Source organism: Vicia villosa, linkage group LG5, assembly GCF_029867415.1.
Source record: "Vicia villosa cultivar HV-30 ecotype Madison, WI linkage group LG5, Vvil1.0, whole genome shotgun sequence".
In the NCBI taxonomy this organism is placed as follows: Eukaryota; Viridiplantae; Streptophyta; class Magnoliopsida; order Fabales; family Fabaceae; genus Vicia; species Vicia villosa.
In genome coordinates, this window is record NC_081184.1 from 152,979,626 (window position 1) to 153,037,311 (window position 57,686).

At 33.5% G+C, this 57,686-nt stretch overlaps 4 protein-coding genes and 1 pseudogene across 6 annotated transcripts; 4 read left to right on the top strand and 1 right to left on the bottom strand.

The window, feature by feature from the left end:
* The first annotated feature begins 13,817 nt into the window (after window positions 1-13,817).
* On the top strand, window positions 13,818-18,045 carry LOC131603271 (pentatricopeptide repeat-containing protein At1g13040, mitochondrial). The gene is made up of 2 exons (XM_058875572.1): window positions 13,818-17,024; window positions 17,615-18,045. Exon 1 carries the CDS (start codon window positions 13,979-13,981, stop codon window positions 15,527-15,529), a length of 1,551 nt encoding a protein of 516 aa, XP_058731555.1. The 5' UTR covers window positions 13,818-13,978; the 3' UTR covers window positions 15,530-17,024; window positions 17,615-18,045.
* A 137-nt stretch (window positions 18,046-18,182) lies between these two features.
* On the top strand, window positions 18,183-19,617 carry LOC131603272 (NDR1/HIN1-like protein 6). Its single transcript, XM_058875573.1, has one exon. The coding sequence runs from the start codon at window positions 18,183-18,185 to the stop codon at window positions 19,302-19,304; it is 1,122 nt and encodes a 373-aa protein (XP_058731556.1). The 3' UTR covers window positions 19,305-19,617.
* An 8,862-nt stretch (window positions 19,618-28,479) lies between these two features.
* LOC131603274 (uncharacterized) lies at window positions 28,480-34,920 on the bottom strand. Of its 3 annotated transcripts, none has more exons than XM_058875577.1 (6): window positions 34,503-34,920; window positions 33,045-34,402; window positions 32,860-32,936; window positions 32,582-32,693; window positions 32,271-32,387; window positions 28,480-29,088 (listed from the first exon to the last, which is right to left on the bottom strand). In XM_058875577.1, the coding sequence occupies exons 2-6, from the start codon at window positions 34,368-34,370 to the stop codon at window positions 28,732-28,734; spliced, it is 1,989 nt and encodes a 662-aa protein (XP_058731560.1). In that variant the 5' UTR covers window positions 34,371-34,402; window positions 34,503-34,920; the 3' UTR covers window positions 28,480-28,731. The 3 variants fall into 3 exon arrangements, with proteins under 3 accessions (XP_058731560.1, XP_058731559.1, XP_058731558.1); XM_058875576.1 differs by having other exon boundaries at window positions 34,499-34,920; XM_058875575.1 differs by having other exon boundaries at window positions 33,045-34,920.
* Window positions 34,921-43,094: 8,174 nt separating this feature from the next.
* On the top strand, window positions 43,095-46,596 carry LOC131603275 (E3 ubiquitin-protein ligase RGLG5-like). The gene is made up of 11 exons (XM_058875578.1): window positions 43,095-43,321; window positions 43,460-43,795; window positions 44,291-44,516; window positions 44,603-44,716; window positions 44,789-44,886; window positions 44,985-45,064; window positions 45,303-45,408; window positions 45,500-45,627; window positions 45,742-45,961; window positions 46,053-46,109; window positions 46,223-46,596. Exons 1-11 carry the CDS (start codon window positions 43,310-43,312, stop codon window positions 46,301-46,303), a joined length of 1,458 nt encoding a protein of 485 aa, XP_058731561.1. The 5' UTR covers window positions 43,095-43,309; the 3' UTR covers window positions 46,304-46,596.
* Window positions 46,597-53,085: 6,489 nt separating this feature from the next.
* LOC131605761 (glycosyl hydrolase 5 family protein-like) lies at window positions 53,086-54,945 on the top strand (annotated as a pseudogene).
* Window positions 54,946-57,686: the final 2,741 nt, after the last annotated feature.

Genomic DNA, 57,686 nt, shown 5'->3' on the forward strand with positions numbered 1-57,686 from the left:
TCAATCAATATCAGGTTTGATGATAAGCTTGGTTCTGAAAAACCAAAGCAGTTTGATAATTTTGCAGATTGTGATATTGATATATCAGAAGTTGTTGAGCCAAGAAGCAACGCATCAGAAGCAGAGCTTCTCAGAAGCAAAGAATCTGAAGATCAAGTATCAGCTTCTCTGGAGAATCTAAGCATTTCTAAAGAACCATCTGTCAGAAGATCATCCAGACTCATCTCTGGTCATTCAGAAGATGTCATTCTTGGAAAGAAGGATGATCCAATCAGAACAAGAGCATTCCTTAAGAACAATGCAGACTGTCAATTAGGTCTTGTATCTTTGATCGAGCCAACTTCTGTTGATCATGCTCTAGAAGATCCAGACTGGATAATTGCTATGCAAGAAGAATTGAATCAGTTTACAAGGAATGATGTTTGGGATCTTGTTCCTAGACCAGATGGATTCAATATAATAGGTACAAAATGGGTCTTCAGAAACAAGCTCAGTGAGAAAGGTGAAGTGGTAAGGAACAAAGCCAGACTGGTGGCTCAGGGTTATAGTCAGCAAGAAGGGATTGACTATACAGAAACCTTTGTACCAGTGGCCAGGAGTTTGCTGAGTCTATGCAGGCTGAGTCTGAAATGAGCATGATGGGAGAACTCGAGTATTTCCTTGGAATACAAATAAATCAAACATCAGAAGGAACGTATGTTCACCAAACCAAGTATGTGAGGGAACTTCTGAAGAAGTTTAATCTTCTAGACTGCAAAGAAGCCAAAACTCCTATGCATCCAACATGCATCCTAGGTAAGGATGAGGTAAGTAAGAAGGTAGATCAGAAGTTATACAGAGGTATGTTTGGATCTCTTCTATATTTGACTGCTTCTAGACCTGACATTCTGTTCAGTGTTTGTTTGTGTGCTAGATTCCAATCAGATCCTAGAGAATCTCATTTAAATGTTGTTAAGAGAATTCTAAGGTATCTGAAAGGTACTACTAATGTTGGCTTAGTTTACAGAAAATCTAAAGAATACAACTTAGTAGGATTCTGCGATGCTGACTATGCTGGAGACAGAATTGAAAGAAAGAGTACTTCAGGAAGTTGCCAATTTCTTGGAAGTCATTTGATCTCCTGGTATAGCAAGAAGCAAGCAACTATTGCTCTCTCAACAACAGAAGCAGAATATGTCGCTGCTGCTGGTTGCAGTACACAGATGCTCTGGATGAAGAGTCAGTTAGAAGATTATCAGATATATGAGAGTAACATTCCTATATTCTGTGATAATACTTCTGCTATATGTTTATCTAAGAATCCTATTCTTCATTCAAAGGCTAAACATATTGAGATTAAACATCATTTCATAAGGGACTATGTTCAGAAGGGTGTTATATCTTTAAACTTTGTTGATACAGACCATCAATGGGCTGATATCTTTACAAAACCCCTGGCTGAAGATAGGTTTAAGTTCATTCTGAAGAACATCAGTATGGATTTATGCCCATAATGAAAAGATGAGAAGTTCTTATGTATGAGTATCTTCTGAAATGAAAGTGATTTTTTTTTAATCAGAAGTTCTGATTGAAATCTTTTAGAAATTATGATTCGGTTATTACTAACGTTTCATTGTCTAAGTTGATTCAGAACCTCTTTTAAAGCAAAACAGCTGTAACGTTTTATCTCGGGATGGTAAACCTGTCGTTACTGTTCATGGATAAGCGCGCGTGCAGTTGAAGGGACGCCGACCATAGGTAACTGTGCTAGTCACCTCATTTGTCTTTATTATCTCTCCTCATGTCATGTAACATTAAATGCTATCCATCATTTGTTTCATTTTATTTTCTTTTAAAATACTCTTCAAACGCTTCTCCTTCCCTCTTATATTTTCTATATTACACTCTGTCTTTGTTTTCCTTCTCTATCTTTTTGCATTCATATCAAACTCTAGCTGTTCATTATCTGCAAATCCATCATGAACTCTGCATCAAGCCCAGGAAACCATGAAAATGATCAAAACAAAAAGAGAAAAGCTGTTGAAACATCCTCGTCCAAACCCAAAAAGATAAAGATCACCTATGACCCTCTCAAGGTGAATCCATTCGAAGCAAAGTTGTCTGGAAACTATTCTAGACGTGTGTTTCAACCCCCTGGTGAAAGCCCTCCATCATCTCCATCTTCTTCCTCATCTTTTTACCTTCAAGACTCAACTTCCTCTTCATCTAACCTTTCCTCTCCCTCAACCCATTCTCAACCCCCTGAGAATGTTGTTTCTGATAAAGATTGTGGAAGATCTGCATCAGAATCAAGTCTCCCTGACCCCTCGCCTGGTAGCCCAAGAAGCAGTAAATTATGACAGGGTTCAAGACATGCTGGCGCAGATTTTGTCTTAGCTAGGGTCTTAGTCTTTGGTCTTAGTAGTTTTCTTTCCTTGTTGCATCTGCTTGTTAAACATAGGAACCTTTTGTAATATCTTTTGATTATCAATGAAAAGTTTCTTTGTTTTTACATTCCAGTGATTTTATTTGTCGTTTTATTCATCTGAATATTTTGAAATATTCTTTTTGATGTTATGACAAAAAGGGGGAGAAGATAAATGATAAATGATTTGATTAATCTATCAGTTGCTGGGTAAAGCTCCCACACATTTACTAACAAGAACTGCAAGTTCTATATGGTTTAAGTGTTTTGCAGGTATAAAGAAGTGAAGAGAATCTTCAAAGCAAACACAAGAAGCAAAACCATAAGAAGTGTTATTCTGTAAAAAGAATAAGCTCATGGAATCAGAAGCACTGATAATAGAATTTGATCCATATTTGTTTATTTGCTCTGACAAAATTCTATTTGCTCTGATAACATTATTTTAGCCTATATGGCTCTGATACATATCATGTGTTCGAATATACATTTTATGTTCTGACTCGTTCATGCTGACTTTTGTCGTTTAGTTTTTGTTCTGTAACATTTCAGGATGTAGAGATGCTCTGATGATGCTCTGGTACATTCAACAATGTTCTGATACAAATCTAGCATGAAGTGAGGTTGGTAGAAATTCAAGCTCTGAAGCTATCCGAGGGAAGCAGAAATCAGAAGCTGTGAATGTTCTAAAGATCCAGAAAACTCAAGTTCTGAAGCTGTCCTAAATGGAAGCAGAAATCAGAAGCTGTGAATGTTCTGAAGATCAAAGAAATTCAAGTTCTGAAGCTGTCCTAAATGGAAGCAGAAATCAGAAGCTGTGAATGTTCTGAAGATCAAAGAAATTCAAGTTCTGAAGCTGTCCTAAATGGAAGCAGGAATCAGAAGCTGTGAGTATTCTAAGGATCTAAAGAAATTTTAGTTCTGAAGCTGTCCAATGGAAGCAGAAGTCAGAAGCTATGAATTCTCTGAAGACAGAAGCTTATGTGATCGTCTCTACCGAAATAATCAGGGAAGTCTTTTATTAAAGTTCTTCGAGTATTTATTTCAGGGGGAGATTACTTATCTCAGGGGGAGATTGTTAATCTCAGGGGGAGACATATTCATATGCTTATGCTATAGCTGTGTAATTTGTCTTTTGCCGTCTATTCTTTCTGATCGCAAATTCATATCATTTATATATGTTTTTGTCATCATCAAAAAGGGGGAGATTGTTAGAACAAGATTTGTTCTGATCAATTATCTTAGTTTTGATGATAACAATAATATGAATTTTGCTTAAGATAATATGGTACTCTAATCCAATGTAATTTCCCTTTCAGGAAATATATAAAGAGTACGCATAATTCAGCGCTCAGAAGCTTTGTCTAAAAGGGTTCAGCATGCAACATCAGAACATGGTCTGGCAAGACATCAGAAGATGGTCGAAGCAGAATCAGAACATGGGTCTATGGAAGCATCAGAAGAACAAGAGAACAGAAGCACTGAAGTTCTGATGGTATCACGCTCAGAAGCACTTCAAGGTCAGAAGATCAGAAGATGCTATGCACCAAGCTGTTTGACTCTGATGATATTCAAACGTTGTATTCACAAACATCAGATCAGAAGAAAGTACAAGTGGCAGGCTACGCTGACTGACAAAAGGAACGTTAAAAGCTACTAAAGGCTACGTCAGTAGACACAGCGTGAACAAGGCTCGAGGTAGTTGACAAAAGCGTATAACATTAAATGCGATGCTGTACGGAACACGCAAAGCATTAAATGCACTCAACGGTCATCTTCTCCAACGCCTATAAATATGAAGTTCTGATGAGAAGCAAGGTTAACGATCCTGAACAAGATTATTCAAAAAGACTTGCTGAAACGCTGTTAAATCCTAAACTCAGAATCTTCATCTTCATCAAAGCTCACTACATTGCTTTTGTAATATTTTAGTGAGATTAAGCTTAAACGATTAAGAGAAATATCACAGTTGTGATTATCGCTTTTAAGAAGCAATTGTAATACTCTTGAATTGATTACATTAAGTTGTAAGGAACTAGAGTGATCGTGTGGATCAGAATACTCTAGGAAGTCTTAGGAGTGAACTAAGCAGATTGTAACTAGAGTGATCGTGTGGATCAGTAGACTCTAGAAAAGTCTTAGAGGGTATCTAAGCAGTGTTCCTGGAGTGATCAGTGTGTGATCAGAAGACTCTGGAAGACTTAGTTGCTGACTAAGTGGAAAACCATTGTAATCCGTGCGATTAGTGGATTAAATCCTCAGTTGAGGTAAATCATCTCTGCGGGGGTGGACTGGAGTAGTTTAGTTAACAACGAACCAGGATAAAAATAACTGTGCAATTTATTTTTATCTGTCAAGTTTTTAAAGCTACACTTATTCAAACCCCCCCTTTCTAAGTGTTTTTCTATCCTTCAGCTTTATCTTTCACTTTGAATGACTTAACCCTTTGTTTTTACCAATGATTCCATTTCCTTTACATCAATAACATCATTCCAATAATGATTTTGATTTCAAAAATATTCTTTGAGCATTGCATCAAAATTACCATTCTTGAATGAACATTTTATTTGCAAGTAAGCACTCATTTTTCAGGAAGTTCAAACAGTCGAGAAACTTGATCAGTGATCCTATCAGGGGCACGTTGTTTCAAGATCATGTTGTTCATTCAAGATTTGTTTATCAGAATACCATTTCAAGACTTGTACTGGGGCAAGCCATCCCAACATGCATTTCAAGAACTGAAGCCATGATCAGTTAACTTGCAACAATTAGTGAATCAGGGGCAATCTTCTTCAGCAATCCCCAAGCAGTTTTATCAGCCCTTCTCAAGGGATCATCGTTTTGATACAGTTACCAGTGTAATAGAAGTATGTCCAAGCATCTTCTTCGTAAGCAGAATTGGCAGAGTTCCCGTGTTGAGGAATCGAGTTCCTTTCGTGCCTCACAAAAGAGTCTCCCTCAGTTGTAACAAACAATTGCATTGCATTGATCATATATCATGCATAGAAAAATTAAACATCATGCATTGAAACAAATTTCATACTCATTTGCATTTTTCGAGGTTCTGTTGCTATCAACATTTTCACCTTGAGATCAAAGTCCAACTTACTTGGCACCTATCCAAAACAGATGCTTGTTTGTCTTGTCCGTCTAGTGTTATTCCTAGATGTATCTTTTCTTCTTTTAGTATCATTCCTGAAATATTTACACCATGTTTTATCTTGGTTCCCTTCAATCTTGTTTTATCTTGATTGTCTCTGATCATGCTTTATCCTGATCACTTACACCATGTTTTATCTTGGTTCCCTTCAATCATGTTTTATCTTGATTGTCTCTAATCATGCTTTATTCTGATCACTTTCGACCGTGTTTTATCTTGGTTACCTTCAATCATGTTTTATCTTGATTGTCATTTGATGTTGCTTCGTCCATGCTTTATCTTGAACGTCTCTAATACATTCTTCCCAAAGTTCAAATCATGCTTTACCTTGATTGACCTTGGTGTTACCTAATCATGTTTTACCTTGATTGTTATTTGGTATTTTTCAATCATGTTTTACCTTGATTGTCATTTGATGTTATCCAATCATGTTTTACCTTGATTATCCCTTAATGACATCTAATCATGTTTTACCTTGATGGACCTGTGATGATTATCCAATCATGTTTTACCTTGATTGTCCGTTGATGATTATCCAATCATGTTTTACCTTGATTATCCTTTGACGATATCCAATCGTGTTTTACCTTGGTTGTCATTTGATGGTTATCCAATCATGTTTTACCTTGATTGTCCGCTGATGATTATCCAATCATGTTTTACCTTGATTATCCTTTGACGATATCCAATCATGTTTTACCTTGATTGTCATTCGATGTTGCCCAATCACGTTTTACCTTGGTTGTCATTTGATGTTGTCCAATCATGTTTTACCTTGATATTCATTTGATGTAGCCACATTCATGTAGGCCTCAGATATTCTCTTCTCGAAGTTCAATCATGTTTTATCTTGAAAGCTTCTGTTGACTGTCTCTTTCTCCTGTGGAATCCAAGTTTTATCCCTGGATGACACATACCTTTTCCCCCAGTGGAATCCTTTCTTATCTCCCCAGTGGTGTTATACTCCTCTCTATTCCATAATCATACTTGATGCATCCATTAGCATCGCATTATACCTTAGGTTCAAAAATTGTGTGTTTTATATTTAAGTCTCTTCAATTACGTCGAGCTGAGGATTTTAACCCTCACATCTCCGGAAAGAAGAAACTTAAATAGGGGCATCTGTCATACCCCAATTTTTGACCCTAAGATCATACATCATTTGCATCTCAATCATTAATTAAGATCACAATCTTGAGATTTCATTTTTCGGTGTTATGTTCGCTTCGTCTTTGAGGGGAACTATCAAGCACCTAATTTTCTTTAATTTGTTTTATACTAACCAAAATACCAAAAATATTGCTTTGTTTCTTTGTAGGCTTTTGTTTTGTAGGTACCAAGCCAAGACATGCAATAAACAAGGCATTTTTCACTTTTCTGACTGATGAAATCGATTTCCCTACTGGGTAAATCGATTTCCCTGCAGCAATCTTCACCAAAATCACATTCTGGACAGCATGAAATCGATTTCCCTCCTGGGTAAATCGATTTCCCTAGTGTATTTTGCGCCAAATTCTCTTCTGGAACAGAGTGAAATCGATTTCACTCCTGGGGAAATCGATTTCCTTAAGGCAAAATTCAAAAAATATAAGGAGGGAAGCTTGACATCATTTTTGGCACCTTTTTCTTTGATCATTTTACCAATTTTCCACCTCATCAAAATTAACTCATTCATTAAACCCACTTTAACCTCATTTTACCATTTTTACCATTTAATTGCCACTTTAATCACCAATTAAACACAAGTTAATCACCAAACACAAAAAGACCAAATTACCACTACTCTTGCTCTCATCCTATAAATAGAGCCCACTACTCCCTCATTTCTCAAGCTTTTGATAGCCAAAAAAGTTCTTGCAAATTCATTTCTCAAGCTTGGAGAGCCAAAAAATTGCTTGCAAATTCATTTCTCACCCTTTCCAAAACCCTCACCCAAAGTTCATTTTCATAAGATTAGTAAGGTTCACATTGAATCTTGCTAATTTTGAACTAAGCCTCCTACATTTCACTCTTTTCTTTGATTGTTCATCTCCATACTTGAAGGATCTACACTTTGTGCTTGTTCTTGAAGCTACTTCAACACTTTAATTCAAGAATTGGTAAATTTCTCAATTCTAAGATGTAGATCTTTGTTGCTTGTGTTCAATGCATCTTTGATGCTATATTGGTGCTATTTGATGGTGATTTGATGGAAAATTCGTGCTCCAATGGATATGTGATCATAAGGTGTTTGTATGTTTGCTTAAGTCAAGTTTTATGCCTCCTAATGCTGATTTTTTGAATGCTGCGTGCAGGAAATCGATTTCCCTCTGTAGGAAATCGATTTCCACCTTATTTTTTTTTCAAAATTTGAACTCTGCACTCAGGAAATCGATTTCCTACAGAGGTAAATCGATTTCCTGCTGGCAGAATGTGTTTTTTTGCCTTTTTTATGCTTGTTTTGGCTTCCTACTTCCTCCACTTCATTAATATCATTGGATCTAGGATGTTGATAGGTTTGAAATGACCTAATCCATAATATTAGATGAATGATATTAATGATAGTGTGAGTTGATTATCTTTTGTGAATTTTATTCTTCTTCCTCCATTTCATTAATATCATTGGATCTAGGATGTTGATAGGTTTGAAAGAACCAAATCCATAATATTAGATGAATGATATTAATGATAGTGTGAGTTGATTATCTTTATGCATTTTATCTTCTCCTTCTCTTTTTTCTTTTGATCGATGAAAGTCTTAATGCCTTGAGAATTCTTATGGATTCTTGGTGAAGACTAGATCACTCACCTATTTTCTTTTCGTGCGGTATTGCTTTCGGAAGGCGATCTACATATCGTTCTTCTCGCATGCATTAGCACATAAAGTTTTGACCGGCCTCGTTGTAGGGTGATTTCTACATAAATCACTTGGCGATCTGCTTAACATAGCGCAATATTTCGTGTCCCGAATCAAAAAGATCAAACATGGAAGAGAATTGTATGCGGTTGATTTAAGACTTGTGGAGGTTTTATCGTGTAGTCGCTATGATTTTATCAAGCTTCTGATAAGCCCCATTGACTTTAAATCCGAGTACATCATTCACTCACCATAGATCTTCCTACTAACTTTGATAACATACTTGACAAGTTTCAAGATGGTTATCTTTAACACTTAACAACTAACTTTAATTTCCGCACCTTTACTATACCGCTCTTTATATTACCGCTCTTTATATTTCTCGCTTTCTCGCTTTATCGCTTTACTTTATCATTTCATCATATTTACCTTCCGTCATTTTCTCTTTGTCCACTTGGACATATGTTTATGCTTCTGTTATTTTTCTTTTGTCCACTTGGGCCATACTTTATTTTCTTCGCTAAAACACTAATAAATAACCAAAATCTAAAAAATACATAAGGCTCTCTTTGGACTATCGGTTACTATCCCTAGCACTTTGGAGATTCGGACTTATGGACCTAGTACCTTTGGACTCATTCTATTACTATCCTGTGATTGTTCTGTCTGTCTGGCATTGTTCTGTTGTATGTTTATGTGTGCAAGTATTTCCTTGAAAGCCCTTGATGGTTAATTCCAAGGCATTGATATAAGGATTTTACCCGAAAACAGCCGTTACTCTGCCCAATTTTCGTCAGAATCTTAATGTGCTTAATGAAAAATGGTGCTAAGACAATAAGTTCATCTGGATCCCCAAGTGTTAATGTGTTGGTATTGATAAATCCAAAGGATGGGAAAACTACCTTGGCTCTTAATGTCAAGTGTTGGCTTCTTATTCGGTTAGACCGTTTCTTTCCTTAGCTTTTATTTTATGCATTAGGTTAGCCTCTTCATCTCCTCCCATTCTTAAATTTTCAAAATCTTCTCCCTTTTTCCAAAATATTCTTATGTTTGCAAATCTTTTCAAAACTTTTTTTCTTAAAAATATCTTTCGCCCTTAGCGGCTTTTCTTCAAAAGTTTAGACACCGTTAATTGTCGAAACGAGTGGTTATACCCCACGATTTTGAAACTGATTGATAATAACGAGATCTTTTCCGCGTGAGAGAGCTAGTGGCATACTCGTTGATTTTATCCGAGTTGGAGCCCTTCTTTCATTTGCGATGCAAAGAACTTGTTTGTTCTCATGCTCAAGATCAATGGCTGAGTATTTCTCTCTAACGACAACAAAGTGTTTATTCGTTTTAAAAACGTTTTTCCCAAAAGCGGAACTACATTAGCTCTGACTTCTCCATTGCACCGAGGAGGTATGTAGGCCCAAAGCTTAACGCTTTGCCGAGCTTATTTTAAAAATAAAACAAACCGTTTTTAGCACACACACACAGATTTTCAAAAAGGTTCCCGTGGAGTACCACAGATATGAGGGGTGCTTTAAACCTTTCCCTCATATAATCAACACCCGAACCTGAGTTCTCTTTCTTGTTTTAAAAAAAAACAAAACTTTGGGTTTTACGTTCTTTTCCCTTTTCCTTTGAAAAAAATAAAGCGCGGTGGCGATTTCAAAACGGAATATTGATTCGAGTCAATCCCATGGCTTCGATGTCAGATTTTCCCCGCTACAGGGTGTTACAGTATCTGTCAACACTGTCATTGAAACATGCATTTAAATTTTTTTTGAATAATCTGATTAATTTTATTTGAGGATAAACAAAAAGACAAGTTAGAGAGAGTTAGCAAAGTGTATGATTTACATGAAATAAGTCAACACTTATTAACTTATTTTACAAGAAATCAATACAACCCCCCCCCCCCCCCCCCAATTTATCTATGAAAAGTGAGAAAACACATGTTTGGACTTTTCTAGTTCACAATAACTAAAAATAGATGAAAAGGACTGAAAAAACACAACTAAACATGCAAAGACTAATCTAGAGCAAAATCATGGAAGACCAGACTCGCTAGGCCCATCCATAGGCAGGCTAGGGGAAGGCAAATGACATATGTCATAATTAGATGCAAGTACTTCACGGTGAAACAAAAGTTAGCTCGTTAGTCGAAGGACAATGCACTAGGCGAGGAAAGGTGGATAAGCCCACGTGGCAGACATCCAAGCATTGCTTATTAAGGAAGATAACAGGCATGGTAGAGTAGGGTAGACACACTAGGCGCAAAAATAATGCGCCTATCGAGAGGTCCAAATTTTCCCCTATAAATAGGAGTTTCAAGTTCACTTCAAAGGGAGTTTTTATGGAGTGAGGTAATACATAATTGGAGTAGGTTCACCTTGGTCTATAATAGGAGAAAAAGAGAGGGAGCATTAAGGCGGAGAAACTGCTTAAGTGACATGGCGATAAACTTCCAAGATAAACTTTGATGGATTTTTGACAGTTACAATACAATGAGTAAGCTTACCTAAAAAATCTTTGTTGGGGGTTAGATGTAGTTATTATATTCATGTACTAAATAGGTCACGAAGTTCTATGTAATTCTACTTATGCTTTAATATTGATGAATCTTTGATCTTAATGCTTGTTTTTATCTTTGCTACCTAAAACTCGTTTTCATGGTGTGACCTGATATTAAAAGGTGCTTGTCATTACTAGATCCAAATAATCATCTATTGGATACTAGCGCCTAGACATAAGGTTAGGTTCAATATCCGCATCGCACATACTATAGTATGCATTAGAGTAAAGTCTTGCTTTTTATAATTGTTATAACTTAATATTCTATATTGGCTAATAGTTTGATAAATGGGCTATTGGGTAATACACTAATCTTATTGCATTGACACCAAAAGAAGATACAAATGAGAACAATAAGAGGTAATATTAATATTTGAGTAGATGAGCATATTACTAATCTATGGATGTGCATGATAAATACATAATAATGAAATCTATTCTTAGTAAGTTTTTTTATTGTTAACACCGAAATCTCCATTTTACTTTTTGTCATTTATTTTTATGTTATTTACTTTTACGCATCACAACCAATATACAATCCTTCTCTACTTTAAATCTTAAAAACTCTTGAATTGTCTTTGAAACCACCATACTATGTGGATACGATAATTGTACAACTTACTTTTGTTTCACAAAAAATAGTGACTTGAACAAACGATTATTGAGGTGTAATAATTGATTGGGCCAATCAATTATTCGATTAATTCAGCTAATGGATTGTTTCCATTAATTCAGATATATTTTTATGTGTTTTAATGTATATCTAATATTACTTGTATAATATTAAGTTCAAAATGTGATGTGAATTGTATGTCATAAGTATTGTCAATTGGTTTGTGGGAATCAAGATTTCAAAATTCGGAGAAACCCATGGAAGATGCTTAACCGTGTCTACTTTGTCAAGATAAAAGGGGTCCAAATTTCAATATCCCGAGACACCTTTGAGACATGCCTTGCCAGTGTCTACTTTGTTATACAAAGGGGTGAATCAAAATTTCATTATCCAGACTAATCCCTGAGACGAGATTCCCTGTGTTTATTCCGTACATGAGAAAATGAGTGTATCTGAATTAACCCTTGAGACATGATTCCTTGTGTATAGTTTGTAAATGATAAAAGGAGATGTATTCGCATTTTAATATTGGACTAACCCCTGAGACATGATTCCTTGTGTCTGCTTCGTACATAATAAAAATAGACAAATCTGAATTTCAATATTCGGACTAACCCATGAGACATGATTGCATTTGTATGGTCCATAAGGGTCTAAAACTTATACAAATATGCCTCATATGCTGTTAACGAATAGAAACATTCCAAAATGAATCACTATTGATATATTGCATTTTGGTTACTTCAACGACATGAGGTCTTCTTTTAAACTTATGATCATAGAGAACACCTCTATTGTAGATCTAAAATCCAAATCAGAGAATCTTTTAATCTACACTGACTATTAAATAATGGCTAAAATCAGGTATCAGTCACCCACAATTAATAATGAAAGGAATATTAAATTCAATAATTTTGAACTAAAGAAATGTGCAGATGTAAGTGTATGCGGAATACATTTCGTCGTTATGTAACTAAAGATCCAATCGAAATGGATGCGACACTTGCAAAGTCAAATAACAATATTCTAAAGATAATGATCTTAAACTATTTGTTGGTGATCAAATATCAAGTTAATATTATGTTGCATTTAAATTATGGTAATTTATTTTAAATATATCTAAAGTTATGTTATGCATTACATGTATGTGATAATATATGTTAAAGTTCTATTATGAATTCCATGTATATGATTACAATAATGTTGAATATGGATTTCAATATCTAAACAAATTCCTAAAATTGTATTTGATGTGTATTGTGTGTATATACATAAAGTAATTTGAATTTCATTACGTAGAGATACCTATAAGAATCAAAAGATGATTCCGAATTTTGTAATCCAAACACATTTTTACTTGCATTGTAATTATATACATCGTCGGTAGGGTTGGCAATGAACCAAACTAACTCGAAAATAGTTCGAAACTCGATTCGAAAATTAAATCGTTGAACTAGGTTCATGAACTAAATGAGTTGGGTATGAGCTAAAAACTAAGTTCGTTAATTAAATGAGCAGAACTTGAACTATACATAGTTCGATTCGTTAGGTTCATGAGTCAACTCAATTATATATGAGATAGATTATATTGTCTTTAAGAGTAGGTTTAAATATTTGCTCTAAATCTTAGTATCATATTTTATTTTAATCTAACGGTTTTAATTAATAATTTATATTCTCTAGTGAGCAAAATATTTCTACAAATAATTATACAAATAAAATTAGCATCGTATAAATTTCAATCTTATAATTTTTATTTTATTTCTATATTTTTTATTTAAAAATATTAATTTAAAATGTCAAATATATATGTAAAAAAATTACTTTTAAGTCTGTGAAATAAACGAGTTGAACATAACAAGATAAACCTAACGAGCTGAATCGAGATGTTTGTGAACTTCTAACAAGTCGAGTTTGACCTGAAAAAAAAGTTCGAGATAAACTCGAACTCGAACTCAAACTCGGCCAATTCTTAATGAGTCGAGTTTGAGCTGAAAAAATAGTTCGTCATGAACTCGAACTTGGCCAATTCTTAACGAGTCAAACTGAACTGAGACGAGTTCGACTCGACTCGACTCATTTTCGGCCCTAACTGCCGGGTTTTAAAAGTGATGTTATAGTTTTATGATATGTCTAGATTGCAAATTTCAGACAATGCGCAAGGTTATTTTTGGGTGTAAATAGCATGACCCAACAAGTTTTTATTAATTTTGTCCATCAAGGCCAGTCCAAATACAACAAGCCCAAATCAAACACTGAAAAAACAGCACCACTGCACTAGCATACAGTGTATTGTCTTCCCTTTCCTTCCCTCCCCTCTCCTTACAATTCCAACAAGGAGGGGTTTAAGAAAAACAACAACAACAACAGAAAGTGAATGAATGAACAAATGAATGAAGCCGTGATATGTATCACAGTGTCGGTGCACGCCGCCTACTCTACCGTTCTCAAATATCTTACTATGTTAAAGCTGGTCTCATCGACACTGCAATCCAACTGTTCGACCAAATGTCTCAATCAAATTGTCGTCCTTTCAGCATCGACTACAACCGTTTCATCGGCGTTCTCATTCGTCACTCTCACCTCGACCTCGCTCAAAGCTACTACCACCGCCATGTTATCCCCAATGGTTTCTCACTGTCCCCTTTCACCTACTCTCGCTTCATCTCCGCTCTTTGTTCCGTCAAAAACTTCTCCCTCATTGATTCTCTCCTTAATGATATGGATGCTCTAGGCTATGTTCCTGATATTTGGGCTTTTAATATCTACCTCAACATTCTCTGCCGTGAAAATCAGTTAGAAATTGCTCTTCAGTTTTTTCGCACAATGCGGTTGAAGGGAAGAGAGCCTGATGTTGTTTCGTATACTATTATTGTTGGCGCGCTGTGTAAAGCTAAGAGGTTTGATGAGGTTGCTCGTGTTTGGCGTGGTTTGATTGAGAGTGGATTGAAGCCTGATTTGAAGGCATGTGCTGCACTTGTTGTTGGTTTGTGTAGTGTTGGGAATGTTGATTTAGCTTATGAGCTTGTTGTTGGTGTGATCAGTGGTGGTGTAAAGGTTAATTCTTTGGTTTATAATGCTTTGATTAGTGGGTTTTGTAAGATGGGTAGGATTGATAAGGCTTTGGCGATTAAAGGGTTTATGAGTAGGAATGGGTGTGTGCCGGATTTGGTTACTTATAATATTTTGTTGAATTATTGTTGTGATGAGGTTATGCTTGATGAGGCAGTGAGTTTGGTGGAGACTATGGAGAGGAGTGGCGTGGGACCTGATGTGTATAGTTATAATGAGTTGCTTAAGGGTTTTTGTAAGGCTAATCAGTTGGATAGGGCTTATTTGACTATGGTCAAGAGGATGCAGAGCAAAGGGGTATGCGATGTTGTTTCTTACAATACTATTATTGCGGCTTTTTGTAAGGCGCGGAGGACTGAGAGAGCTTACGAGTTGTTTGAGGAGATGCGTAGGAAAGGGATTCAGCCAGACGTGATAACATTCACGGTACTTATAGAAGCGTTTTTTAGGGAAGGTGGTTTCGATGTTGCTAAAAAGCTTCTTGATCGAATGACGGAAATGGGGATTGTTCCCGACGTGATTTTCTATACCACAATATTTGATCATCTGTGCAAGTCCGACAATATTGATAGGGCTCACGTTGTTTTTTGTGACATGGTGGAGAATGGAGTAAATCCAGATGTGATCTCATACAATGCACTCATAAATGGGTTTTGCAAGTCTTCTAGAGTTATGGATGCCATGCGGCTATATGAAGAAATGCAGGTCAAAGGATTATGCCCGGATGAGGTCACTTTCAAGTTGGTAGTTGGAGGGCTCATTAAGGAAAACAAGCTTTCAGAAGCATGCAGGGTTTGGGATCAGATGATGGAAAAAGGATTTACACTTGACAGACATCTCTCTGAGATTCTAGTCAATGCCATTCAGTCAAGAGATGGCACATGAGCAATTGTATTGGTTTGCATTGTGATCCTCTCAACTTCATCACGCCCTTCTTTCAAATGGCAGAGCAACTTAAATGTTTCTCTCTCAACATACTACATGAAAGTGTAGCAAACCGGTGAAGTTACTTTGTTTTTTGCAGGCAGTGACACCTGCATATCAGTATAACCATTTGCATGCTGCTCATGGTGAAATCTCACAGATTTGCATGGTAATATTACACTACTAGTTCCCTGGCCAGCTTCTGGTAGAGAATCCATAACAACGACAATCCTACAATGGTTTCTAGTTGCTAATGAGTTAGTATCCAAATTTTGTTACATATTACCGACAGACTTTTAGCTGGCGGGTTGTATTTGTCAATACAATATACTCATTATATTCTTTGGCCATTTTTTTATACACGGGAACTGTTGATCTGAATCTCACCCAGCACAATTGATATCGGTAATTAATGATTTGTGGTTGAAACCAGGTGCCTATATATTAAGCTGGTGTTTCTTTAGAGTAAGAGTGCTTCTTCTGAATACTGTGACTCTGCTAGTTGATGAAATCCTTTGAGTGGCAGCTCAATTCAGATTGACTAAATTCCAGGCTTATGTTGTAGACACTTCGATGATGATAATTTTGTCATTTTATGGTTCTATGCGATTAATTTGAGTATAGCGTCCTTCTTGGAATAACTAGCTTTAATATCAGTGAATAAAAGTTATATTTCACCGGGACAAAGCTCATACCATCTGTGAATTGATGTGCTGCAGAGCATAAGTTTGAACCACAGATATAAACATTCCTTGTAAACTTCATCTTGTGGGCTACATTCAAGGTTTCGTACCTCAAGCATTGTGGAACCTTCAGTAACAGATTGGCGGCTTACTGTTTGTGTTTATCTAGGCTCAACAGATAATTACTAAAGTTCAAGATCAACAGTGTAGGCTTGTTAGGTTTCAAAGTTCAAATCTATTACATTCTGTGGAAAAACTGTGTTGCTGGCACAAGATCCACAGTTTTTTTAATTAGAATAGAAAGAATGTGTATTTGTTGGACTATACTGTCATAAAATCCAACTTGTCTGACCTATATTAGGATTATTTTTGGTGAATGCTTATCTTCAGTACAGAACTTCAAGCATCTCTAACGAAATGTTACCGTAATCATTCATTACTTTACACATGTTTCTCCTTTATTTCAGCTCATTATTTTATTATTGAAAAATAATTTTCAACATGCTTTTGTTGATTTTTGCATATCTTTGAGGGGAAAAAAAGGAGTTCTTACTTGTTTACTTTATATATCAGTCATTCAACATTAGTACACTACTAAACTCTTGCTCATACATACTGGTGTATAATGTTGTAAATGTATTTTCTGCCATTACATTCTACCCTAGACAATGTTACCCCTTGGACAGGAGTTAATTAGCCAATCAGCAGATTGATTTGATTGAAAAGAGGAAGAAGTAGAAAGAAGTAAAGTAGGGGACAAGAGAAAAATTCAGGTGAAGAACATAATTTTGATTCTCAATTACTGACATTTTGTGCTACTGGGGACTGGGGTTTACTCTTTACATCAATAATCTGTCAGTATTCTATCTAATTAAAAACTTATACTTTCATAATCAATAGTTCTTGGTGTAAGTTTTTATATAGAAATTTTGAATAGCTTTCCACCTGTTTTGAACTGTGTTACCTATCTTATTGCTATAGGAGAAAACTGATATTTCACCCTGAATCAATCATTATTTTGATTTTGAGTTGGCTGTCTACTTGATTTCTTTGAGTATTTCAAAGTGATCTGCTAATAATTCTATGACGCCATGTTGGAGAACTGTTGAATAGATAGAAAATGGAGAATAGTAATTTGTGAACCATTGGTGTTGGATGTTGTTCCACCTGCCACTGCAATTGGGACTGTGGGGATTGCTTAACTATATAAGTGAGCTGTTCTTGGAGAATATAGTAAAATTGAAGTTGAAGACAAGAAAAGAAGAATCTGGCTTTAGCTTCTCTTTTTGACTTGTATATCTGTTTCTATTCAGATTTTGATTTATTTATTGCCAATCACAATGATTTCTTTTTGATTGAACAGATTTTCGCTCAAAAACTTAATGGGTTCCTCTGGCTTATCGAGTGCTTTTAACTTTTCAAGGTTCTTGAACTTGCAATTCGTAGGTTTGTGGTCCATCTCCATGAACTTTTGGATCAAAGTAGAAGGAAGGTATCTTGTGCAGTTGGTATTGTTTGCATGTAAATTGATTGTTTAATAGGAAGGTTACATGTGAATAGGACTCTGACAATTATGACATCTATTAGTCCAAAAATCCATTCCACTTCCAAAGTTTTGTTGTCTATTGTTGACATAGATTCCTATTATATATAATAAAAAGTGATAAGATACATTATCACTTCATGTTTGAAATACTCAAATCGAGTGTTAAAGTAAAAATTAGAAACTTGTGGCCCCACATACTTGGCTAATGTTTGATTCTTTGCCTGTACATGAATCATCCTTGAAGTTCTCATGAAGTCATTCTCATTCTTTTAATGCCTATTAATTTTTGTATTGGATTTGATTTGTTCTGGTTTACATTATCTTAATAACATTTTCATAGTATTAGTCTCTTGTTTCTCTTCATTGTATATTTTCCACAGCAACCATGTCTCGTCGAGAAACCAACCCTCACTTTTCGAGACCACTGCGACCCCAGAATGCAGATCAGCAGCAGCCAAATATTCCAACAGTGCCACACCAATACCACCATGGCGAACCATCTATTCCTGTAGCAGCACCTATACAAGACGTATCTCAGCATCCCCAACCTCATTTTCCATTGCCACGCCATCATGAAGATCAGGTTCCATTGCGTGCAGATAATGATAGTCGTTTTCCACACCACCCTGAAGATCGCGTTCCATTGCGGACAGATCATGATAGTCGTTTTCCATACCCCCTTGAGCAAGAAGGTCATCATCAACCACCTAGTTTACAAGTTCCACGAAGGGGGGGAAACCGCATCAGCCAACCACCGCGTGGAGGCTCGCGCAAAAAGCCTCGAGATCAGGATCTTCGGCCAAGTAAGTCAAGGGTAAATTTTCAAGAGCCATCAGTCATATCACCACCACCACTTGATCATCCTCCCGAACCTCGGCGGCAGCTAGCACCACGCCAAGATCGGCGTCATGGTGGTATAAGGTTTCCTGTAGAACAAAAGTCACCACCTTTAACTTGGTTATGTGCTTGCTTGTGTGTAATATTTTGGCTTATCATAATCATAGGAGGCTTAATAGTACTCATAGTGTACTTGGTTTTTCGTCCACAAATTCCTCATTTTGATGTGTCTAGTGTCACACTAAATGCTGCATACCTTGATGTTGGTTATCTACTCAATGCTGATTTAACGATGCTGACAAATTTCACAAATCCAAACAAGAAAGTACATGTGGATTTCAGCTCAGTGATCATTTATCTGTACTATGGAAGTACCCTTATTGCTTCTCAATATGTTGAGCCTTTCTCAGCTGCAAGGGTCCAGTCAAGATTTGCATATATACATATGGTAACTAGTCAAGTTCAGCTGCCATTAAATGAGGCACAGAGGCTTGTGAAACAAATGGAAAGCAATGGTGTTTTGCTTGAAGTGAGGGGAGTTTTCAGAGCAAGATCAAAACTAGGAACCATCTTAAGGTATTCATATAACCTTTATGGCCGTTGCAGTATCATGGTGGCACGCCCTCCAGAAGGGATATTGATAAGAAAGAAGTGCAGAACGAAACGATGATTTGGTAACACACGATGTATCATTGGAATTTTTTTTGTTCTTGCAAAGTGGGGGTTTTGGTTTTACTATATTGCCTATTCCTCCTATAAAGAACATCTTTATTAAGGGGTTAACATTTATGTTTTAATTTAAGAACATGTAGTTTTCCTTTAGCTACAAATTTGTATCTCAATTTTTTATGCACTAGAATAATTACAGGTTATCACATTTATTCAAACTAATAATTGTTTCTTAATTAAGAAAAAGCTTAAGTAGATGTTGTTTTTAAGAATTGAAGCCACATCAATAAATTGAATCATTTATGGGTCTTGATAACGAATGTCCTCAGGGCACTCTTTAAGCAATACTAAATAAATAAAAAAATCTTTATAAAAGTCAGTATTTTAATTTCCAATGTATTTTTAATGCATTGAATACACGTATTTTTAAAAAAACTTTCATTTTAATCACTTAAAAAGTGCCCTTAGGACACTGGTTAGCATTTTCCTTGATTTATAGGCACTAGATATTAACAGTTTATTGCATCACGAGTTATGAGCAAGTTTCCATTTTTTGTTATGTTAGTTTTAGTTTTGCAGTTTTGCTTTTCCTTATTAGTCAGTTAAGACTCGAGCATCTAATGTGTGACTGCATATCCTTAAATAGGTGATGCTATCATCATCTTAATCAATGATAAATAATATACTTTTCCATTCTCCTTTGTTCTTCTACAGTTTTCTCATACTCAATATGGTAACATTCGTTTTTTCAATCTAAATCCTCGCTTTCTCCTTTGTCGAATCATCTCGGATGGTCCTACACATAGTCAATTCTCTTATGGATCTGACGAGCCCTTATTTTTTTTTCATTCTAGTGATGGTTCCTTTTCTGTTTCCGTCCCTCCAGTTCTCATAAGCTCAAACTTCCATATATGGGCGAGATTTATGCATCGCACTTGGGGTGTCAAAATGAAATTTGAATTTCTTGATGGCACCATTCAAATGCGAATTGGTCCCTTTGATCCTTCTGTTTGTGGTTGAAATTGTCGTAACATGCTCATTCATTCCTTGATTATGAATTCAATTGATGCCTCAATTTCTCAATCCACCATATTCATGTAAATACTATAGAAGTATAACTCAATTTGAAGGAGCGCTACTCTTAAGAGTCAAGGTGATTTGGTTCGTGTGTCTAAGCTTTAACATGAGAGGAATTAGAGATTTATATGTCAATCTTCATCAACACATGTCGTGTTGAGTGTTCTTGTGAGGCTATGCACATTTCTAGGCAAAATCATCAATTACTTTATTCTATGTGTTTTCTCGCCAGTTTAATTGACATTGTTTGAGTTATTAAATATCAAATTCTAATAATTGATAATTTTCCTTATCTACAAAATTGTCTCTGTGATTCTCCAACATGAAAGGAAAACTCTCACGTTTGTTTTTTTATGATTTCAAATTTGGGAAATACCCCACTAGTCATGGTTCCAAACCTCGCGTTTTCATTTATTGCAACCACACTAGCCACACAATTGATACTTGCTATAAGAAACATGATCTTTCACCCCATATACATTGTTCAAATGCCTTTGCTGCTCATGGTGTTGCATATGAAGGAAACGATTTTGGGGTGATGATTCCTCATTTGCAACCCCTGACCATAAATGAGCTCTTCCCCATTTGACTCATGAACAATATGAAAATCTCATCAATCTAATTCCAGGATCTAACATCAATCAATATTCTGTATTTGTTGTTTTCAATTAGGTTTTCTCAATCAAGTCATTACTAGCACTTTATCTTGCAATGCTTTTTCTTGTCATAGTATAAATCTTGGCTCATGGATCATTGATTCAGGAGCTAGCCATCACATATGTGTATCCCTTTGTTGGTTATACTCCTATAATGAAATTACCTCAATGACCATAAAACTTCATGTTGGACATCATGAAGGGAAATTATGATATAAACCCAAAAATTTCCATTAAGTTAATCCTTACGAATGAACATGGTAAATGATAGAATTTTTACCGCTTGTGTCGATTAATCGTTGATGCGGAATCCATAGAATGATCACGAGCAATGAACGAAGAACAACACCTCTACTCAGTCCACACGAACAGACTGTCTTCAATCTTAACGTTAGATGTTATGAATGGTGACTTTGAGTGTGTGGGTGAGAGAGAGAGAGTCTGTGTTTGTGTGTGTGTGTGTGTGTGTGTGTGTGTGAGAGAGAGAGAGAGAGAGAGAGAGAGAGAGAGAGAGAGAGAGAGAGAGAGCAACTAGGGTTTCACAAACCAAATTTGGTCAAGCAACAAATACTTCAGCATAATGGTTCTATTTATAGAACCACTTATGTTAGATGTAAGTTGAACAAGCACATTAAGCACATTGTACCTTACGATGTGTTGTATTTCACTTAAGCTCATTGTATATTATAGTGTTTTGTATTTTATTTAAGTACACCGTACCTTACAATATTCTTTATTTCCCTTAAGCATATCGTACCTTACACTTAAGGGTAAAAATAGGTCAGGTCAGGCCAGACCTTAAAGGGCCTGAGTCTGGTATGCGATAAACTTTTAAGGCTTGAGCCTGACCTATAGTCTATTATAGACCCCTTTTTTTTGCTTGATCCGACTTTTTTTTAAAGTCTGACCTAACCTAAAAGCTTACTTAAAATCCTATTTCTTATTAAGGCTTTCAAATAGTCCATTTTACTTCTTTTTCTTAAAATTAACAACATGCTCTTTTATATACTAGTTAACCTATTTTCTTTTATATATATATATATATATATATATATATATATATATATATATATATATATATATATATATATATATATATATATATATATATATATATATATATATATATATATATATATATATATATATATATATATATATGTGGGAAATTCTTACTCCAAGAGTAAGTTATGAAGACTTAGTCCTCGTCATAACCATTGATTGTTCTCAATCTAATGCCCTTTCACCCCATATACATTGTTCAAATGCCTTTGCTGCTCATGGTGTTGCATATGAAGGAAACGATTTTGGGGTGATGATTCCTCATTTGCAACCCCTGACCATAAATGAGCTCTTCCCCATTTGACTCATGAACAATATGAAAATCTCATCAATCTAATTCCAGGATCTAACATCAATCAATATTCTGTATTTGTTGTTTTCAATTAGGTTTTCTCAATCAAGTCATTACTAGCACTTTATCTTGCAATGCTTTTTCTTGTCATAGCATAAATCTTGGCTCATGGATCATTGATTCAGGAGCTAGCCATCACATATGTGTATCCCTTTGTTGGTTATACTCCTATAATGAAATTACCTCAATGACCATAAAACTTCATGTTGGACATCATGAAGGGAAATTATGATATAAACCCAAAAATTTCCATTAAGTTAATCCTTACGAATGAACATGGTAAATGATAGAATTTTTACCGCTTGTGTCGATTAATCGTTGATGCGGAATCCATAGAATGATCACGAGCAATGAACGAAGAACAACACCTCTACTCAGTCCACACGAACAGACTGTCTTCAATCTTAACGTTAGATGTTATGAATGGTGACTTTGAGTGTGTGGGTGAGAGAGAGAGAGTCTGTGTTTGTGTGTGTGTGTGTGTGAGAGAGAGAGAGAGAGAGAGCAACTAGGGTTTCACAAACCAAATTTGGTCAAGCAACAAATACTTCAGCATAATGGTTCTATTTATAGAACCACTTATGTTAGATGTAAGTTGAACAAGCACATTAAGCACATTGTACCTTACGATGTGTTGTATTTCACTTAAGCTCATTGTATATTATAGTGTTTTGTATTTTATTTAAGTACACCGTACCTTACAATATTCTTTATTTCCCTTAAGCATACCGTACCTTACACTTAAGGGTAAAAATAGGTCAGGTCAGGCCAGACCTTAAAGGGCCTGAGTCTGGTATGCGATAAACTTTTAAGGCTTGAGCCTGACCTATAGTCTATTATAGACCCCTTTTTTTTGCTTGATCCGACTTTTTTTTTAAAGTCTGACCTAACCTAAAAGCTTACTTAAAATCCTATTTCTTATTAAGGCTTTCAAATAGTCCATTTTACTTCTTTTTCTTAAAATTAACAACATGCTCTTTTATATACTAGTTAACCTATTTTCTTTTTTTTATATATATATATATATATATATATATATATATATATATATATATATATGGGAAATTCTTACTCCAAGAGTAAGTTATGAAGACTTAGTCCTCGTCATAACCATTGATTGTTCTCAATCTAATGCCCTTTCACCCCCATATACATTGTTCAAATGCCTTTGCTGCTCATGGTGTTGCATATGAAGGAAACGATTTTGGGGTGATGATTCCTCATTTGCAACCCCTGACCATAAATGAGCTCTTCCCCATTTGACTCATGAACAATATGAAAATCTCATCAATCTAATTCCAGGATCTAACATCAATCAATATTCTGTATTTGTTGTTTTCAATTAGGTTTTCTCAATCAAGTCATTACTAGCACTTTATCTTGCAATGCTTTTTCTTGTCATAGTATAAATCTTGGCTCATGGATCATTGATTCAGGAGCTAGCCATCACATATGTGTATCCCTTTGTTGGTTATACTCCTATAATGAAATTACCTCAATGACCATAAAACTTCATGTTGGACATCATGAAGGGAAATTATGATATAAACCCAAAAATTTCCATTAAGTTAATCCTTACGAATGAACATGGTAAATGATAGAATTTTTACCGCTTGTGTCGATTAATCGTTGATGCGGAATCCATAGAATGATCACGAGCAATGAACGAAGAACAACACCTCTACTCAGTCCACACGAACAGACTGTCTTCAATCTTAACGTTAGATGTTATGAATGGTGACTTTGAGTGTGTGGGTGAGAGAGAGAGAGTCTGTGTTTGTGTGTGTGTGTGTGTGTGTGTGAGAGAGAGAGAGAGAGAGAGAGAGAGAGAGCAACTAGGGTTTCACAAACCAAATTTTGTCAAGCAACAAATACTTCAGCATAATGGTTCTATTTATAGAACCACTTATGTTAGATGTAAGTTGAACAAGCACATTAAGCACATTGTACCTTACGATGTGTTGTATTTCACTTAAGCTCATTGTATATTATAGTGTTTTGTATTTTATTTAAGTACACCGTACCTTACAATATTCTTTATTTCCCTTAAGCATACCGTACCTTACACTTAAGGGTAAAAATAGGTCAGGTCAGGCCAGACCTTAAAGGGCCTGAGTCTGGTATGCGATAAACTTTTAAGGCTTGAGCCTGACCTATAGTCTATTATAGACCCCTTTTTTTTGCTTGATCCGACTTTTTTTTTAAAGTCTGACCTAACCTAAAAGCTTACTTAAAATCCTATTTCTTATTAAGGCTTTCAAATAGTCCATTTTACTTCTTTTTCTTAAAATTAACAACATGCTCTTTTATATACTAGTTAACCTATTTTCTTTTTTTTATATATATATATATATATATATATATATATATATATATATATATATATATATATATGGGAAATTCTTACTCCAAGAGTAAGTTATGAAGACTTAGTCCTCGTCATAACCATTGATTGTTCTCAATCTAATGCCCTTTCACCCCCATATACATTGTTCAAATGCCTTTGCTGCTCATGGTGTTGCATATGAAGGAAACGATTTTGGGGTGATGATTCCTCATTTGCAACCCCTGACCATAAATGAGCTCTTCCCCATTTGACTCATGAACAATATGAAAATCTCATCAATCTAATTCCAGGATCTAACATCAATCAATATTCTGTATTTGTTGTTTTCAATTAGGTTTTCTCAATCAAGTCATTACTAGCACTTTATCTTGCAATGCTTTTTCTTGTCATAGTATAAATCTTGGCTCATGGATCATTGATTCAGGAGCTAGCCATCACATATGTGTATCCCTTTGTTGGTTATACTCCTATAATGAAATTACCTCAATGACCATAAAACTTCATGTTGGACATCATGAAGGGAAATTATGATATAAACCCAAAAATTTCCATTAAGTTAATCCTTACGAATGAACATGGTAAATGATAGAATTTTTACCGCTTGTGTCGATTAATCGTTGATGCGGAATCCATAGAATGATCACGAGCAATGAACGAAGAACAACACCTCTACTTAGTCCACACGAACAGACTGTCTTCAATCTTAATGTTAGATGTTATGAATGGTGACTTTGAGTGTGTGGGTGAGAGAGAGAGAGTCTGTGTTTGTGTGTGTGTGAGAGAGAGAGAGAGAGAGAGAGAGAGAGAGAGAGGGAGAGAGCAACTAGGGTTTCACAAACCAAATTTGGTCAAGCAACAAATACTTCAGCACAATGGTTCTATTTATAGAACCACTTATGTTGGATGTAAGTTGAACAAGCACATTAAGCACATTGTACCTTACGATGTGTTGTATTTCACTTAAGCTCATTGTATATTATAGTGTTTTGTATTTTATTTAAGTACACCGTACCTTACAATATTCTTTATTTCCCTTAAGCATACCGTACCTTACACTTAAGGGTGAAAATAGGTCAGGTCAGGCCAGACCTTAAAAGGCCTGAGTCTGGTATGCGATAAACTTTTAAGGCTTGAGCCTGACCTATAGTCTATTATAGACCCTTTTTTTTTTTGCTTGATCCGACTTTTTTTTAAAGTCTGACCTAACCTAAAAGCTTACTTTAAATCCTATTTCTTATTAAGGCTTTCAAATAGTCCATTTTACTTCTTTTTCTTAAAATTAACAACATGCTCTTTTATATACTAGTTAACCTATTTTCTTATATATATATATATATATATATATATATATATATATATATATATATATATATATATATATATATATATATGGGAAATTCTTACTCCAAAAGTAAGTTATGAAGACTTACTCCTCGTCATAACCATTGATTGTTCTCAATCTAATGGTTAAAATTAATGAGTATTATTTTTCTCTCTCCACATTTAATTACTTATTAATTTTAACCATTAGATTGAAAACAATCAATGGTCATGATGAGGAGTAAGTTTTGATAACTTACTCTTAGAGTAAGAATATCTCTCCTTATATATATATATATATATATATATATATATATATATATATAGGGGACGACTCAAGTGAGAACACTTGGTTATTATGAGAAATGAGAACAATGAATCACGACCATTAAATTTTGATTTTGTTGATTTTAATGGGCTGGATTGGATTCTCTTTCTATGTTGATTTAAAATAAATACTAAGGATCATAGAAAGAGAATTCAATCCAGCCCATTAAAATCAACAAAATCAAAATTTAATGGTTGTGATTCATTGTTCTCATTTCTCATAATAACCAAGTGTTCTCACTTGAGTCGTCCCCATATATATATATATATATATATATATATATATATATATATATATATATTGGTTATTATGAGAAATGAGAATAATGAATCACGGCCATTAAATTTGATTTTAATGGACTGGATTGATTTCTCTTTCTATGTTAATTTAAAATAAACACTAAGGATCATAGAAAGAGAAACCAATCCAGTCCATTAAAATCAAATTTAATGGTCGTGATTCATTGTTCTCATTTCTCATAATAACCAAGTGTTCTCACTTGATTCGTCCCCTATATATATATATATATATATATATATATATATATATATATATATATAATCCGACTTATAAGGCTTCGTAGATTTTTTTAATAACCTAAGTCTGGCCTATTTAATCAAATAGAATTTTAAAAAAACGTAAGCCTAACGTTTTTATTAAATAAGTCAGACTAGGCTATAGACTCCTGTAGGTTGACCAGACTTATTCTTACCCTTACTTACAATGTTCCATGTTGCACTAAATATTATTAGCTTATTGCATCACGATTCACGAGTATGAACAAGTTTCCATTTTTTGTTATTGTAGTTTTAGTTCTGCTTTTCCCTGTGCGCATGCAGGGGCGGAGCCATAGCCCAGTTAGCCCGGGCACGCGCCCGGGTTCAACCCCTATTTTCTTTGTATTCTCTCAATTTAATAGTCGATTTTTAGATAAAATCAGGGGCAAAATTAATAAAAATAAGGTGTGGAAATTAAAGTAGATGAATAATCAATGGTATAAAGTTTTTGCCCAGACTGTTTAAATTTTCTGGCTCCGCCACTGTCTGTGCATGTAATGTGTGACTGCATATCCTTAAGTAGGTGATGCTATCATCATCTTAATCAACAAAAATTAATATGTTATTTTCATTCTCCTCCTTTATTCTTATGCAGTTTTTTCATACTCAATATTAAGTTCCCATGATGCGTATGACCCATCGTGTTCAATGGCCAATCAATCTCAAATCCACTCTATAGGGAGATTTTAATTCGACATGTTTAGTGATTTAGATAATTTTATTTTCTGCATTTATTGTCTTAAAAAAAAATTATGTATTTGTCAAAGATTTGTCCCGGCCAAAAGTGAAACATGCTTATACATTTTATTTTCAGTCCACCATATTGAAGAGAAAAATATTGTTTCAACAACTAAGAGGTCATCTCCAGCTAAACCTCAAAAACGACAACTAAGAGGTCATCTCCAGCTAAACCTCAAAAACGAAAAGGAAGCTCCTTATATTAGCACTAAACCACCACTCAGCTCAGAATCATGTCTAACATCACCACAATTAACCAGATTTTGGTCTACAAAACTATTTTGTTATAGCTTATAACAGACAAAACATTGCAAACTGAACAGTTTACTTCAGAAAATAGAGCGAGTAATATAGTCTATTTTATTGGTAAATCAATGATTTTTATTCGGTTTACATGCGTATCAAATCATTAGTTATAATACTAAATTTTGATTTTTGTCACTTTACTAATTACTCAATTTTAAAAGAACCAAATCCACTTGGAAACACATTTAAAGGATTATCACAAAATAGATTTCCAAATAGATGTACTGACTAGCTTTTGCAAAACAAAAATCCAGATTAAGCCAAACATTTATAAAGACTTTATATTATCAATTTAAAAAATAGATCCAATTCATATTTTGAAGAAAACCAATCTAGTTATTTCAGCCCCTGTTAGTGTTAGCATCTAATCTTATAAAAGAAAAAAAGGAACCATCTTCCAAAAGATAAAGTTTTTAATCAAAACACAACCAAATATGAACTTTTCTGTCACAGCAATGTAACGAAAGTATATGTGGAAGCTTCCATGAAAGGAATGTACAGGATAATCAGATTGCGAATGCTGCTGAAACACGACAATGATCGACCAACACCACCGTTGCTACATTAAGAAATAGTGGAACTGGTTTGATACTGATAACTAATAACTACCATTCTGTGACATAAAATTGAAGAAATCGGCATAAATACACAAGAGGGGAGAAAATATTTATAAAAAAAAAACCAATTATAAGAAAGGTTCAGAAAGCTCCATTTCATTAGAAGCTGTTTGCTGTTGTGTATCAGACCGTTGCTGAATTCCAACAAAGTCCATGCCAAGCCATTGCCATGGCCAGCACACATATCGTGGCCTATTTCGGCCCCTCGAGTCTTCTCTATTCTCAAACTCTTCGAGCTGATGAGTGAGCTCCTCCACCCTGTCCCTTAGTCTAGAAGACCTCAAGTCTGCCAGCTTGAGAGATTTCTCTGCTGCATCTCTGGCTGCCATGGCAGCAGCTGCTGTCTCTTCTTTGAATTTTAATTTCTTCTCTGATTCCAACATGGATTGCTTTGCCTCTTCAAGTTCCTGCTTAAGTGTTGACAGCTGCAGAATAGCAACCAGCATTTATGATTAGGAAAGTAATGTTAATTGACAATAGAAGAAAGTGTGAATGCAAGCTTCTACAATACTATGTTTTGATGAAGACAACTATCATAAGTATGCATCAATAAAGGATGAGCAAAAAGATCAAATAAGCTATGGATCAAGATTGCAACTTTCATGAAGATTAGCTTTGGTTGATTGATCTTCAAGTCATAATGGTACAAGTTAAATACTTTTACATTTGATATTTTTTAGTGCTCAAAAATCATATAAACTTTCATTCATACATATTCAAACTTATATATGCATGGCATAAGTTTCACTCCAAAGTAAACTCTTGTTGAAACCTTTTCCAAAGTCAAAATCCTAAATAAAGGTTTTAGGAACCGGGTTGTCCCTATGGGGGAACCGGTTCCCAGCATTCTCAGTTTTCAGCATTCTGTGGTTTACTATGGGGAACCGGGTTGTCCCTATGCAGGAACCGGTTCCCACGTTCAAAATTCAAATATTCTGCTGTAACGTTCAGCAGGAACCGGGTTGTCCCAGGCAGGAACCGGTTCCTACTGAACCAGTGTGTTTCTCCATTGCATGTTTTCACCCAAACGAACATATATTCTCAAACCTTAAACATTGCATTGGTTGATCATTTTATACTCTTTCTAAAGGGTGTAAATACCTATATAAATATCATAAACTTCAGATTTAAATCTCACCTCTTTCATTACAATTTACCACACTTTTGATCATATATTTTCATCATATATTTGCATACAAGTGTTTTATACTTGAACTTTCATTGAAACTTTTTCTACACATTGTTAGAAAAGTTTATCATTCATACATAAACACTTGAGCACTATTTTATATCATTGTAAATTGTTTTTTGCTTGAAAGAGAAGATCAATCTTATAGATTGATATATGTTCATCAACTTTCTACTCAAAATATATTTTGTTATTTTTGACTTGCTATCCAAGATTGTTGGAAGTAAGGGTTATTGATTAGTGAGAGGATTGTTCTCATAATCAAGATAGTAAATCCAAGAGGATTGTTCTTGGTGGTTGAAATCTTGTTGTCCAGGATTGTTGGAAACAAGTTAGTAAAAAATCCAAGAGGATTGTTCTTGGTGGTTTTGTTAGAAGATTGTAGGAGGAGTCTTGGTATAGGCTTGTACAAAGATCTAACAATAGTAAAATCTCTTTCGTGTTTGAAAGGGGACTGGAGTACTCTCGGATTGTGAGGGGAACCAGTATACATCATTGTGTTCTTTACTTTTCCGCAATTTACCGCTTTCATCACTATTATCAAGAAAAGAAAAGAACCATTCAAAAGCCTTCAAACACTTAACCAGAAAAATAAGTACAAGTATTCTAAAAAACCGGATAAATCTTTGAAAACCTAATTCACCCCCCCTCTTAGGCGCACTCTTATACTTACAGAAAGAGTGAAAGTATCCATCAACAGGTGACTTTTTGTAATCTCATCTTAAAATAATTTACTGTATTTACAGCCTAATTAGTCAATCCCCAAGCAGCACATGCCAGCCAACCCCAAAAAAGATATAGCAGGATGGTAACCTACACTGTACACAAATAAATGCTCCAAAGAAACCCAAAATTAATGGCATAGCATATCATCAACAATTAAAGTCATAGTCTAGAGTATAGACCAATAACCACCATCATTCTCAGGTGCCATTAACAATGAGAAATACTGAGGTTAAAGGGATCTATTGAGCTGGTGGTTAGTAAGGAGTGTGAATGAGTTGAGCCACACAGAGTGCTTTAAGATATATATGTTGCCCAAACTTCAACTCATTTATTCAAGCAAGCCACATTTAAGCACTCGGCTTGACTTGTTTAAAATTTTAAGCTTTAGCCTGGTTCATTTAAATTGTTTCTGGCTTAACTTTTTGTCCTCATTTATTTATTGACTCTTGAAAACTTTAGTTAGGCAAGTAATGAATATAAATTATGACTCTCCAGTAAATGTATAAAACAAAATTACAACTTTCTAGGTGCATGAGCTATCAACGGTCAGCCTGCAATGCTCGAGCTCGACTCATTTAAATAATCAAGTATCATTTCAAGCCTGAGCTTGAAAAAACACTAAACAAACCAAGCACCTAACAAACCCTACTAGAATAATTCATGAATAATTCAGCTGAATTACACTTCCAAGAAGAATCTACTATCATCAGAAGAAAAAGAAGAACAGGCGATGGAAAGAGGTTGTCTAACATTGAAAAGAAACACAGGGTGAAGTTATGGAAGTGGCAGCAAGGGAAAAGGAGCCTTTGAGTATGAACTATGAACTGAATCTGGAAGGAAAGAATCAGCAGAGGTTAAGAGGCTGTCACAATGTATAGGGGCTGCCTGAAAACGTGTTGGCACCTGGAAAAGCAAGGGCTTTGCTGGAAAATGCACTCATCTCCTGCTGGAGATGTGTGGTGTAAAGGAATAGCACATCAACCTAGTTTTTCAATTTCAAAGAAAGAACAATTTGGAGATCTATATTTCCTTTTGATGGGGAGAGTGGACATAAATTGTGAAAAAACATCTGCAGGATAGCTGAAATAAAAAGGGGCCCAAAAGCCCACATATTTAAAATTTAATGGTTATTAAACCAAGGCAGCCCCTAAAACAGTGACTTTACCACTATCCGCCTGCAATTTACATTGCTGCTCCACATAAATGTAAGTATGTAACGTTTGGTGTGGTCCAGCACTCCAGCAGCAGGACGCATCACTACACTGAATTATATGTATATGGTCCTATTAAGTGTTTGATTAATAGCAAAAAAAGTTCCGGAACACCCTAGACCTAAAGGGAAAGAGTAGATATTGAATGTATGAATTCCAGTGATCGAATTGACAGAAACATGGAATCACTAATAACCAGCTTAAATAGTAAATTAACAAAAAATATTGCAATTCTTTCAATTTACAACTGCACAGCTAAAGCTAAACGACATCACAATTCACAAATTGGCAATAAACCAATTGTTCATAAAATATAAATGCATTCAACTCTAAGATTACATGAGCATTACTGAAAAAAGATTAAAATAAAATAGAGAAAAGAAAAATGCAATCAGCTGCGATTTAAAAACTATTCAGTTACACCATCCAAGTATAGCAAACATGCCCAAAAGAACTATTGCCAACAGATAGCATTCCATACCTGTGCCACAAATTCTTGTTCAACGCCTGTGCCTGCAGCAGCTTCTTGCTCTGCTGCCACTTTCCATCTGTTAATTTCTTCTTCAGCAGCCGCAATGTCCATCATTAGCCCCTCAATCTGCATTACAATGAGTCCAATTGATTCTTAGAGATGGAAAAGTGTTGAAATCAAATATTCAAATGACTCTCACAGATTACCCACAGCCTAGAACTATACAACAAAATCTACACTCTAAAAAATATAAAAGTCGATAATACCTTCAGTTAAGGAGCTATATATCAAACTAAACTAGCAAACATGATTACACTTACATTTTCATTTGCCACTCTTTCCTTCTCTTCAAGTTCCTCTACCCGGTGCATTCTATGGTCGAGTTCTTTGGCCTGGGCTTCAATGTGCTGCTTAAGTAAACTCAACTCTGCCCTTAATGTAGTTAAGCAATATGCAACAAAAAAAAGTTATGACGTCAGCACAGCTTGATACTGCTAATACGTAAGTTCTTCAGTGAGGAGTGAGTACAACACTTTCATTTATCTCCAAAGCTAGATACATAGCAAACAACTGTGCATTTGATTCAAATGTCAAGTACCTTAATTCATTTACAGTATGCTGCAGCTCAATGATCTCAAGCTGAGATGCCTTAACAACATCCTCCAGGGCACCAGCCTGCACAAAGGATGCATAAAAAAACTCAACAAGGTATCATCAAGATGCAAACTTAAACGAGAACAACAAGTTTCATTGAAAACCACAAAGAGAAATAATTTTTTTTACCAAAGAGTATATTTCATCCTCTTCTTTTTCCGCTTGGTTTGACCTGTCATTTGACGCTGCAAGCTTTCCATCTCCAAGAAGCTTACTAAATTTGAAATCTATCCCAGCTTCCCTCAACCCATTTTCTGCGGCTAAAAACAGGTCCCTTTTCTTAGGAGACGGATTGGATGTCATCCTCTTTGACAAAGCACTCCTAAGCAAAGAACCAATTTGATCCTTTTCCTTAACTAACCTATTCACAGTCTCATCTAAACTCTTGATCTCATGATTCTTCTCCTCAATCACATCCCTAACTTTTTGAACAACAATCCTAGTCAACTCATGTATGGATTCCATTCCAGCTAAAGAAGCGCGTATATTCTCTCCAATTTCCGTTTCTTGCGGTACAAACAAAGATTCGGACAGTTCCGAATTACCAGCATCGTCAATGATCTTAAAAACACTACAAATCTGGTTGTGAATCTTGGACACAAAGCTCAACTGATCAATCAACAAAGGCCTCAATGATTCCATACTAGATTCCAACTTACACAACTTGTCCTCACACTCATTAACAAACTCCTTCAACTGCAAACCCTCACTCTCTTCCTTCCTTAAACTCTCAGAAACCTCGTCCAACTTCTCATCCCTATCAGCTAAATCCCTCTCCAAACCCTCCACAAGAGAGGTTTTCTTTGCAACCTCATCCCTCAAATCACTGATGGTTGCTTCCAACTGAGAAACCTCAATAGCAATCTCGTAATTCCTTTGCTCCACCTGTTCCCTAGCTTGGTCCCTAGCCTTAACACTTGCATCATTCTGTTTCAACAACTCCTCAACAATCTCATTGGCCCTCTTTATAACACCATAAGTCACCGCAGCCATGCCAGTATATTTCTGCGACCGCGGCAACGCACTCCCACTTCCGCCGAAACCATTCACTTTAGCAGAAACCTTCTCAATTCCCGTAACCATCATATGACTCGATTTCTCAATCTCCGATCGCAACGACTGCCGCTCCACTGCCGCCTCTTCCAGCTGCTTCGCCGCCTCGTCCTTTTCCCGAACAGCCTCATCCCGCAGCCGGCCGAACTCATCCCGTTTCCGTATAGCCTCTTGAGCAAGCACCTTCAATCGGTTGAAAGAAGTCTGTAACTCCGACTTAGCTTTCTCCGCAGCGAGCCGTCCCTGCTTTTCCCGATCAAGCTCGGCGAGAATCTCGCGGAATTTTTCAACGGACACGTCATCGGAGGATGGAGAATTAGTTGCAATCGGAATCGGATCACCACCGTCGTCCTCGACGTCGCTGAGCACCGCATCAGCATCTACGTCGCCGGCGCCAGCCATTTAATTAAACAGCATGCAATATTTGATAAACCCTAGAAATTGTAGCGAATAAAGAAATCGAGATGAAAAAGAATTAGGAAGTAATCGAAATCGAAAGTAATTGTTAGGTGAATAAAGAAGAAACACACCAACCAGTCTCTGAATAATTTCTGATTGGGAAATTCTCGATTTTAATTTTTGTTTTCCAATTCGGGAAATTAAATTTAAAACAGTGGCGCTATGGTGATAATGTTAAAATAAAATTGAATTGCTAAAGTAAAAAATATATGGAAGATGAAAAAGAAGGTGTGTTTTTTTGGGGTGATGTGATTTTAGTTTGATTGGTTTTTGGTTTTTGGTTTTTGTTTGGGAGTGGGGAAGTGGAGATGGTATTGTGGGCGTGAGCGCAGGGGATTGGTTTGGATGAGGAAGAGAGAAGGAAGGAAACTTCGTTTTGAAGGCAGAGAGATGAGAATAAAAACAAGAGACGGAGACAGTGGTGGTGAGGTGATGAAAGAGATGAATTGAAGCGAAATAGAGCGTGTGAGTGGGGAGGGTGATTCTTAACAGATTTGGTTTAAACGCCACGGAAGGCATAATTAATTCATCATAATTTTCAATGTGTTTAAAGGTAGTGCACTAACGGTGTAAACAAATTTTACACATACAACCAATCAAAATTCTTATACTTGCCATGTCATATTAGTTTTTTAAAATTAAAATTATTTTTTAATTGGATACATGGTTGTGATTGGTTGAAAGTGTAAAAAACTTTACACTGTCGGTGCATATCCCTTTTTCTCATTTTCAATAACAAATCATTACTTGCAAATATTTTATTTTAATTGTAACCAAAAAAAAATATATTTTATTTTAATTCATTATGAATATATTTAATCTTTTATGTAGATCAAATATTTTTATTTTTCAATTAGAATAGTATTTGTTTATAATTATGATTGGAAAGAATATTATTTTAATATTTTATAGTGATTCATGCATCTAAAAAGAAAATCTTTATTTATAATTATGGTCGGAGGAAATATTATTTTAACATTTTATATTATAGTGATTAATGCGAGATATAGGTTAAAATTTATTTAAATAAATAAAATATTTTAGAATTAATTATAATTTACAAATAAATTTAGGGTTAAATATACAACACCTCTTGTAATATTTTAATTAATTTTTTAAATTCACGTGATTTTTTTTTTACTTTTTTAATTATATATTTTATTTTCTTACAATTAATATTTTTTAAGAATTAATATTTTAATTTTTATTAATATTTTCTATGAGTTATTATTTCAAAGTATCAAAATTTTACATTGAACCTAAAGTTGAAGTTGCCAAAAACAAGAGCCCAATGACTGAGTCTAAGTGTTTAAAATAGTTTCATAAACCCTTCGAATTGGTATTAAAATTTCGATGTGGGACTTCGTTTACATTCCAGATTCTATAGATAATAATGATATTGACACCTGTTTATGGGGGGCATTACTAATGAGGAATTCAACATAACGAATGCTTACTCAACCATCACTAGCACTGAAAGCTCAACTAAAAGCTCAATTAGAAACCAAGTGGAAGAAAACTTGGCAAGTTCAAGTCCCATAGAGAATCTACATGTTCATTTGGATTGTTTAAATGAATAGCATAAAAACAAAATAAATGATGGTGTGAAGCCAATTAAGTGATACGTTCTCCACTGAGTGTCTTGGTAGAATTCACCATTCATGTACTGCGAAACTACAATTATACTAAGTGGGTTTGGTTGAACCTTGTTGATCATTTACAGTGGTATGAGTTCTTTAGTTTGAATGTTAAAGATTGGTTGGATTATAATATGCATCATAGCATAAGCAAGATAAGTGTAATACCTTCAATAATAGATATCCATACTTGGTATTGTAAAACTGATTTATGGCAGCCAATTGTGTGACACTGTGTCCATCGAATTTAGCATGATAAATGTACCTTAAATATTAAAGTTGTGTTGGAGTTCTGGAACATTTAACTTCAGTGGGAGCATCAAGAACTTTGGTAACGGTAAGAAGTAATAATTATTTACACATCAAGCTTGAAACCTTTCCAAATTGTTCGCTGCATTAATTGCTTGTTCTGATAACCGGTTTGTATTCTCTAATTGTGCCATCTTATCAAAGATGCTATTCTTGTAGTTTGTGCATACTACTTCAAGCAGAACCATACCAAAAGAATAGACATCACTCTTTTCGGTATAAGCATTGGTTCGGGCACACTCTGGTGTCGTGTAACCAAATGTATCTGTCAACAAAACCATTTGCAGTAAGTAATACCACAAGTCATAACAAATTTGATATAACCATTATGTTTTGAATAGTTTACAAGCATGTTTTTGAAATAGTTTACAAGCATGTTTTTGACAGGACAGTGTTGCTTGATTATTAATGATAATTAAAGTTCTGATTAAGATAACAACCAAGCCTACATTTCATAATGAAACATGAATTTGTAGCATGGATAATTTAACAGATTTTAAATAATTACAAGCGTCTCAGCTTATTTTGATCTCATTGAATTTATGGATATGATTACTTTGAAGTGTAAGAAACAATAATAAAATATTGAAAATGTTTAATTTTTTCATTTGCAGCAGCTACTTCTGTCATCTTCAATGGATAAGACAATGAGATTGTAGCACTTGGAAACTACGACATGCTTGAAATTGTTCCAACATATGATTATGGTAAACCTGTTTGAACTTCCCTGCACGTCTTGTTGTGAATTGGACGGATATTCATGAAATGGTTACAGTTGTGTCTTGGTTTTGTGTTGTTTGTGTGCAAAAGAGTCCCACATTGATTTTTACAAAAACGAAATTAGTGTTTATAAAGCAAAGAACCAATTAGTTAATTGAATCGAAAGCAGGCTTATCTGTTGATGCCTATTCACATGCTTATCTGTGATGCATGTTGACATGTTTTACCTGTGATGCATGTTCACATGTCTTACTTGATGTTTTTTAGGGTTCTTTGTGACGTTTCTTGTTTGATCGCATGCTCCCTTAGGTGCTCGACTCCGTCTCTCTAGGAGATGTGGATTGAGATAGAAACAGAACATAGAAACAGAACATTTCATGTTCCCTTGGAATTAAGCTTTACACACACACACACACACACACACACACACACACACACACACACACACAACACACACACACACACACACCTTTAGATTAGAAACTAGCAAGAGCGAATCCTGTGGAGTACCATAGACGTGAAGGGTGCTAATACCTTTCCCTGGCCTAACCAACACCCTTACCCATTATTTATTCGTGAGACCTTTATTTGTTTTGTGTTTGGTTTTCTTCGATGTTTTCCTTTCCTCCTCGTAGGATAAATAAATATTTGATGGTCACTTCATTGTTTTGATGAGTTTTTTCCAATTGCTTCAGTATGATGTTTATCTAAAAACTCATATGAACTAGGGGTGCTCGCGGTGCGGTTTGGGCGGTTTTGACGAAAAAAATCATCCGAACCGCAAGGAAAAAAATCGTGCGGTTTGGTTTGGTTCGGTTGACTTTTAAAAAAAATCCGAACCAAACCAAACCAAACTAATGCGGTTTGGTTCGGTTCGGTTGGTTCGGTTTTTTACAAATATTTTATTGAGCCATACATATACATATAAATGACAACATAACTTTGTATTTATACATTCATACACTATCAAATAACAACAAAATCCTCATATTTTGACAACAACTTTCTATTTAATATGTAAAAAATTAAATTAGACAAAAGTGGAATAATAAACATAAAATAATAGTATAAAACAATATAAAAATTATTAGAATGAAACAAAAAAAATTGAAGAGACGAGAGATTAGTGAAGGTGAAAAAGAAAAAACAAAATAGTTGAGAGATTAAAGAAGAATATGTGCGATAAAAACGAAAATGAAATAAGGAACATTTGCATAAAAATGAGAAGGTGAAAAAGAAAGAATATAAGAGAGTAGAGATTATAGAAAAATAGGGAAGAAGTATGTGGCAAAGAAGGCGCAATAATGCTATTAGAGATTTGTGAAGATCGGGACTAAAATCATATGAGTAAGGATGAGAACAATTTGTTCGTAATCATAAGGCTAAGGTGTAATAGATTTAAGTTTGGGTAGGATGTGAGTTAAGTAAAAGTTAGGTTGTAACATAATGCGGTTTGATTCGGTTTGGTTCGGTTTACAAAATACAAACCGCAAACCGAACCGAACCGTGCGGTTTTGTTAAAAGATGACCCAAACTAATCCGAACCAAATGCGGTTTTTTGCGGTTTCGGTTTGGTTTGGTTTGGTTTGCGGTTTTCTATTGGGTTGGTTTGGTTTTGATCACCCCTAATATGAACCACCACCCAAACCCAGATTCCGATTGTTATTCATCGGAACACGTGTACGCCCCGCTCTATCGCGTCAACCATAGCGCGTAAACAACGCAGAAAAATAGCAGTATTCAACTCGACCTCGGTGGCGCCGGCAGTCAGAAGTGGAAAAACCACTGTCAAACAACAACACTCCACCGAAAAACACCCTAAAAAAATAAGTTTTCCTATCCTAAACCACATGCATTCTACAGAAATACCGAAACTAAAAGCGAAGAAAGGGAACTTACGTAGTAGAAAAGAGTTAAGCTGGTCGGAAGCGTCACACGATGGTCAACGAAGGAAGGAGCACCGAGCAGAGAATGAGGGAAGAAAGAGAAGCGAAAAGTGACAAATGACTGGGATCCCTCCTATTTATAGAGGGGCCTCCCAGCGTGTGCCCGAGCACGCGCCTAGCCTAGCCTAGCCATCATGACACATATATGACAGCACCTGGCTTAACGCACACACACGATGTCACCCCTTCTCTTTCCCACAGCTATTCATCTCCTCGGAAACACTTAATCTCCTCGACGATCTCTCCTCCTCAGGCGAACTGAAGAAAATAACCTCCTCAAAAAGGCGAGCACGTCCCCATCCATATAGGGTGAAAACACCCCTAAAAACCTCAAAATGTCATTCGCATATGCATATCCGAACGAACCCAAATTTTTTTTAGTTGTTTTTGGATATGCATATCCAAAGTATCTCAATATTTCAATTTTATGGGTTTTCGGATATGCATATCCGAATTAACCAATATCCCGATTTTTTTAATTTTATTTAAATTTGAAAAGATATTTATTTATAATATAATTATATTATAATTAAAGTGAGTTATTATTAACAAAGAATAACTTAAATACAAATTGTTATAAATAAGGAATAAAGAGATTAAGTTATAAATATGGAATAAAGAGATTAAATGAAATTTTAACATCAAGTTGCTCTATCTCCAAGTCTAGCATTGAAGCTATACCAAGGATTGCTCTTATGGATGTCATCTTCACCACTAGCGAGAATATATCCTTGAAATCTATGCCTTTCTTTTAATGACACCCCTTCACGACAATTTGTGCTTTGTATCTGGGGTTTGGGTTGTTCTCTTCAGATTTGAGTTTGAACACCCATTTGTTTTTTAAAGCCCTTCTTCCATTTGGTAAACTCACCAAGTCATACGCCTGGTTCTCCTTCAATGTTGTAATTCTTCTTACATGGCTTGCATCCATTTGTCATTGTCATCTGTCTCAATGGCTTCCATGAAGCTTTGAGGTTCTCCTTCATCGGTGAGAGTGACATACTCATCTAGGGAATATCTTCTTGATGATTGTCTTACTCGCATGGATCTTCTTTCTCGAGGTTTTTGGTCCCTCTGATAAGTCTCTATCATTTGCTCTTCCAATATTTCCTGACCTTGTTCTATTTGGTCAGGTTGCTCCATATAATTGGGTTGTATTGTCTGATCAGGTTCAATATCTTGTTGAGGAATCTCTCCCCCTGGGTTTTGTACTACAATGGTCTTTGGCTTCTTAGATTGAATATCATGGATTGTTTGATCTTCATAAAATACCACATCTCTACTTCGAACAATCTTCTTGTTTGCAGTATTCCATAGTCTGAAGCCAAGTTCATCTCTTGGAGAACCAAGGTATATGCACTCCTTCGTCTTAGCATCGAGTTTTTCTCTTTCATCTATGGGAATATGGACAAATGCCCTACACCGGAATACTCTCAATTGACTGTAGGAGGCTTTTTTTTCCAAACCATACTTCATCTGGTATCTCTCCATTTACCGGTCTTGAAGGAGACAAGTTTATCAAATCAATTGCAATTCTCACTGCCTCACCCCAAAATGGTTTGGGAAGTTTTGCATGAGAAAACATGCTTCTAACTTTCTCTGCAATTGTTATGTTATCCTTTCTGCTATTCCATTTATTTGGGGAGTCTTCGGAGGTGTCTTCTCATGTCTTATCCTATGAGCTTTACAATATGCTTCAAATGGGCCTAGGTATTCACCTTCATTGTCACTTCTTAATCATTTTAACTTTCTTCCAGATTCTCGTTCTACAGAGGCGTGAAACTCCTTGAAAGCTTGTAGAACTTGATCTTTATTCTTCAATGGATACACCCACACTTTTCTGGAGTGATCTTCAATGAAGATAACAAAGTATTATGTGCTACCAAGAGACCTTCCAGATGTGGAGCAAACATCTGAGTGAACAAGATCGAGGATTTTCTTTCGTCTTCTTACATCATCTGATCTTTGAAAAGATACTTTGTGTTGTTTTCCTGCTATATAGTCTTCACATGATTCAAGTGGTTGTCCCTTGATATTTGAAAGGTGATATTTAGCAAGAATCTCTAAACCTTTCTTGCTCATGTGGCCAAGTAGTTTGTGCTATAATTTTTTGGTTGCATCTTGAGAAACATTAGTCTCTCCCTTGTTTATCTTTCCTTGCATGATATATACGGAGCCTTCCTTTTTGCCACGATCAATTGTCACGCTCCCTTTGTTAAGTTTACATCTTCCACCATCGAACTGGTTTATCATCCTTAGGTCATCCAACTTTCCTACTTAGATAAGATTTAAACGCATTCTTGTACATGTTTTACTTCCTTCAACACGAGCTTATTGTCATTTTCTGTGATCATAGTCACTTTACCAATACCAACAATCTTGCTTGTGACATGGTATCCCATCTTCACCGTACCAAAATCTCCTCTTTGGTATGATGAGAATAGTTCTTCATGAGGTGTAATGTGAAAAGATGCTCCCGTGTCAATTATCCAAGTGCAATCATCAAATGCAACATTTAGATAATTGTCATCTCCAATAAGTTTTGTAAATAGTATCGTACACTGGAAAAGTCACCGTAGTTTGTGAGTAGTGCAACTAAAAAATTTCCAGGAAATAGAGGTGGGTCAATATTGACACGCTTAAATACCAAGTCTTTCCTTAGCCATAACTTACTAAGACACACTTTCGCAATACTACAATTTAATTCCAACAATAATAGTTCTTTTCTGATGTGGAAGATCAAACAATGTTGCAACCACAGAGCATACTAAGAACTTTATTATTAGTACAACACCGTAGTATCTCAGAGCTCACACAATGCTCTGATACCACTGTTGGAAGATAACCTCCATAATTTCCCTCCTCCGTGAACTCAAAAATAGGCACTAGCGGAAACGTGAAATATAAGCTTAAAGACACAAGAAAATTTTAGCGTGAAAAACCTTCTCAATATGAGAAAGGAAAAACCACAAGACCCTTAGGCCTCTTAAACTTCCACTATAATGATAATGGAAATACAACAACTTCACCCTTAGGTGGAACTCACTACAATGTATCTCTCAATTTACAAGAAACACTCTCACAAAGAAGCTCTCTATGAAGAATAATTTTCTCTCTTGAGCAAGACTCTCTTTCTCTCTTACTTCTTGTTCTTCTCTTTTGTGTTGTGATTTGAATGCTTTGCTTATGGTCCTATTTATAGGAGAAACAAGCCAAATGTATCTTACATGCATCTAGACACTTGTCTTTTGCCTTCCATGCAAAACACCAAGTGTTCTTAGCAAAACATGCACCATAAAAAGTGTTCTTTGTAAGATATGCACCATAATATATGTACACCATAAATCTTTCTGCTTGTCGTCACATGCAACCTTCAATTTTGTCAAATATACGTAGAAATGATGATTTTTTTTAATCTTGATTGATTTCATCCCAATTCATTTGGATGGTAGGTGACTAACATAGGTAATTGATTTCTTAATTTCAACTTATGTATAATTTTTAATGTCAGCAAATATTGTTAATCATTGAGGCAACTACCCACTAATACTAATAACACTTTCCCAATGTTTTTTTAAACAGTTACTATGACTTAAGATATGAAAGTCATTTGGAAACTTGGGTATTTCGTAATTCTTTATCATAATGTTGGGATACAGTCTTATTCTGGTTAGGAGACATTTGAAACATCACTAAAAGAGAACTATTCAGTTTTTAAAATAGAAAATATTAGCTTGTATTTAAAAATATACATGTTAAAAAAAATTAAAATATTTTACATTACATGTTGTCATACTGAATGACTTATGCACGTAGAATTAATTTTCCCCAAATTTTAATAGTAAAATATAAATAGATTGATGGAATAATTTCATTGTGTTTTTTCTAGGAAGTTTCAGACATAGAAAGCAAAGTTGACATTTTTTACAACAAATACCACGCACTTTCATAACAAATATTTCTTCCATTTCAATAAAAATGTACGCTAAACATTTTACTTTTCATAAAAGAAAAACTATATATTTTTGTAGAGTAGAGTACACTTGTCAATAGTATAGAACCTAAAAGATAAAAACAACAGTGGTTGACTGGACATAGCTGGTTTCCTTCTAAAACTCACATTCCTCGTAATTCATTGTCTTCTTCTTCCATAAATTCATCATACTTTGTTCAACAAACACAACTCAATCCATTTTCGTCATTACCGTGACATACACACCCACCGTTTTCTCAATTATATCACAAAATTCCTTCTTTGTAGAAACAAACAATGCATCTAGAGGTATACCTATAGAAACAATATTATTCTTGGTCTTCTCTCTTCTCTTTCATGTTAATTTCGTTCTTCAAGTTTGGTAACTTAATTTATGAGAGTTTATATATTTCCATTTTGATGATTTCGTTTTTCAATTGCTTGCAGCTTGATGCTTTTACTGCTTTGGTTATTATTTTGTGTTTCCTTGGATTGATTCTCAAGGAGACAGTAATGGGAGGGAGTAGTTCAAAAGAGTCCCACTCTCACAAGAGACATGTAACTTCACCGTCATCATCATCATATGGGTCTGTTGGTTCTTCGTCTTCTTCGGATATTCATAACTTTGGATATCCGCAATCGTCTTATCCATATAATAAACCGTATCAAAGACCTAATTACCAGCGGAATACACAGGCTAACTTGCATGATTATTCACGACCTAATAGGAAGTTGGATAGGAGGTATTCAAGGATTGCTGATGATTATCATTCTCTTGATGAGGTAATTGAGTGTATGTTTGATTGGAATACTTGGAATTGATTCGGGATATGTTTAGAATTGATTATAACGTGTTTGGATACTCTCGAGTAAAATTGATTCTAGAATTGATTCTGCTTCCTACAATTGATTCTAGCTGATGTTAGAATTTGTAGTTTTTGGGTCTAAAGGTGGTTTTTTTTATTGTTAAACTCACTTTTGCAATTATTAATTAAAAAAAACTCACTTTCCTTCGCCAGAATCAATTTTACAGAATTAATTAATTCAGAATCAATTTTTTTTCACCGTAGAACCAAACATACACTAAGCTTGTTGTGTTGTGCTATGATATGCTAGTGTATAGTTTGTGTTTTATGTTTAATTGTTTTGGTAATGTATGAAAGTTTGTGTTGTGTATGAAAATTTGATGTAAATTTGTGGTATACTAGTAACCTTATACACATTTTTGATCTATCAGTAGTCCTTTTGTGTTTGTCAAATAATGAAATGATTACACAGGTTACTGCTGCTCTTTCTCATGCTGGATTGGAATCGTCGAATCTAATTGTTGGCATTGATTTCACAAAGAGCAACGAGTGGACTGGGAAGAGGTCATTCAATCGAAAAAGTTTACATCACATCGGAAATGGTCAAAATCCTTATGAGCAAGCAATTGCGATTATTGGGAAGACATTAATCTCTTTTGATGAGGATAACATGATTCCGTGTTTTGGATTTGGAGATGGTAACTAAAAATTTTCATGGTTTTCCACTTGTTCTTTTTTTCTAAAATAGCAGAACTTGATTGTGTTTTTTTTCTTGTCATGCCAGCATCAACTCATGATCAAGATGTCTTCAGTTTCCATTCGGATGAGAGATTCTGCAATGGATTTGAAGAAGTTTTGTCAAGATATAGAGAGATTGTTCCATGCCTCCGACTCGCAGGTGTTGCCTTAGTCAAATTGTCAATAATATCAATATCATTTATTTGCATTACTCATTGAATTTATGTTACAGGACCAACTTCATTTGCCCCTATTATTGAGATGGCCATGACTATTGTTGAGAAAAGTGGTGGCCAATATCATGTCTTGCTTATAATAGCTGATGGACAGGTATCTTTATTGCACATTTCATTCCATTCAAATGTAGATATTCCTCTTTCCTTCCCTATGCAAGATATTGAAAAACCAATACCTGAAATTTGCCATAGGTGACTAGAAGCGTTGACACAGAGAATGGCAAGCTAAGTTCACAGGAAAAGAAGACAATTGATGCAATAGTAAAAGCTAGGTATGTTTCGTAGTTTTTCTCCTACTTCTTAGAAGAGAAAGATCCTGATAATTCAAAGTTAGTCGGGTAGTAAGTAAAGTCCCATGTTTGTTCTAGCCAGGATTTGATTTTGGTTCTCCCGAACAATTGGTCCTTAAGTGAAGCTAGTTAATCACTTTAGCTCAATCACTTGGTTATATGTTCTGAAGTTTATATATGCTATCATCTATCTTGGATTCTTATACTCATTAAATTGCAGTGAGTATCCACTATCGATAGTTTTGGTTGGAGTCGGAGATGGGCCGTGGGATATGATGAGGGAATTTGACGATAACATTCCAGCTCGAGCCTTCGACAACTTTCAGGTTTCACATGGCCATATATTTATTAGCTTTCCACATTCAAATCTTACTATTATGCAGAAATGTAAATAATTTTTATTTTGATTGTGTGTAGTTTGTGAATTTTACTGAAATAATGTCAAAGAATGTGGATTCAAATCGAAAAGAGACAGAGTTTGCTCTAGCAGCTTTGATGGAGATACCATCTCAATATAAGGCAACCATAGATCACAACCTATTGGGGTAAATTGTTGAATAGTTATATCGAAAAATAATATTACACTTACGACCTATTATTATACATGTTTTACTCAGATAATAACTAAATTTACATCATGTCATCATCGATGAATGTAGGACTCGAAGGGGACATTCACCAGACAGGGTTCCATTACCTCCACCTCAATACGATAGAGCTTCTTCTAGTAACAGCGCAGCATATATCCGTTCAAACAGTTTTCAACAGGGCACATCATATATCCGTTCAAACAGTTTTCAGCAGAGTACACATACGAATGCGAGCAACAACATTGAAATGAACACAGAGCCGTCTTCATCTGGTTTATATGACAATAAGGTATTAACATTTAGGACCATTCTTTCCAACTAAAACACCATTATCATTTCTCTGTCACTTTCAATAATGATTCATATGTGGTTAAATGCAGGTTTGCCCGATTTGTCTTACTAATACGAAGGATATGGCCTTTGGCTGCGGGCATCAGGTAACCGATTAAACTATGTGCTGCTGATTCTTCTTGAAGTTAATCTAAGGCTGTCATAAAAGAATGTATAGTATTAAATATTAACCTTACTTTTGTTTCCTCGCATGGAACAGACTTGTTGCGAATGTGGAGAAAGCCTTGAACTCTGCCCTATTTGTCGGAGTACAATCTATACCAGAATAAAGCTTTACTGAGCTTCCAACCTCGGGGCCCGATAAGGATTCTTCCAAGGATTCTTCCCTTGTTCTTGGACGTTGGACTGGGATCCTCTACGACCGGATGCACCATAAAGCCGAAATAGATGATCTATTTTGTTCTTGTACACAATTATGTAACACAATTTTGAACCAAAAAATATATATGTAAGGTTAGGAAGATTTGTTTACAGAATGAAGTGGTGTTGTCTCATTTGTAAATATGAAGTTTGTGTTGTGTGGAAGGTTTGATTTTTTGAACGGATTCATTCAAAATTGATTCCTATATGAAAGTTCATTTCAACCATTTTTTAAATTGTTTTAAACACAAATGAAATAAAGGACTAATTGAAAGGAAACACATGTGGGAACAAGTTGTAGGAGGAGCAATACAGTAAAACTATGGACTTGGGAGAGATAGAAACGTAATTTTATTAAATTATCCTTATCAAGTAGTATTAGAAACTAAACATAAAAGTTAATTGAAAACTAAAAGTGATAATTATTTTGGGTCAATTTTTTTTTTTAAATTGACACTTATTTTGAAATTGAGGGAGTGTTAGTTGTGCAAAAATATCATATGCATGGGTGAGAGTTCAAATCCACAACATTTCACTAGTCCATTTTTAAGAAATGATGGGTTCTAATTTGTAACATCTCATTTATTTTAAAAAAATGACAGATTCTAACCTGTAACATCTTATTTATTCACTTTTAAAGAGTGATTTTCTGTCCCAAAACTACTTGACAAAAAAATTATTTTTATTTTAATAGCGAGAGTCTACAGTATTTCCAAAAAAAATACAAAGTATTAATGAATAATTATAAAATAACACGATCAACTTTCATATAGAGTAGACTATGAGATAAAGATATTAAATTTATATATTAAGATATTATAGGGGTTTTAACACCCAAAAAAATGATATTATATATGTTTGATCAATTTAACACATACATATTTAAGTATAACACTATTGAAATATAACGTTAGTTAATATTTTTTTTATTAATTAATATAAAGAGAAACATGAGTACTATTCTAGAAAATATTATATCTTAAAAATATATTTAAAGTTTTATTTATTATTATTAAATATAAATTAATTAGTGAATTATCTAATATAATTATATCTTATTTTTATTTATATTTAAAATTGATAAATTTTGTATGTATATATATATATATATATATATATATATATATATATATATATATATATATATATATATATATATATATGGCATAACATATAAGAATGACATATTTATATAAGAATGTGAGAATGAATCTGAATCATTGGATTTTAAAATAAATGGTGGAGATGATGGTGAATTTTTTTTTCTCTCTCCTACATGGTTCAGATTTATTCTCACATTCTCATTTAAATAAGGCATTCTCATATGATATGCCATATATATATATATATATATATATATATATATATATATATATATATATATATATATATATATATATATATATATATATATATATATATATATATATATATATATATATATATATATATATATATATATATATATATATATATATATATATATATATATAGAGGAGGGATATTCTTACTCCAGGAGTAAGTTATCAACACTTACTCCTCATCATGACCATTGATTCTTTTCAATCCAATGGTTAAAACTAATGAGTATTATTTTTCTCTCTCCACATTTAATTACTCATTAATTTTAACCATTGGATTGAAAAGAATCAATGGTCATGATGAGTAAGTGTTGATAACTTACTCCTGGAGTAAGAATATCCCTCCTCATATATATATATATATATATATATATATATATATATATATATATATATATATATATATATATATATATATATGAGGAGAGAGATATTTACTTCAAGAGTAACTTATTATAACTTACTCCACATCTTGACAATTTATTCTTCTTTATTTAATGGTTTAAAATAATAAGTAATAGTTTTCTCTCTACACATTTAAAAATTAAAACTAATGTTTCAGATTTCACTCAAATTTTAAGAAATAATGATTAATAAATAGGTTCTAATTTTAAATACATATCACATAAATGTATTTTATATATATATATATATATATATATATATATATATATATATATATATATATATATATATATATATATATATATATATATATATATATATATATATATATATATATATATATATATATATATATATATATAGGGAGCGTATCCAGTGAGAACTGATATTTATGTGAGAAACGAGAACTATCAATACCGATCGTTTGATTTAATTAACGGCTATGATTTAAAAATTCCATATAAAGAACACTTTACTTGATTTTTTTTCTAGAATCGTTAATATTTTAAAGAAAATCATTTAAAGATATTCTTACCAAAAATATTTTTATTTGATTAAATTATTATAAAAATATTGTGAAATATATTTATTATAATCAAGATGTATTTAAAAATTTTATTTTAAATTAAAATTCTCTAAGCTATATATATATATTTTCAAGACTAAAAAAATACTAAAAAATAATGTAAACTTTAAAATATAAGAAGTATAAATTTTTTTAATAATCTTATTTGTATTTAAATTATATTAAATTAAAATTATATCATCTAATGTTTTTTTAAAAAATATTAGCTCTTACAAAATTAATATAATTTATAAAAAAATTTAACGTTTAATTCTTACATTTAACATTTTTAATACAATATAACAAGTCTTTCTTTTTAAAACATGCTACCAAATATTTTAAAAACAATTTAATCATCGCAATGGAAATTAATGAGTAAAAATTTAACAATAATTATATAGAGCAATGGAAATTCAATTGACCCCTTTAGAACAATTTATTTACCTAAGTAAATTATAAGAAAAATATAATTCTATAAACTATGAGATACAATTTTAGATAAGTTTTGTTTAAATTTAATTACAATCGGTATATATAATTTAAAAAATTACACTTTTAAATCATATACTTTAATTAAATTGTGATTAAAATATTTGGTAGCATGTTTTGTTTTAAAAAGAAAGACTTGTTATATTGTTTTAAAAATGTTAAATGTAAGAATTAAACATTAATTTTTTTTTATAAATTATATTAATTTTGTAAGAATTAATATTGTTTTTTAAAAACATTAGATGATATAATTTTAATGGAATATAATTTAAATACAAATAAAATTATTAAAAAATTTATACTTATTATATGAAAGTTTATATATTTTTTTAGTCTTGAAAAATATATATAGCTTAGAGAATTTTAATTTAAAATAAAAATACTAAATACATTTTTATTATAATAAATATATTTCACAATATTTTTATAACAATTTAATTAAATAAAAATATTTTTGGTAAAAATATCTTTAAATGATTTTCTTTAAAATATTAACCATTCTAGAAAAAAAATCAAGTAAAGTGTTCTTTATATGGAATTTTTAAATCATAGCCGTTAATTAAATCAAACGATCGGTATTGATAGTTCTCGTTTCTCACATAAATATTAGTTCTCACTGGATACGCTCCATATATATATATATATATATATATATATATATATATATATATATATATATATATATATATATATATATATATATATATATATATATATGACGACTCTAGTGAGAACACTTGGTTATTATGAGAAATGAGAACAATGAATCACGACCATTAAATTTTGATTTGTTGATTTTAATGAACTAGATTAGTTTCTCTTTCTATGATCCTTAATATTTATTTTAAATCAACATAGAAAGAGAAACTAATCTAGTTTATTAAAATCAACAAATCAAAATTTAATGGTCGTGATTTATTGTTCTCATTTCTCATAATAACTAACTGCTCTCACTTGAGTCGTCCCTTATATATATATATATATATATATATATATATATATATATATATATATATATATATATATATATATATATATATATATGGGACGACTCAAGTGAGAATTAAATCAAACGATCGGTATTGATAATTCTCGTTTCTCACGTAAATATTAGTTCTCACTGGATACGCTATATATATATATATATATATATATATATATATATATATATATATATATATATATATATATATATATATATATATATATATATATATATATATATATATATATATATATATATATATGACGACTCTAGTGAGAACACTTGGTTATTATGAGAAATGAGAACAATGAATTACGACCATTAAATTTTGATTTGTTGATTTTAATGAACTAGATTAGTTTCTCTTTCTATGATCTTTAATATTTATTTTAAATCAACATAGAAAGAGAAACTAATCTAGTTTATTAAAATCAACAAATCAAAATTTAATGGTCGTGATTTATTGTTCTCATTTCTCATAATAACTAACTGTTTTCACTTGAGTCGTCCCTTATATATATATATATATATGACATATCATATGAGAATGTTATTTTTATATGAGAATGTGAGAATGAATCTTAGCCATTAGATTTTAAAATAAATGGTGAAGATTATGTGTGAATCTTTTTTTCCTCTCTCCTACATCATTTATTTCAAAATGTAGGAGAGAGAAAAAAAAGATTCACTCATTATCTCCACCATTTATTTTAAAATGCAATGGTTCAGTGTCGTGCTAATTAAAATGATTATCCAATTTCAACATTGGAAACTGTCATTTGACAAAAACAAAAGAGTGAAGACTCATTTTGGTCCCTCACAAATATTACACGAGTCAAATTAGTCCCTCACAAAAAAAATTGATTCAACTTAATCCGTTACAAAATTTAACTGAATCATATTAGTCCTCCGACTAATATTTTTCTCTAATCAGTTTTTTCCTACTTCTAAACTGGTTCTTTTCCTACTTCTAAACCAGTTCTTTTCTTACTTTTAAACCGTGACTGGACTGACACGTTGGATTTATTTATTTATTTATTTTTTAAATACTAAATTAATTTTTATTTTTAAACAATTGTCAATGAATAATATCAAAAAAGCCAAAATTATTTCTTATAAAATAATTTTTAAACAAGTCATTTTCATGATTTCTACTAATATTAACAAATTCTATACATAAATTTTTACCTATGAGGTCTCAAATCCATGTCCCTTCAAGTTAAATGATTTTCACTTTACAACTAGACAAATCAATTTCTATTGTTAATAAAGTTACTATCATTTACAACTAGAAAAATCAATTTCTATTGTTAGTAAAGTGACTATTATTTCCCTTAAAAAAGTGACTATTATTTACATTAAGACAAATCAATTTTTATTTTTAATAAAGTGACTATCATTTACAACTAGATAAATTAATTTCTATTGTTAGTAAAGTGACTATCATTTACAACTAGACAAATCAATTTCTACCGTTAGTAAAGTGACTATCAATCTAGACAAATCAATTTCTATTGTTAGTAAAGTGACTATCATTTACAAATAGACAAATCAATTTCTATTATATTAAATTAACTGTCATTTAATCTGAAGAGACTTAGGTTCAAGAACATATTGATATAAATTTTGTATTTTTTATTTTAAATTTAGAACTGTTTAAGATTAATCACATGGGTCTGAGTTCAACTCCTTATAAAAAATATTTTTGGCTTTTTTATATTATTAATTTATAATTGTTTATAAATAGAATTAAAAATAAAAATCAATTTAGTATTTAAAAAATGAAAAATAAATAAAATCCAACGTGGCAGTACAGTCACGGTTTAAAATTAAGAAAAAATCGATTTGAAAAAAATATTAACAGAAGGACTAATATGATCCGGTTAAATTTTATAAGGGATTAAATTGAGTCTATTTTATCGTGAATGACTAGTTTGACTCGTTTAAGATTTGTGAGATACCGAAATGGTTTTCACTCTAAACAAAAAATTATCTGCAGTATAAATGGTTATCTAAAAGTAATTATTATGAAGTAGTACTTTCCTAAACTTAAGAATTTAATTGGTAAAAAATGTACATTATGTGCAATTATGATAATTAAATTAAAAATGATTTATATTAGCAATTCATTAAAGTTAAATGAATGAATATTAATAATAAAATCTTAATTACAAAAAATTAATCTAATATAATTTAAAAAATAGAAAATAAAAATAATGTTTAGGAAGCTAAATGAAATTAATTCATCATTTCTTAATAATAATAATAATAGTAATAATAATAATAATAATAATAGAAATTTAATCTTTTAAATGAGATTTGTACATGAGAAATCCAAATTGCTTCAAATATAGGGAAAAAAACCATAAGCTTTATATATTTTTAGAATTTGAATACGTAAAAAACTACTATTGAATCATATATTTTTACTTTAAAGTTTATATTTATTTCTTTTATATATTCTCTTCGTTATTCTATTTTTCTGTTTTTTGTGAGGCGAAATGTATTTATAATAAGGATAAAAAATACAACTAAGAAAATTTTAAAGTATTCATTTTCTTCTAATTGTGAGTTTTTCTTATTAAACATTAAAAATTCCGCACCAACATGCATAGATATGGTCATAAAATATTTGATACTAGAAATGATGTACTTTATTTTTATGTTTTATCTTGTGTAATACCGTATCATAAAACTTGTCATTGCTGTCGCATAGTAATCCAAATTCTATAAGAGCTCTCTCTCTATTTCTATATTTATAGAGATATAGTAAGAGACAGTATCATAACGTGGAAGATAACATCATTATATCATAACAATAGAAACACAAAATGAGTGATTGGTGGCGGTGCATGTTGATTTTCGTCAGTTTTCTTTTGATCGGAGCAACCATATTCATGGTGGAACCGGTGGTGGCATTGAACGGTGTTCCACTTGGAACAAACTCTCGATGGATTGTGAATAAAAATGGACAGAGAGTGAAACTTGCATGTGTGAATTGGGTGTCTCATTTAGATGCTGTGGTGGCTGAAGGACTCAGTAAAAAGCCTGTGGATGAAATATCGAAAGGAATAAAGAGCATGGGCTTTAACTGTGTTAGGCTAACATGGCCTACTCTTCTTGCCACTGATGACACTGTTTCTAATCTAAAGGTTAGACAATCATTGGAGAAGCATGGTCTCAAAGATTCTATTGCTGGTTTTCAATCCAATAACCCTTCCATCATTGATCTTACACTCATCCAAGCCTTTCAGGTACTCATTCAATTATTATTATTTTTAAATCCAATTTATTAATCATTCTTTCACTCATTTTGATATGGTAATAATCTAGTGGTTTTGTAATGATTTCAGGCTGTAGTAAAAAGTCTTGAGAACAATGATGTGATGGTGATTTTGGACAACCACCTAACCATTCCAGGATGGTGTTGCAATAATAAAGATGGCAACGGGTTTTTCGGCGATCAATTTTTCAACCCGAATATATGGGTCACAGGCCTAACCAAAATGGCCACTCTTTTCAAAGGAGTCCCTAATGTGGTGGGCATGAGCTTGAGGAATGAACTCAGAGGACAAAAACAAAATGAAAACGATTGGTACAGGTAAAATTACTGAACAAATTCAAGACTAAAACAATGTAAAGTAAGAAAGAAATAGAGAAGAATTTTATGTTAATGATACTAAGTTATTGTTTGTCATGAATTAAAGGTATATGGTGCAAGGAGCAGAAGCAGTTCATGCAGCAAATCCAAATCTTCTTGTAATTTTATCTGGATTAAATTTCGCCAGAGACTTATCATTTATTTCCAAAAGACCAGTGAAACTATCATTCCAAGGAAAATTAGTATTCGAAGCACACTGGTATGGATTCACTGATGGTGAAGCTTGGGTAAGAGGGAACCCGAATCAAGTATGTGGACGAGTATCTCAAATCGTAAAGAGCACGTCTGGTTACTTGGTGGATCAAGGATATCCATTGCTTATGAGTGAGTTTGGAGTTGATTTGAGAGGTACTAATGTCAATGACAACCGTTATCTTAGCTGCTTTATAGCATATGCAGCTGAACTTGATTTGGATTGGGCCTTGTGGGCATTGCAAGGTAGTTACTACATTAGAGAAGGCGATGTTGGACAGGAAGAGTTTTTTGGTCTTCTTGATTTGAATTGGGCACAAGTTAGAAATAACGGCTTCTTGCAGATGATTAATTCCATTCAACTTCCATTTAAAGGTTATTATATACTCGAGTTTGAATTATTTCTTTTATTGTCTATCAATGGTTTAAGGTTTAGGGTTTAGAATTTCTTTTTAATAGATGATACTATTGTGCAGGTCCAGGGGTAACACAAAATTCATACAAATTAATATTCCATCCTTTAACTGGTCTTTGCGTGAGGAGGAAGTCATCGGCGAAAGAGCCGTTGAGATTGGGACCTTGCATAACTGCTGATGGTTGGAGCTACACGCCGGAGAACAAAATAACAGGAACCAATTTTTGCATACAAGCAGCAAATGAAGGGGCACCTGCAATAATTGGTAGAAAGTGTTCTGGTGCTAATTCTAAATGGAACATGATATCAGATTCTAAGTTGCATCTTTCATCGCAAACTTATAGTGGAAAAAATATTTGTCTTGATGTGAATGATAGAAGAATTGTTGTGACTAATGCTTGTAAATGCTTGAGTCAAGATAGTTCATGTGATCCTGCAAGTCAATGGTTTAAAATTATTGATAGCGGGAAGAGGTAATTGGTCAGTTAAAATTATTGTTATGAATTGATTGATTTTAGCATAAGGTTCTTTTAAATATTGTAGGGTAAAGTTGTTTGACCATGTGTATTTAATAAACATTTCCTCTACCATTATTAAAGGAGATCAGTGTAACAAAAATTCCACTCGTTGCATCACAACCATTCACAAATATTATTTTATAAATAATTAAAACAAAAATTAAATTTTAATAAGTATTTAATGGTCATAATTCAATGACGGTGTAAAACTGTTTTACACTGTCAATACATACCAATTAAATTCTTATTAAAATAGAAGAGACATTTCTAATATTTCAGATAACAATGGTTGAGTGGTTGAGTGCTAACACATGCTTGTTTAATGCACGTGGTCTCAAGTTTGAATCATAATTTTTCCAATTTATTTTCGGAGAGTTTTTTTTAACAAAAAGTTTATTATAAAATAATAGGTAAAAATGATTAAAACTAAAGCACTCTATTTATTTTAATTGTGAACAATTGTTCAAAGAGTTTAATTAAAATACATTGATAGTATAAAAGGATTTCCACAGTCAGTTAATCATTTGAATGTTAGAAATAATTCACAACAAACTATCTCTATCATATCGAAGAGATCAACTATCCATTGGAGTAAACAACATCTTCGCAACGAACTATCTCTATCGCATCGAAGAGATCAACTATCCATTGGTGTAAATAACGTCTTCGCAATGAACTATCTCTATCATATCAAAGAGATCAATCATCCATTGGAGTAAATAACACTTCATAACAAACTATCTCTATCATCTTGAAGAGATTAATCATTCATCACAATAATCACTCTTCACTATGAATTAATAGACTGTTTCGAAGAGACTGTCATCTTCATTCAAGAAGAAATTCCGAGACATACAAGCTTCTCAAATAAAGAGACCACCACTTGATGTCAAGTAATAAATCTGAAAGTATTTGCAATAACAACTATCAGGGAATAAATCCAACTTTCAGAGGAACCACAACAGGTTCTTGTTGAGGGGACAAAGCCTTCAACTTTACAAAATTAATGCACTCTCAATCCAGGGTTCACTGCCTAGAGAGATCCGAATAATGATATATGTCGGAGACAAAGTTCAATCCAAGGCTGAGTTGGAGAGAGACATCCAAGCAAGACACTTCCTAATTAAGAATAATCTCAACAGAGATGAAGACGTTAAAACAAAATCTTTCCCTGAGAAACAAATTTATTGGGGAAACACAAGGATATGGGTCTTTCTGTCTAAAGTTGACGCTTCAATGGTGGGAGTAAAGACCTCACTTGGGGATAAGCACAAAAAGTTTCTCATATATCAAGAGAATACAAATGTGCATGTAGAGAAAATATGAATGGATAAATGAATGAATGTTATGCATATGCTAACAAAACACCAGGGTACAACCAAGCACTCAGCCAATCGTCAGTAGAATCTTCTGTAAAGGTTTAAACTTTACTTGGGAGAGAGAACACTCTTTAAATCAATCTTCAATATTAAAAGGATTCATTCCGAGAAGAAAACATATATTTAGCTGGATTAACTTGTATCAAGATCTAGTTGCTTCATAGAGAATAACAGGATCACAAACTCATCACAACGTAATAACTTTGGAGGAAACCCACTATCCAATTGACAAGTACAGGGGAAATCATGCACACATCTGCAAGATAGAACGAGAACATCTCCACTTAGGATTAAAAGGCTCATGTCCACAAGACCTAGAAGATCAATTCTGTCAGAGGAAGATTCTTGGCTTAGGAAAAAAAACATAGTAACCATCTTGACAAAATTTTGGAATGACCTTGGAAACAACTTTGATGCCTCCAGTTTGTTGGGATGATCAAGATAACCATCACCACTTACCCCAAACTACATGATCTATAAGAAATTTTCCTCAAGAGGAAACCTTGTACCATAAGGACTTTAAATCATCTTCCCCAGGATCTTCAAACTCTTTGACGGATTCGTCGAATCTCTACATCACTACCCTATATTGTATGGTTTTTGAAGGGAAATTTTTTGAACAGAGAGTAACTTGTACCAATTTGGGATAGGTTTCCCTAATCATCTTCAAATTCTCCGGATTGAGTAAACTTAGCATATTTTTTTATCCACAAAGTCTTCTAGGAAAGACGCCTCTTGCTGATACTCAAGTGTAAACTTCCTTGATGTCAAGCGATTGTGTTACAAGTAGAAAATGTTTATTCTAAGAATGAAAATTCTAATGCAACAATTATGTAAGTCTTGAAGATTTTATTTAAAAGATGTCACAAAACTTTGTGAATGAATCACTAGTTTGGGTGCAACATTGATTGATTTTTTGTATAAAAGATAACAAAAGCATATGATACCAACACAAATATTTAGCAAAATTTATGGGAGTCAGGAACACTATTTTTTCAAAGGGTTTAGGGTTTAGGGTTGTAACGTGGTCTGGGTCACGGTTTCAAAAAAAGATTTTAAGGCTCAAATTTTATTTGTGCCTACCCATTCTTCATGATGTTCTTTAGTCCTATGTTCAATTAATTCAACATGTGTTCATCTCTCAAAAAAGATCTTGCGATGATTAAGGCCCTTTTTTGTCTTTGTGTTTGCAATCACCTCTATTAATTAAATTCTTAATTATTTTTCTTTTACTTTTAGTTTATAGTTAATTTAGAATTCAATGATTCAACAAAATAGAAATTTACTCCATTTCAATTCTCTATCAACAAATATTAGATTAAATGCCTACAAT

Excerpts from the sequence above, each read along its gene's own strand:
- LOC131603274 (XM_058875577.1), bottom strand. The coding sequence starts at position 34,370 with ATGGCTGGCGCCGGCGACGTAGATGCTGATGCGGTGCTCAGCGACGTC. Across the intron at positions 32,937-33,044 it reads AGGATGAAATATACTCTTTG|GCTGGTGCCCTGGAGGATGT; the intron begins GTAAAAAAAATT and ends TCCTTTGTGCAG. Across the intron at positions 32,388-32,581 it reads AAAGAGTGGCAAATGAAAAT|ATTGAGGGGCTAATGATGGA; the intron begins GTAAGTGTAATC and ends ATTGTAATGCAG.
- LOC131603272 (XM_058875573.1), top strand. The coding sequence starts at position 18,183 with ATGTCTCGTCGAGAAACCAACCCTCACTTTTCGAGACCACTGCGACCC.
- LOC131603271 (XM_058875572.1), top strand. The coding sequence starts at position 13,979 with ATGTATCACAGTGTCGGTGCACGCCGCCTACTCTACCGTTCTCAAATA.
- LOC131603275 (XM_058875578.1), top strand. Across the intron at positions 44,717-44,788 it reads TCCATGCCTCCGACTCGCAG|GACCAACTTCATTTGCCCCT; the intron begins GTGTTGCCTTAG and ends TTTATGTTACAG. Across the intron at positions 44,887-44,984 it reads TTATAATAGCTGATGGACAG|GTGACTAGAAGCGTTGACAC; the intron begins GTATCTTTATTG and ends AATTTGCCATAG.